This window comes from Coptis chinensis, chromosome 4, assembly GCF_015680905.1.
Source record: "Coptis chinensis isolate HL-2020 chromosome 4, ASM1568090v1, whole genome shotgun sequence".
Classification (NCBI taxonomy): domain Eukaryota; kingdom Viridiplantae; phylum Streptophyta; class Magnoliopsida; order Ranunculales; family Ranunculaceae; genus Coptis; species Coptis chinensis.
The window spans coordinates 14,411,179-14,483,267 of NC_141459.1; the positions used below are offsets into that span (position 1 = coordinate 14,411,179).

At 36.3% G+C, this 72,089-nt stretch overlaps 1 protein-coding gene and 3 long non-coding RNA genes across 31 annotated transcripts; 2 read left to right on the top strand and 2 right to left on the bottom strand.

Annotated features, from left to right (window-relative positions):
* The first annotated feature begins 803 nt into the window (after positions 1-803).
* LOC147502077 (MADS-box transcription factor 23-like) lies at positions 804-25,192 on the top strand. Of its 8 annotated transcripts, none has more exons than XM_086607037.1 (9): positions 804-956; positions 1,160-1,384; positions 10,540-10,618; positions 20,466-20,527; positions 24,151-24,250; positions 24,351-24,392; positions 24,479-24,562; positions 24,727-24,881; positions 24,965-25,192. In XM_086607037.1, exons 2-9 carry the CDS (start codon positions 1,203-1,205, stop codon positions 24,981-24,983), a joined length of 723 nt encoding a protein of 240 aa, XP_086463163.1. In that variant the 5' UTR covers positions 804-956; positions 1,160-1,202; the 3' UTR covers positions 24,984-25,192. The 8 variants fall into 8 exon arrangements, with proteins under 8 accessions (XP_086463163.1, XP_086463164.1, XP_086463167.1 ...); XM_086607038.1 differs by having other exon boundaries at positions 24,968-25,192; XM_086607041.1 differs by having other exon boundaries at positions 24,826-24,881.
* LOC147502078 (uncharacterized) lies at positions 4,624-41,512 on the bottom strand. 20 transcript variants are annotated; one of them, XR_015221583.1, is made up of 11 exons: positions 41,015-41,512; positions 40,778-40,852; positions 33,272-33,690; positions 33,050-33,119; positions 29,524-29,939; positions 24,806-25,019; positions 23,831-23,979; positions 19,902-20,218; positions 10,526-10,658; positions 10,231-10,272; positions 4,624-6,345 (listed from the first exon to the last, which is right to left on the bottom strand). It is a non-coding gene; the product is annotated as an uncharacterized LOC147502078 (long non-coding RNA). The 20 variants fall into 20 exon arrangements; XR_015221576.1 differs by lacking the exon at positions 29,524-29,939 and adding an exon at positions 19,636-19,698 and having other exon boundaries at positions 41,015-41,507; XR_015221585.1 differs by lacking the exon at positions 29,524-29,939 and adding an exon at positions 26,577-26,609 and having other exon boundaries at positions 41,015-41,506.
* LOC147502079 (uncharacterized) lies at positions 12,079-13,372 on the top strand. 2 transcript variants are annotated; one of them, XR_015221592.1, is made up of 3 exons: positions 12,079-12,517; positions 12,755-12,837; positions 12,925-13,372. It is a non-coding gene; the product is annotated as an uncharacterized LOC147502079 (long non-coding RNA). The 2 variants fall into 2 exon arrangements; XR_015221593.1 differs by having other exon boundaries at positions 12,506-12,631.
* A 4,739-nt stretch (positions 41,513-46,251) lies between the features above and the next one.
* On the bottom strand, positions 46,252-48,112 carry LOC147502080 (uncharacterized). The gene is made up of 3 exons (XR_015219928.1): positions 48,090-48,112; positions 47,916-47,996; positions 46,252-46,306 (listed from the first exon to the last, which is right to left on the bottom strand). It is a non-coding gene; the product is annotated as an uncharacterized LOC147502080 (long non-coding RNA).
* Positions 48,113-72,089: the final 23,977 nt, after the last annotated feature.

Here is a 72,089-nt window from a genome sequence, read left to right on the forward strand (position 1 = left end):
GGGGTAATTTAATCTCATTTATCTCAGCGTACACAAAAATAATCAATCTCAGTCAAGTATTCAAGTTAATACAACTTTAGAATAATCTACAAAATTGGCTAATTAATTAAATTTAATTCTAACTCCTAAAATCATATGCCACCAAATACTTCCTAGTATCACTATTCATCTATACAAGAAATCGTAAATAAATGGTATAAGACATTTTGAAAAGAATTGTGAATGTTTTAAGTTCAATTATTCCTAAGTTGGCCTTTTAACGTACTCGTATGTGAAGAAAAAAAAAAAAAATGCTCAATTAAATCGATACTAGAAGAAAAAACAGGTTGACAATGTTTTTGTTCAGATTTTGATTCTATTCGACACTCCTGTTTACTTTTTTTTTTCAATGCATGCAACCAGATTCAAAAAATCAAAAATGTTAATGGATGATTTTGAACTACAGTTTGATAAAGTTTCTCGAGATTTGATTCACTCTAACTTGCTATGGATCACAAATCGTATCATTAGATTAGAGTGATCTAAAGAGCTAGGTTTTGGTAGAAATTGGTCGACAAAGGATACAACTGGCATTCAATAATTCTGAAGGGCAAAAAAGTAAGAAAAAAAAAAGCCATAACAACTTGATGTACGACCTACATATAAAAACTCTACACGTGTCGGTGATCTATAAGGCAGACGGCGCTATCGAAATACTAGAATAAAAAATTCAATCATGTCGCGATTGGACATTGAAAGGAGCCCTTTATAGGTTGTGACAATAATACCACTAAATGGTTTTTAAACATAAACCACCCTGGTTTTCCATAAATAGGTGGTTTTATTTTCTTCTAAACAGCCAATTAGCTTTCCTTAAAAAGCAAGTATTTTGTGGGGAAAAAAAGTCATTAGAGAGAGGGACCTGTGCAAGACACGCTGCTCTACTGTTTGTTCACTCTCCATTAATGCTTTACTAAGTAAGCTTAATTTTTTCTTCTAACTAATTAATCTTAATTTATTTTTCGTCTTTTTCTTCGATCTCCGAGTAATTTACAGTTTTTTGAATATGCATGTATGTTTGATAATTTTTTATTTTATCATTTTCCTGTCTCAGATCTTTGAACATATTGATGATTATACGTCACGTTTTTTATGTTAATTTTGGCATCTTTAAATCTAGGAAAATTTGAAACTCTAAGAGTTGAATTTACTGATAAAAAGAGATGGGGAGAGGAAAGATTGTGATCCGAAGGATCGATAACACGACAAGCAGGCAAGTAACTTTTTCGAAAAGAAGAAATGGTTTGTTGAAGAAAGCTAAGGAGCTTGCAATTCTTTGTGATGCGGAAGTTGGTCTCGTTATCTTCTCTAGTACTGGAAAGCTTTATGATTTTGCAAGCACCAGGTGAGATACTTTTTCTCCAAATCTCACTCATCATTCTCTCTTCCGCTTGCTCTAGCTAGCTTATATAACGAAACTATCCAAATCATGTATTTATGTAGATTAAGATTTTGAATATTTATTTGAGGAATAAACTCGTACGTCTGATCTATTAATTTAATTACTGGAGAGAAGTTAGATCATTTGTTCATGAAATGTGCTAAAATTGAATAAATAATGTGTTCATAATCTGGGGGTTTGTCTGAGTTCAACCATGCATTGCATGGCTCCTACTAGGTGATATAAAGTAGGGTTTTGTGACCTTGTGATGTGTAGTTTGCTAGCTGATGCATGCTTTCCTCATTATTAACTAGACTTATATCGTGAGTAGTCTGTGTATGCTATCGTAGCCACTCGGTATGTAGTAGCAATTGCATGCAGTAGGTAGATTCGATCACAAATTTCATAGGTGATGTGGAAATTGCGAGTGTGCTTGCACATAATGACTGGGGGAGTTTCTCTATATATAAATGTTCCACCATTAGAAAGGGGGAAGAATTGTTGATGAGAGAAATGGAATTGGTAGGTGTTCCAGTTGAGCACTTAATATATTTTGTAAGGATAGGGAAAATTTCGATCTACACGTTTTCTACCTTAGTATCTATCGTTTCGGCATGTAATTTGGATATGAAACTTTTAGAGTTTAGAGTAAGAAGTCTAAATGGCTTAGCACGCACAGTCAATTAAAAACTTCATTCTGTGCTTTGAGCCGGCCTGTGAATACTATATACCATTTTTTTTTCCTGATAATAGTGAAAGCTATATATTATGTGGAGAAGTGTATCCCTAACGTGGAAAAATATGAATGACTCATATCCCTTTGCCACACAGCATGCCTTGTCGCGAACATATGATTCCATGCGTCCAAATATCTATGGAGTAGTACACATATATATGTATAAATATATATTACTAAAACAACCATGCTCTATGCTACTAAACCTCAGGCTGGTGAGCTTCAAACCTAACCTAAGTAGTTAACATTGGTTTTCGAACTTTTTTTTATTAAGGAGCGACGGTGATTCGTTGGATTTGATCGGATATATGTCTTAGGTCCGATTGCTTTCAAATATATAATAATGGTATCTATAATCATACCAAGATTTTCTAAATGGTTATCCTGGGAGACAACATATGCAATATCAAATTCTCATGAACACATCAAATTAACTCAATCTTGGAGTACTATGGAGAATTCATACACAACACAAAAGTTAAAAATGAAAAAGAGGAGATGGAGAAAAGTAAATATGTATTAGAGAACCAGTACAATAATTAATTAGTACATTTGATTTTGCAAATCTATGTGTTGCGTTTGAGATCCATTTATCATGGGATATAACTTGCAATACAAGAACTTCTAAAAGACAATTTCTAATTTTTAATATTTTTTTAACAAGTGGAAATTTTCTAATTTTTAATATTTTTTTAACAAGTGGAAATTTTATTGACAATAATAATGAGTTTTACAAATAATTAAGACAGACATGCAACAAGTTGTGTCGTAAGTCTTTTTTGAATAACAAATCCTATCATTTTAAAAACAAACTCGTTAAAACTAGTTGTCATAAAATTATTGTCCATAACTTTCTGAAGTCTCTTGAGGAGCTCAACAGACTGTTATCTCAAGAACCCAAAAGTGTTGAAACTGAACCTAATAAAACAATGTTATAGTTAATCCTACAAGCTTCTTAATGCATCTCTATCTTCCCTGTCACTGCTTGCTTAGTTGCTTCTCCTATCTCAAAGTCACTATTCCCTAGCCCTACCAACGGAGAGACTCCAGTTACATCAACACATGCATGTTTTCCATCAGACACTTTCGTAGGCCGAAATGTCGATCTGACCTCATTTGGATTAATGAGAAAATTAACAGGAGTTTCTTTCTTCACTTGTACCCAACCCTCCAAAATACATCACATAAAATGTCTCTAACATGATCACGTCGATATTTAAAACCGAGAAAATGTCTACAATGTGTTGAATGGTCCCTAAAGGCATCTAGTATGCTCTTTTTTCATATAGGGCAAATATCACCATCATAGTACATAAGAATAATAAGATGGTACCGGAGAATGACACAATACTCCACCTGCGACATACATTGTCCAAGTTCCTCCATCGGAATAGCAAGTGTAAATCATTTGCATGTTCCGACTGCAAGCTCCCAATGAATGATGAGCACATAACTCAAATTCCCTCTCAAAACCAACAACAATCTTACCGTTGAAAGCTTTTGCCAAAACTTTTTTGGGGTTTTAAGGGGATGGTAGCATTCACAGCCCGAGAATTAAGGTCAAAATCGAGTAGACGGAGATGCAATGCACTGCTAGTATCATCAAGAATCTCACCCATAGGCACTGGGCCACAACTCCTAAGAATGTGGTTCTTAAGCTCTAAAGTCTTAAAACGGGAAGCAACAAAAGCAAATGTCGAGACATCAATGGCACAATAGATACCTAACTCACCAAGATATAATGGAAGTGTCGCTAAATGCCATTGTAGATCACTAAAGCCAGGACCATCAGAAACTACAATACCTAAAGAACACCGCAGAGATGCTGATCAAAAGCCTTACCTGCCTCTCTAAAAATGGATGGTGGACAAGTACGAATCGCAAAGGCTAACTTAGAGAGCCCAACACAAGCTTGTAAGAATGATAACTCACATTGTGGATCCTCCAATACAGCTAAACGGTCCATCAAAGTCATTGTCTTTTTAACACACTTGCGAGTAAGGCCTATGACAGAAGATGAATCAGTGCTAACTACCCCTACTAGCAACCCCCTTGTTGAGGCGGGATGATAATCTGAAGGAAAAAGATCGGAGTGGAGCGGCGTGGATCCAAATGATGGCTAAAATATCTCGCTTTTAGTCACATGAAGAACCTACCCGTGAGAAGGTCCTTCTTCCGAATCATACTCAAAAATTGCCGCCGCCCGCTTTTGTATCCCCAATCGTAATCCTATCGCCTAAGTACCAAGTCTCGTAGTAATAACCGACATCTATCTTTGGATCTCAGAGAATCGAGAAGATGCAACATCAGTGAAAAGAGAAAGGGACCCAAAAGGTCGCCTTGCTGGACCCCAGTAGCAGATCATATGTAATCATCTTCCAAGTATAATTTCGCAAGTTGACAATACAAATACTCGACCACCCAAGGGGCAATAGTTGGGCATCAGATACGAACCTCTCTCAACATAGTAGTTCGATTAACTATGTTAAAAGCATTCTGAAAATCTACAAACAATATAAAAAAGGAAATACTATCACTGTTAACATATATCATGCAATTGACAGCGTGCAAAATCACCTTTGCTCCACTAGGGACAACAACCCCATATTGAAAATTTAGAATACAAAAGGAATATATGGGTTGGGGCAACATGCTGCACCCACCTAGTTCAAACAAAATGAACTACACACCTTTAAGGGAAATGGAGTAAATTACATTCATCAAACAAATATGATAAAGACCTCGAAGGATCTTTCCATTTATGTAGCCAAGATGGTTGACCATTGACGAAAATGGACACATTGTCCTGTAGTGCCGCACCTTCTTTAGAAAGAGCATCTATTCCCCCATGTTTGTAGTTGAGACTTGCAGTTCTTCAAAGGCTAACTTGGTAGCAAAGTTCATGGTAAGTTGTTTGTGTTAAATGATAGAGTAGTTGCTACAGAATCAATGTCCACCAGTTGCTGCCTAAAAATCCTAGTAACTGCACGTACACTCATTACCTTCAACCATTGCTAGACATTCTGCTCTAAAGTTGGGGCAAATAACAATATTTTCCATAGTGAAAACTTGAATTCACCATTGTTATCTCTGCGTACAACACCACATGGTCTTGGGTTATTTCTGAGGGATGCCCCATCTGTGTTTAGTACTTAAAGGAAATTTGGCTCAGATCCAACAGCATTACTTCATTTGAGGAGCTTTCCTGGGTCCACAATTCATCGAAGAAGGAGAGTGTTCACTTCTTGACCATAGTTAAAACTGCATGCATGAGAGAGTTGACCAGTAATCCACGTACTTACATAAGCTTTGCAGTCCCATATGTTAGAGCATTTCTAGGTGGTGGTAGTATCACCTACATGTTTGAGGCTGAAATTTGAAACAAGTATCCGCAAATTTTAACCAACTCTAGGTGGAGGCAAATAACAGCCGCAAATTTGGAGTAAGACTTACCACCTGCAACACTACTACTGTCGTGCGACACTACCAATGTCGCCCCAAATTGAAAAAAATAAAAATAAAAAACAACCCATGCGACATTCCCACTGTCGCGCCAACCCTTTAAAAATATCAAACCCATGCGATATACTCTTTAACAATGTTATAATGGTGAATAAGAGTCGATCTCAATCTAAAGCATTGTCTAAATATCAAACCCTTATAAACTAAGAGAAATGGACGAAGAAGAGAATATTAGTCTTGATGGTTGATTTAAACTAGTAGAGATTTTCTTTTGCTTAAGGATAATTTTGTATTAAAGGTAAAAAGTTATAAAGAAATAAAATTAAAGTTACATCCTATGTGGCCATGGATAGTGTTCCATGCCAGATTTTTATGTAAACCTCTAGTAGGTTGCATTGGGGGTCCTCTAGTGCTTGTTTGAAGTCTGGTCCATGCATTCACCATCCACATGCGAGAGTGCATCCTTCCTTAGCACAAGAATCAGCCCCAAAATTGGTTTCCCTCCATGTGTCTGTGATGTTCACCCAATTTAGTTACTCTTTGAGGTTTTCACCATATATATCCCACCTTGTTTGACTGAAAAGCATAGACAGTGACTTGTGAGCCTGATTCTATCCATAAGTCCCTCCATCTTTGCTCAATTGCTCTCCTTGTACTTTCTATAATGTCGTGACATTCTGCAATATAACAAGTCTCCACACCTAGACTCCCAATGCAATAATTTGAACTAGAAGAGACAAACAATTAATATATTTATGAAATAATTTGAAATTCAAGGGAGAAAAATTCTACATAATAGGATAACAACACGTGTTATGCACATTTAGACCTATGATATCTGAATAATAAAAATGATTCTCATCACTATACTTATGATTGACATATACTCTGATACAGTCATTTTTGGGCTCTTCACTTTCACACACAGAACAACTCCCATTAGTTCTTCTGCATGAAAGTCTTTGATTTACACTTTCTCATGTATAACTTAAGTGCATGGCCTACATTTACAAGAATACAAATATGAATGTTACTAACTACTATGTTCATAGTGGCTTCATATTGCCCCCTTGATAGGAGAAATTAACCTACCATATTTTCAATGAACAACTTTGAATTGGAAATGAGTTAATAATATGAAGAAAATGGCACTCTCACAAAGCTTTCCTCTCCTTTCTACAGTACAAAAAAAAATATAAAACTCAAGAGAAGATTCACATTCTCTCCCCTTCTCTCAAATACAAGTCTCATCAACCAAGAATTAAATTTCATTCTATTCTCATTTGGTACACCACTTTTTTTTCTTTCTTTTTTTTTTTTTTTTTTTTTCTTCTATAAACCACTGATTGTAATAACTAAAACTAGAAAGTAGACCGTGTATGTATGCATAACGGCTCTTTTAAAAATTTACTCAAAGAATCATAACAAATCGTGATTTCTATTTTTTCGCCGCTAACCTATTTTAATTTATTAACAAATTGTTTTAATTAAGTCTTAAAACCATTATTTTTTTTTTAATTAGGGGAGGAATCCTATTTTAATTTGGAAATAAAGAGTTTTTATGCTATTATTTGAGTTTTGATTTTAAAAAGAAAAGAGATTCCCATTTGAAGTTGGATTCTAAAAGAAAAAAAATTTCCATTTTAAGTTAACTATTAAGTTGACGTAAAATTTTAATAGAGCTCGAAAAATACTCCTTGTAAGAACTTTAATATTAAGATATATATATATATATATATATATATATAATTTCCTTACGTGCACAACAAGCTGACCCAACAAGAAAAACAAGGATGAAATCAATACAATTAAAACAATCAAAAGCACTAAACATCCGGTATTCTCGACGTGAACTCCACCAACAGCAGTAACAAAATCACATTGGAAACCACATCTTCTTATCTGGACCAGCTTCAACCTTGCTCATTCATCCACCGTGTTGGACAGTCTTCCAAAGTAAAAACTCGTAAGTCTTCAAATTGCACAACATAACACTCCATGACAAAAGTGGCATATAAGCAATTCCAATGGAACGCCCCACCCAAAGCCCAACAAAAGAACGGTGGCCTGACCAATAAACTCAAACCAGCAAACCGGACAGCGGGTAGATTAAGGGAGATAGCCTTGGCTTTGAACAAGCAAATAAGTATAAAGCCAAACCAGAAAATCAAACACAAGGGCTGAACCCATAGCTTTGGCGTCGATTGAGAGATGCTGGACTAAGTAAAGCCAACTTGAAGCAACAAACACCACCAAAAACCTAGATTTGACTTATTCAAGGTCTTCAAACAAGAAACAATCTGCAAAAATAACGAAGATGGCTTCCCAAAAAGAGGCAACCCAAAAACCCACAACCAAATCCAATGAAGACCAAAACCAGTGTCGATCTAAGTACGGGTTAGAGAAAACCCCACAATTAAAAGAGAAGCTTTTTTCTCTTTTTCTTCTTCTTTATTGCTTCCGAGTAAGAGATCTACCTTGAATCTAGGACATTTGGGTTGTGGATGGGATGAGAAGAGTGAAATTTGGGTTGGAGAAGGCTACTGGGCTAGGGTTTGAATAAGAAAATAAGGGTTTTTGGTACATCTCAAAATAACTATTTTTAGTAACGATTCACCCATTCTGCTTCATGTCAATATTGTCCCCAGTTAGCCACAGTGAATTCCGACAGTGTGGAGTTTATTTATAAGGAGACTTCCTAGTAGGTCACTCATCGTGGTACTGATCCCTCCTGATTGAGCACGCTCAAATACAAAATTCTCACCAATCTACAGCCAACTGAGCTTGAAAAGGCAACGATATTAGACTTTAGCAGATAATTTACCCATATCCAAGATCTAGGACAACTCTTAAACGAAGTAGGACCATACTATGGGCGCAACTGTCACTCATCACTAGACTAAGCACCTTTCCTACATAGCCCTACTCGGGCCACACCCAGACAGACCCACCACCTTTGAATCAAGCCATTATTTGCTCTAATACCATTGTGTCGATTAGCTCTATCATGTCTTGTCGATATTCTCCTCACTTACCCATTGTGGAAATTCCGTATAGAGTTTTATATCCAATGAGACTTCCTAGTAGGTCACCCGTCCTAGTACTGCCATTGCCTTAGCATGCTTAACTATAAAGTGCTCACCAACCCTGCAGCCAATTGTACACGTTTGAAAAGACCACAACATTAGGAGTTGAAATATAATTCCCATATCCTAGATCTACGACAGCTTCGTAAGTAAAGTAGAACCACACCGTAGTGCAACCATTACCCATCACCGGGCAATATAGGCGCCTTTCCAACATACTTTTCCTCTGGCCTCATTCAAAATTGTTACAATAATTTTTATGCGTTACGTTGAATTTACATTTCTACCCTATATTATAATTTATAACAAGTAAAAATTAAAACCCTAAGGGTATAACATTACATGTATTTTTGTTAAGAAAAAGTAAACACCACTATAGGCCATAATGTGGGCGGGCCTTATAAGAGCTTTAGAGTTTAGAGGGTCGGGCTGAAGGCGCCCTCATGCTTCAAAAATCTAGGCCCCTTACCCTTTCCTCAAAACATGAGGGGCCAGACCAGGCAGGTCCAGCTGAGGGTTTTTTTTACACCCCTAGGCTATCGCATATGCCAACTATAGTTATTGTCATGGATTGTAGTGGTGGTGGCAATTTAGGTTATTATGGATGGTAAAGGTAGTGGTGGAGTGGTGTTAGTCATTAATGTTAAACAGTCCAAGCTCCACCGGTGGATTAATGAAGAAGGAGTTTTTAATAATTGGTCCTACTCTTAATAATGATATTTGCAGTTTGGTCCTTAGGTCACGTGTACGATATGTGGGCATTATAGCCATTTTGGAAAAATATGTATGGAATAGACGGCCGTTCAGTCCACTCACAGAAAGGCAAAGTCAACACACTTTAACACAATTTCAGACCAAACCCTTATTGGCCTTATATCACTAGGACCAAAATGCAAAACACCCTTAATATTAACTCTAAATTTTTAACTGTTATGATCCACTAATAGCCTTTTGAAAAAAAAATTTGAAAGCACCAGTAAATGAATATACAACAATGAACACAAACTAAATCCCCTCTGAAAGAAACAGGTCCAGCATGTACTATAGCTAGACACAATATGCACCAAATTTACAGCATACATGTATGAAAGCATGCTGACATGTAACAATTTTTTAGTAAAAGTGTATTCTATAAAAATTTCTACTAAAATGGCTTTCATAAGAAAAATATAATAAAGTACCCAAATAAATAAATAATAATAATAATATGGTGGTAAATAAACCAATCTCTCTGTTTTCTCTAGGCCTTCCACAATCACTTGTAATTCATGATGAACTGACACCACATGCATAAGGCAATACTACAAAACCTGAATTGTCTTTTAGAATACCCTCACGACAGCTCTGGTTTCCCCTCTTAGAATACTACAGAACCTAGAAGTGTCTTAGTATACCCCCACACACATCTTTAGCTTTCTTTTATTATCTTTATGAACTGATATGAAAATACTCTGATGTCGTTAATTTTGATTGTGGGGATGAAATAGCATATCAATATATCATAAAAAACTAGTTATAAAAATTACCTCAATATTCTGATATCTTCTTCATTGCTTCAGCGCATCTTTCTGATAACACACATCAATGTAATTAAATAAATACAAGAATGTTCGCCAATATAAAGAATAAACATGATAAGTAGATAACAGATCCATCTAAATTTTAGACGGTTTCGTGGAACAAACACCACATTTTTACCTTTTTGGAAGCACAACCTTATCAGCCTTTTCTTCTCATGTGCTACATGCTCCGACGGATTATTTCAAAGTTGGGATCTATGTTCTATTGAATAAATGATTACAAAAACGCTGATGATTTTACCTTGTCATTACCAGCATGAAATCTGTAATTGATCAGTATAACAAGTCCAAGGAGGAACATCATCAATTGCTGAATCCAACTTCAGAAGTCAAGGTATCTCTCAAAACCTCTCTTGTATCTCATGCAAGCTTTCCTGCAGGAGTGAAGGCATATCTTGTGATGTTACTTATTAAAATCACATACCAATATATAGGACTATAAACAATACTGCTAAATGTTATAGGAGTAAGCATGCTGTTGGTATAATAGTAGTCTTGCTGGAAGGCTGCAGAAATCCATCAGAGCATATGTTTGCTATAGCATCAGATGTGTACATACTCATAAATATGGTATCAACAACTGATTTATATGCAGTAATCCAAGTTTCCATCACTAGCTGGTTGTTTTAATATTACATGTGGGTTTATGGAAGATTCATCAACCATACCAACAGCAGTAAGAGGCACGGTTATCTAGGCCTTTTGGTGGCATTACAGAATTTTTATTAGTTCTTTTGATTATAATTGCTTCAAAAATTCTTCACCCATCAATGTGAACCTCGAGATAAGAAGAATCCTGAGGAGAGATTTTCAGTAATCATAGTAAATAAATCTCACAGTGCTCAACTTCTGGACATAGTAAAAACAAAACTGATGCGAGGACGCAATAGACTATCATGTGCACAGCACATGCATAATGCTACAGCTAGAGTTTATCTTTTATCCTATTTCTATTTTGAATCCTTAGTTAATTAGAATTAGACTAGCTTCTATTTTAGTTTCCCAAGTTCTATTATGATTAGGATTTGTTCTTTTTAGCAACTAGTTCTCTTTATAAGCAGATGTAAACCTTAAGATTTTCAGACTTGATTATTATTATCGAATTAAGAGAATTCGTTTTTCTATTCAAACCCTAGTTTTTGGGTATTTCCATAAATTTTTATTGGTGTTTATCATCGAAGATTGCTTCCGCCTTCAAGTATACATCAAATTGGTGTCAAATTCTTTAAGATTTTGGGTTTTTCACAATGGTAAATCCAAATACTCTTCACAAACTTGAACCTCCACCCCCAGAACACTTATTTTTTCATCTTGTTCTTGTGCACTCACACAAATAGACAAATGTCACACCGAGCTCTCCACTTATATGTTGGCTCCACATGACAAAAACTGATTCAGTATTCTTGAAGTGAATTTCGGTTGTTTCTCCCGAAATGAATAAATATTCTGTCATCCACCCAAAGAGGACCATGGTTGTCACAATTCATGTGTTAATATCTTTTATACATTAACTTTTGGTACCCCAAGAACAGGGGGAGCCAACAAATATTGTCAAGTGGACAAAGAGAGTCATTTTAAGAACAAGTCCTGATCTTTTACTCCTTGTACTTTAGGAGATCTCGTCCTACTTATATTTGATTGATTATTCAATGTACTTTACTGACCGATCAAAAATGCAAAATAAAAAACAAAATAAAACAAAACAAAAATTTAGTTAGGAATGTGTTGAATCGAATTTAAAATAGGTTTCATTTTAATATTCATAAAAGTAACTTGAATAAATCTGTAATTCACCTCCTGTGATTTCACGAATAACAATCAGGTTGACAATTTGTGATTCCAAAGATGAAGAATGAAGTAAGAATTTGACCATGACATATAGTGCAAATTCTAAGGTCAAACAACTCAATCTTTGAGTAAGTAGTTTCTTGAACAGCATATGCGTCGCCCCAAAATTCTATCATTTAGCTGCTTTTTAAAAATCTTAACATATTCGTAATATTATGATCAGGAACTGAAATCGGTGCTGATGGGTGCCAAACCCAGGTTTGTTGTAATAAATACCACAGATTTACCAACCAAGCTAGTCGGGAGCACCCATGCATTCGGCAAATTAAAAGACAATGTGTCTTTAATCAGTAGTAGGATCCTCCTTGCACCTTGCAAATGGCAATACGAAATACAATCAAGATTGAGATTGTGAAAATTCCTACAGTCTAGACTAAATTTGAAGGTATCAAACCTCTTGATGACCAGAAAAGTACGCTTCCTATTTCTCAATTTTTGTCTTGGCAATGTTTGTCTGCAACACCTCCTGTCACAAGAATAGATCTTTGTCTACGAACAAGTATGATGTACCCTAAGCCAAGAATTTCAATATGAGTGATACAAGTACGTTGTAAATTCCCAAAATTCCCAAATATAGCACACTGACACAAGCCTTTGGCTCTTCCGATTTTCTAATTCTCAGCAGGATCAACTTAGAGGACTATCCAGTTGTCCTTGGTTTTATATCCACACCTCAAGCAATATTAACTAATTCAGGAAATTGAGGTACTAGTCGTCTACCACAATCTTCACCACCTTGCAGTACTTTTCTCGCCATTCACTTATCACATGGTTCTTGAATATGTTCTGCAGGTTATTTTCAGCAATTAGTTGACACGTACAAGGTGTACTCGGATATCTCATTCACTCTGCACCTTCATAGTCAGCTCATGCCTCTTACAATCAACTCTTGAATCTAGTTCCAAAAGCTGCAGTATCCAGTATTAGTCGCTACTCAACAATCTTCTTCCTCGATAGGTTTCTACCTTGTCACCTGAAGTCCCCCAATCTAGTTCCTCTCAACTACCGCTGACTTACATATTCTGTCAGATACGTTTTCAGAAAGCCAGGATAAGGGAATAAGAATATTTCTATACAACTCTCAAAACCTAGACGAGACAATTGCATCAACAAAAAGATTGAAACCAAAATATGACAGGTTCTCGACAGTAAAGAATAGTGTCTTGAGGTAAAAGGTACTTCAATGGCTTCAGGCTGAGGCATAGTCCTCACTGCTGAACACAGGATCAAAAAAAACAAAGGATTATCTGAATTTAACTAACTTCTGTAGAGGGGACTCTAATGAGATTAAAGTCTTTAACTAGTAATATCTTGTCATCAGGTTATGGACATCAAGTGCCACTTGGACAAGTTGCATAAAAGTAGATGGAGTAAGAGTTGGGCATCTCACTGTTGCAAGTGATGGAGTGTATGCCAGGACCCTGGTGAGTTTTCTTACCTTTTCTCAAGGTCTAAAGAACTTTTGGAAGCTCTGCTCCAAGGCAAAGCCTCAAACACCTTGTGAAAACCAAATTGCTATTACGTATACCATGGTGAATGACTACCTTTTCATTTTCTATGAAAATAGTCAAGGAAGGGTGTTGTACCCAGACACAATTGGGACCGCGTAGTATTACAAAGATACTACCAATTGGCTAGAATGGCAACGACAAGCCCACAATGTATGTGAAAGGACTATAGAGACCATATGAGAGTAACACGAGTGAAGGAAAAAAAATCGAATAAATAAAACATCATCTTCGGGCTATCATTGCTACTACCATCTCAAGGCTGATATTTTTGGGAACAATGAAAGATTCTCAGAAGAAAACCAGAGAAATTAAGCATAGGCTACAACGTATTCCCATCTTCTTAACATATTCTAGCTGGCCATTGGTGTGTTATCGTTTCCTCAAAATACGTTGGAGGTGGCAAGCTCCACAAATCTAATATCTTCAATGAAATTCTTAAGATTTTAGAGTTCATTATAAAATTTTCCATAAAAATGTTTCTGAAATTTTACGGTGTAGTAGGGATGTATATTGGATAATGGCAGTCCTGGTCCCACCACAGCCACTTCCTATATTATAGTTGATTTTGAGTTTCCTATTTTAGAAGAGACTTGAGAACTATTTAGTGTTGCCAAATTAAAGTTTCTTGGCTAGAAAGAAACCTTTTCCATAAATAAGGCATGAGAGTCTCATTGTAATGAGATTATTTTGACCTATGAATTTATGGATAAATTATGGATTTTGCCTTTGTAGGAGCTTCTGTGGACAAAAATCAGTAATCCACAACATGCCTTTAAAGGATTTTGCCTTTGCAAGGAACCTTTATAGGCTCACACAGATGTAACACATGAAAACCATATTTTTATTGAAAAATTCATAACTCAAAATAACCTCATTACAATGAGTCTCTCTTGCCTTATTTATAGAAAAGGTTTTTAAGAAACTTTATTTTGGCAACTACTAAATAGTTCCCTAAACCTTAAATTTCTTCTAAAATAGATAACTAAAATAAACAACAATATAGAAAGTGGCTACGGTGGAACCAGTCCCCACCATTATCCAATATACATAAAATATTTGTGTTTTTCACCTTGTTACACCTTAGCATCCTTCGCTAGCACTGTTATGACTCTATCAACCTTGGCTTTCTCAGCAAAGTGGTGGTGAATAAGGAGTGGTGTATCCTAAGAGGTCGTACGTTTTCCTTTAGAGCATGACCAATGGGATTGTGATGCGGACATCAATAGGCCCAAGCTCAAATGCATAAAGAGGCGTCCATCTTTTTAGTAGTCTTTTGTTTTTAGAATGCCATGTGGCATGGCATATTACTATTGGTTTATTGCTTTCTAGGATAGTTATAAATAAATGGCTTGAGGTTAGGGTTAGACAGTTGATGTTTAGTAGTGATTTTCTTTCTCAGAGTCAATAAAAGAAACTTCTTTATTTTAGGGTTTTTAATTGTTTTTCATATAAATTGTAGATTTCTTCTTCTTAATCGCTTCCGCTCATAAATCTACATCAGATTGTGTAAAAAGTTTTAGTGTAAATTTACACAATTCTCACTAAAAAACTTCTACCAATGGTATTGTGTAAAATAACTTTTAACTTAAAAGTGTTTAAATGATTGTTTAAAAATGAGAATAGTTTTACACATTTTTTAACTCAATTAGTTCTAACTACCCACTACTTCAAAAAATGGGACTCCACAAGTTTTGCATTATCTTTATTTAAACTAATGGAAAGCCAACACCACTTGTTTTTGCACATTTTGCAAAAAGATTCCATTGGTTCACTTTTGATTGTGTATTTTTACACATTACACTTATTGTGCAAATTTCTTTTAAAAACACATGTGACTACTATATAGAGCCTATGTGGTTGTGTAAATTTACACAACCCATTGGTAATGCTCTTACCATTTGATGTACATTGTTGTGCTTCTCTTTAACTACTCGACCATCTCTAGTCATTGCCAATTGCTTTTCAACTGGGTACCCCAAAATTGAATGTGGTACCGGGGCAGCTTATTGTATTTTGCACAAAAGGCCCGACTGCACGTAGTCCCCGAATCGGACTCAAGTAACGCCATGCGCAAAGGGGTGCGTTTGAGATATTTGATATAGCCCCCATGGATAGGGCAGGTCATCGAGTGAGTTGAGTTCGAGTCGAGCTCAAATTCTAATGTAGAACAAGTAGAGATTTAGACGAAAGAGATACGGAAATCTCAATTAGTATAGAAGTGAAGAAGAAAGATAAGAAATATCAATCTGACATAATCGAAGAGACTGATCTTGAGATATTCTATTGTTAAGTGGTGGTTCAGATTTAATATGAGATGAGGTAATTTGTGACTGAGATCAAATATATTGCGTTGAGATATGTGTTCTAACAAAGTCTTTAGAGTTTAAGTAGGAAACAAATCCACTTATGATTCAAATAACCAAATTATTAGGAAACAGTGCAACAAATAACCGAATTATTAGGAATTTATAATTCTTTACATGTCACATACCTTACTTGAGCGGACCACAAGCTTTAGTATGAAATGCATGTATATTGCTTTTACTTTAGTAATTGAATGAAACTAACGCCTCAAAAGAATAGTAACAAAATCACGGGTAATTTCTAGTATATAGACGAATTAGAACAATAAGTAAGAAGAAAATGAAGTTTTAGAAAAGAAAGATAGATAATAAACAAAGACAACTCAATTGAGAGAATTATTGATTGTAATTCGATTAATAATAATCATAATGTGTTGGTTCTTACAAAATATTAGAGAAGCCATATTTATAGATATGGTCTCTTGGACTCTAAGTAATGCAAAATAAAAACTATTTTTAATTCTAATTAAACACAAAATTATAAATTATTTAACTACTAATTAAAATTCTTCTAGAACCAACTATAGGTATCCTATCCTACATCATTCTCCTCTTCTTTGAAACAACTCGTCCTCGAGTTGAAAATTGGAGAAAACAACCAACGTGTTTAGAAATTAGGTTCCCACAATATTTTTTTTTGAAAGAACTCGCCCTTGGGTTATGCATGAGAATTATGAGAGCTTTGTTTGCAAGATGCTTAAAAGTTATGTCTCCTTGAGCTTTCCATCTTTTCTTGTGTCTTTTTTTTTTCTCACTTCTTGGATGGTCTATCAAAAAATTCGGGAACACGTGGAAGTAGAATTCTGAAGTTCTGAATTTGAAAATTTGATCTTCCAAATAAGTTCTTGACATCACCACTAGCAACAACCAACTAGCTATAGTATTCCACAAATGGGTCTTCAAAGTCAAGATGTTTCAGTACAACTTCAACCATTGTAAACTCCTCTTCTTTAAAAGAACTCATCTTTGAGTTGTTTTCTTGAGGTGAATCTCCTTTCCTATCAATATCCACTTCAAAAGGTTTCTTCTCAACAAAGTTTTGATTTTCAACAAGGCAATTACGGACATCTTCATTGGCTTCAACAGTGACTGCAACTATATCTTTGGTAGGTGGAGGATTTAGGTTGATGGGTTGAGGTTTTGGGTTAGAAATTTTGGGAGGAGTACGTAATATGGGTATAGATATTAGTGGTGGTGTAGGTAATATGACAGTTGATATTGGTGGTAGTGTGGATAATATGGGTGTTGATATTGGTTGCGGTGTAGGTAATTGTGGTGGAAGACTTTGGGGAAACCGCAGGAGAGGCTTAGATACACTAGGATTTTCAGTTCTAGGAAGAAAAACACACCTTAACATACTTTTCATGCAATACCAACAATAAATAAAATTATATCAATTATTGTTCATGTTAGTCCACACACAATATGTTTCTCCAACAAGAAGTTCATCAACAATAATTGTTTTGGATTTATTTGTATATCTATTTTTTTAAAAGTATTCTTCAACTAAGTGAATCCAATCATTAATATGATACTGGCCTTCAAAGTATGGAAGCTTGAATGTTGGATGGAACTGAAAACCATTTTATCGATCTTCCTTGAATTTTGCATGATCACGAACAAAATCTCTATGTAGGCGAGGCCGAGTGACGAGCATTAAAAATATTGAAGTCACGTTTGGTGTACCACAAATCAAGGTGTGATAAGTGATGGTTAGAGGAAAGTTGTGGAGGGGTATAAGAACTCATCTTTATTTGTTTATCTTGCCAAACTCGAAATCAGTCCAAATCTGACACCTTGGACGAAAAATGATGTATCTTTTTACTCCGATGTCAAAACGTCGACCCGTTTTTTCCTTAGGAACTAGATTCAACCAACTCCATATTGAGATATAGCACGCACTCTAATTCAAAGTATTCCGGTCTATGAAAATTCAGCAAGATGACATTTTTTCTTGTCTTTTGGCCAAAAGGTTGGTGATGATGTGGTGGACGAAATTCTTTCGTGAGTTGAAGGTGAAAGTGAGCGGAATCAATTTGATGATGAAAAAAAAACTGATGGTGATGAGGTGGTGGGCAAATAAAAATAGGATGGTGATTGATCGCTTTCTAAATGAAAATCGAGAAAGTATGACTCTGATACCAATTAATATAGAACAAGTATAGCTTTAGAAAAAAAAGATATAGAAATCTCAATTAGTAGTAGAGAAGTGAAAAAAGATAAGAAATATATATAGACAAATTTAAACAATAAGCTAGAAGAAGATGAAGCTTTAGAGTAGAAAGATAGATAATAAACAAAGACACTCAACTGAGAGAATTCTTGATTGTTTTTCAATTCATAACAATCATAATGGGTTGGTTCTTATAAAATACTACAGAAGTTATACTCAAAGATATGGTTTCTTAGACTCAAGTAATGCAAAATAAAAACTACTTTTATTTAACTACTAATTAAAATTCTTCACGAACCAACTATAGGTATCCTATCCTACATCAAATTCTCTCCGAGTATTGAGTACCTCATCGAGCCTAGCTATACGTTCGAACTCGAACACAAGTTTTCAGGCTTGATTCTACTTGTTTTGTGTACAAGTTTGAATTTGAGATAAATGAACAACAATACTTATAGAATACTTACTAAATGCCGAAATATAACATGCAAAAACAATGGTGAACACACTATGGTTATAATTAATATGTGATAAACTATTACAATCCAACACATTGTTATAATAATATTCTATGTTTTAACAAAATTATGTAAAATACGAAAAGTTTCGAGTAGTCAAGCTCGAACTTTAAAATGTGCACATATTTGACTCATTATTATATTATTAAAATGAGCAAGCTCGAACCTGATGACCAGCCCTACACATGGATTAACGAAAGCCTTGCATAACAATGTATAAATTTTGGGCAGTTCACTCATTGCCAATTGGTTTCGAGTTCAATGCTCAAATTTAGTATGATATCATAATAGGTTATTGTAGTTGGCACAAGGGGTTGTTTACTCCAAATCAATCAAGTATGTTTGTCCACATATTAAGCTTCACCGTAATGGGGACTGTTAAGCTTTTTCATATAGTACTAACAGAAAATTGGGAGACTGAAAGCCTTACATAACATCCATCGCCTTACTCATGGAAGTTCTTAGTCCCTTTGTTTACCAGTTTGGAGTTGTCTAGGTAGGCCTCGCTTGGTTAAGGAGGCATTGTCGCCTGTTTTTAAGAGATGTGGTATATTGGGGGTATTAACGTGGAAGCACTAATTGGAGAGAGTTTGAGGATACTTAAAAGCAACGCTCAGTCACTAAAAAGGTGATTATTTCACTCGAGGCTTATCCCCCTATGGTCAAAGTCTATTACTATAGCAACACCCCAACTGGGATATAAATCTCAACACGCCCCCTCACGTGTGACGTATCTTGAGCCCAACACTTGTTAAATTGGGTGACAGGGAGATGTAAGGACCAATTGGCCACAGAAATGTTCTAATACCATATCAAACTTGGGCGCCCAAGATTTTAATGCAAGGCTTCAAATAGTTTAGGTGATTATATATGTACAACAGGGAGCTTTGCACCAAATGTGATAATCTATTAGTATGGAGTTACTGATCGTTGTGCACCTTTTTACTTCCATGTTTCATATGTTTTCCCTTCCTTAGTTCCATTATATGTGTAGGAGGATTCTGTCTTGCAAACAAAAAATCCAATTAAAGGTGAAAATACATTATATATCACCAACAAAAACATAGTAATGGGATGAGATATACCTACCACATAAAGATGAAAGATAGAAGAAACGATGACAAAAGTAAACTCGACAAAATCTAGAAAAAAACCAAATAAAAAAAAATAAAAAATGGAAAAAACAAAAGTCTTGAAGATGTACCAAAATGGCCATCAGCTCATCCATTCTGAAGAAAAAGCTAGAAAATGGGCGTCTCCATTCGTCCTAGATCTTTGACCAAGGAAGATTAATCATTTGCTCGATATAACCAACATCTTCAAAGTCGTAGGTGTATAATCAAAATGTCTTTGATTCCTCCCACACCAAAGGCCCCTCATTACCACAAATGGCACAATGCTCCATATCTTACAGGCTACAGCCCTTAAGGAATGCATTCATTAGAACAGGGAAGCTAATAGCTCCTTTACCAATCAAAAGAAACATCAAACACCTTGAATGAAGACAAACTAACAAAGAACCTGCAGGAATATGGGAGTGGATGAGAGTGCGAATTATTGAATCCGTAGCAGATATACATAGTGTGCATTATTGCTATAAATTCTACTGTAGTGATTTTTTCAATATATAGTTATGAATCAATGAGATTCTGCTTATTTTTTAATCTTACCACATGTGAAGTTATGCTACATTTATCTATATTTCCATCAGATATTCTTCACACAATTGTGCATAAATCTATTTTGTTTTTTACCATGTAATTGCTAGTTCTGGCAAAGGGAGGCAGCAAACTTGAGGCAGCAATTGCATAACTTGCAAGAAAATCATCGGTAACATTTTATTTTCTTACTTTCGTTTTATCGTATCTGAATGTCCAGAGGAAGCATAGGTGACTGTAAAGCAAATTTTGACTGTATAAAAATTTGATGACGATTTTTTCTTTTTTCTTTTTATTGAAGATGGGCATCCAACTTAAACCGTGATAAGTGGAGAGGCCCCAAGACATATATTTTCATGTGTGGCTTAACACATTGGACTAAACATCTCAACACTTTTTCTTTGCAATACAAAAAAAATCTATTTAACAAAATTTGGTCTCAACAACCCGCCATACAAGGGAGTTGCATTAAGACTGTAGAAGGAAGAAAAAATGTTTTATGAGCATATCTGGTTTATAAAGCTTTAGATGACCGTTACACCATCTGCTGTGACTACAGATTGAACAGATGAGCGTTACACCATCTGTTCATGAACAATTGAATAGGATCTATATAAACACAGACTACAGATCTATGCATACTAACTGAAAAAAGAGTATAATACAAAATGGCCTACACCAAACAGAAGTAAATCACAAATGAAAAAATAAATAATAGGAAAACTGAGTAACAGGTGTTGTGTCCTTAGCGTTAGTGTTGTTTGTGAACTACACATGCAACATTTGAGAATCAACCGCCATAGTAAGGACCAGTCTGCCAAAAGCTACTATATTTAATTATTTATTATAAACCTATTTATGTGAATTAGGGTTTCATATTGATAATTGAGTCCTATATTAGTTTCTATGTCATTAGGGGGAGTACTAGAATTGGATCTAATTAGTATTTTGAGGTTATTTAGTATAAGGGTATTTTGGAGTTATTATTAATTCCGAATTTATGATGTTTTATTTGTTTTAGAAGTTTTTATTCTATATAAATAAAGAGTTGTAGGATTTTGCCATAGTTAGTTTTGGGATTGAATTGAATTGATTTTATTGAGGATTTATGGAATTCGTTTAATTGCAATTGCGATTCCATCAAATTGGTATCAAGAGCTAGCTTTCAAAGTTTTTATTGTCTTTGAAGGTCTTAGTTAATTTTTATTATCATTGAAGAAGATAAAAGAATTAGACGAAAAAAAAATCGCTTCTACAACTCTAACGAAAGTATGTGTTTATTGTTTCTCCCTAAACAAAGATTTGATTTTTTTTTTAGGGTTAAAAAAAATGCAGTACTGTTCATCATCGTTACTGTTTCGCACTGTTCACTGTTGTTATTATTCATTGTTACTGTTCCCCACATATTGTTTGTGTAACTGTTCACTATTGTTGCTAGTCATCGTTACTATTCCTCATATACGGTTTACATACTGTTCACCGTGGCATTGTTCATTGTATTTACTGTTCACGTCACTATTCACAGCGGGAAAAAAAAATTATTCTTATGGCAACAACAATTAAAGAACTTAATCTGAAGTTTGAGGAATTAGAGAAGAGTGTGAATGATATAATTGTGAAAACACCTGGTTATAATGAAAAATTCATTGTTTTGAATAAAAAATTGAGAAATTGAAAGTGGATTTGACGACTTCTCTCGATGTACGTTTTGCTGAGTTACGAGATTTGTTGACGAATAGAAAGAAATCTTGTAGAGATAATTTGCCTCCTCCCATTATTGTGAATCGCCCTCCACCAATTGAGCGTGAGTTCAAGCCAAAAGCTGATATTCCAGAGTTTACAAGTATTTTGGAACCCGAGGTTTGTCTTGAGTGGATTACCAAGATAGAAAATGTGTTTGCTTATCAAAATATGTCAAAAGATCGCAAGGTTTCTTGGGTTGCTACTAGGCTTCACGGTTTTGCTCTAATTTGGTGGTCAAAGTTTCTCCAACAACGTCTGCGCCAGAATTTGGGTCAAGTCACTACATGGGAGCACATGAAAGAAGCTTTGGTTACTAAGTTTGTGCCTATGAATTATGCGCAACAATTGTACGGGAAGTTGCAAAATTTGAAACAAGATCCTAAGATTATGCAAGAGTATACCGAGTCCTTTTATCGTCTACAATCACGTTGCAACCTACCAGAGAGAGTGAAGAAGTCCGCATTCGTCGTTATCTGCATGGTCTTAGGGGAGATATTCGGTATGATTTAGTCCATGTACGAATTGTCACCTTCGAGAAAGCTTATAGTTTTGCTTCTGAGTCTAAGAAGAAAATGAGTTATATGTCATCTTACAGAGCTACTCCCATAGGTCCAAAGAGAATTGTCAAGTGCTACAGTTGTGGGAAAAAAGGTCATGTTCAAGCAAATTGTCCTAAGAAATCAGTTTTGACTATTGCTATGGAGTCACCTCAACTTGAGACGAATGATGAAGCATACATAGACACATATGAGGGAATTCTTACTCCAACAGATACAGGGTTCCCTATGCTTCTAGCACATGTTTCGCCAATACATGAGTCTGCACGTGGTAATGTTTTCCGACAAAATGCTACTTTATATAATCCACTGGCTTCTAAAACTTGTCCTGCTCATGTGGTTTTGGCTTCTAAAACTTCTAAGAAGGTGCATCCTTTCAAAGTTGGAGATTTTGAGGAACTGGCAGAGATAGTTCGAGTTGGTGTTCGCATGGGAGATTTTAGTGACTATGTTCTTTGTCATGTGAGTAGTCTTGATGCATGTGACTTGGTCTTAGGCACCACTTGGCAGTATAGTGTCCAAGCTGTTTATCGTGCTTGGGAGCAGACTTATCGTTTTTCTCAGGGTTGACGTGTCTTTACACTGCGTAATCAGCCATTGCATAAGATGTCGTCTCCTTAGATCGTGCTTGCTAAAGTTGGGAAGGATGCTTATCTGCCACCTCATCGTCGTAGTGATTGGAGATCTAAGAAAACTTTTAACTCGTCGTAGTTTAACCTATGCAGTCAAACTGTTAAACGTGTAGAGGCACTAACTAGGTGTTGTGGATAACCTAGTCGATAGGAGAGAGCCTATGCGGCCTTAGGCTTAGGCACTAGAGTCCAAAATCCACAGGGTATAAAGGAAACAGGGAGATTACATGTCTGCAACTTTGTAGTCTGTATATGCATATACTGGGAAATTTAGGAGGTAGTTTCATAAGGCCGAGAATGTATTACAAGGCAATAAACAAGTGGGTTAGGATTCCTTGAAAAAAGATTGATTTAGATCTGTAGTGGACTCACTCTCCTAACCTATGACAGTTTATGTAAAATATTATTGCCTTCGCATTTATGGTTTCACATAATATACGCATTCACATGATCCTGAATACATCCAAAACATGCAGAGTTGCAGACTATATAAACAGCAAATCAGTAACACACAGAATCAAGCTAAAAATTTGAAAGCTCTACCGTATGGACAAATGCGACCTTCCACAATATTCATGTCTGCCCGTTCTCTTGGAAACATCGAAAACATGCAAAACCAAACTTAAGGGACAAATAAGACCTCCCACTATACACATCTGCCTGTACTCTTGTATACATCCCAAACATGCAGCCTACATAATAATTTCAAACTAGTAGCACATTAGAAATCAAGTTGATGGATTAAATATTGTAATTTTAAGGTAGGCAATAGCTGGTATTATTTGTATTACATTACTATTCATATGCCTTTAACGGCCTCAATATCTAGAAAATCATACATTCATCCATTCTGAAAATCACAGGAAATTGATGGGAGAAGAGCTTTCTGGTCTGAGTGTCAAAGAGTTACAAAATCTGGAGAACCAGTTGGAAATAACTCTACATGGTGTTCGCGTGCAGAAGGTCCAAAATACTAGATCCCAACACTAATTACTCTTCAGTCTTCTTATTATCTCCTTACAGAGAAAAGGTATAGACCTTAACAAGGTTTTGATTCTGGCAGGACCAACTTTTGACAAATGAAATACAAGAACTAAACAAAAAGGTCTCTCCAGAACAATAACTACTATTCCTCCCATTTTACTGCATCGAGGGTACTTAGATGACTAATTTCTAATGAATTCGTTACAGGGGAACCTCATTCACCAAGAAAACATGGAACTGTACAAGAAGGTAAACCTGATTCGTCAAGAAAACATGGAATTGTATAAGAAGGTACTGGTTTATGATTCCACAACCTAATACAAACTTCCTGTGTCCCACAAAAAGCGTTATGCATACTCATTTCATTCACTTATTGATTTCTCATTACAAAATTCAAGATTAAATGCAAGACATTTATTTTCCTAAGTGAAAGCATAAAAAAATTTGTCCATCAGGTTTACGGAACAAGAGATGCAAACAGAGCAAACAGAAACTTACTTCATGCAAATGGTTTTAGTGTTTCAGAAGACTTACATTTTCCCATCCATCTCCAGCTAAGCCAGCCAGAGCACCAGAACTATGAGAGTCCAACAAGGGCTGCTAAACTGGGGTAAGTTAATCAATTTAACATCTGGAAGGGTAAACTATTTCAATCAATTATTGATCTCAAACATGATTCCTTGAAAATCGCAGCAGACTACAATTGCAATAGAACCGCTGGTTGAACTGAGGACAACTTTCTGTTGACCTGATGAATAAAATTTTCAGTGATGGAATAGTATGCTTCTTTGCAGTGCAATGTGCTATATGAGCTAGACATTATATTTAGTAGAAAGAACTTTGACACATGTGACACGATAAATGAAGCCAGTATCTATGTAAATTTACTTATTAATAAAGGTGCACCGGATATACCAGTTCTTTTTATTGTCTTAAATCTTTGCTATTATTGAAAATAGTAGAATAGTGATTATCAAATTGTGTCTGGCCACTGGACGCCATTTTTATCATCTTGATTACAAAAGTTTCCACAAATCAATTAAATACATCCACCAATAACGAACACACAGCACACACGCACACACTGCAAAACCTCTAAAACGTGAATGTGCTGAAAATGTAATGTGAGAATGTGCCTTAAAAAAATCTGCATGCATCGGGAAACATGTTATTCGAAAAAGAAGAAACTATTTTGATGCTGTCAGAAAGACCCTTTCTCTGATTAGGTGTCCAGAAAATACTGTCATGTGCGTACGCATTTTTCCCATCGACCTCATCAAAGTAAAGCTTAGTCCATAGTGGCCCTCGAATAATGGTAGATTAAACATTTCTTGATACTGATTTAAGGAAACTTTACCAAGGAATTCATCTATAATAATTCTCAACCAGTACTGAAACCGGGTTGAAAATGCTCACATAAACCAAATTGGCTGATTTCCAGAGTGAAGCTCCGCCAAGTAAGGGCCAAAAGTTCATGGATCAATGACATGTGGCAATCAGCAAGTAGGATAAGTATTTGCAATGAACATCTATAATTGTCTTCTACAAAAGGTTCAAAAAATGCCCTTAACAACTACATCTGCATGTGGAGTCGAAATCTACAAACGCAATATCTTCCTAAAAATAGTACCTCATACTCTTCTAATAAGCTTGACAACATAGCAGATCATAATTTAAGTGAAATGACTCCAATACGTGTTCGGGTAAGTAAGCTACAAATAGCACTACCTCACCTTCCTAACAGAGCACTTAAATTAAGTTTTTGAAGTACTCCTTTTCTCTATATCTAGAAAATATTCCACTGCAAGAAAAATGCCAGTTTAACGACCATTCTGGTGATTCTCTTATTACACAGGGTCTTCCTAATACAATATTAAAGGAGGTTATGTTGTCAGGCTATGTACAAATGATGCCTGGCGATCATAAACCCACGCATTAGGAAGTCATGTATGTTTATAGTCAAAAAAAATTGACAGAACTATCGCCTGATAGTAGTTGTCCTAGTTCTGCAAGTAAAGGATTCAATCTGATTATAAAATATCTTTATGGCTGCAGAATTTCAATAAATAAAAGGTACAACCATGTGAACAGCATTAACTCTTTTTGTTTAATATAGATAATACGTATTTATTGGTATAATAAAAAAGATTACATCAACCAAGACATTATCCTTAAGACACTATCCATAGAATAGTATATCAAGCCCCATAAACCCCGAATATCCCATCTAAACCTGTTTACAGAACTAAAATCCCTGACCCTTAATGCCCACCCCCACCCAACAACAACAATAGCAGAAACTCACCATTCCTTTCCTCCATTCTGGCCTTCAACCTGCCTGCACAAACCGGAGAATCCTGCTTCAAATAACCTACTAAAGTAGTCACATGCCCATGTATTCATTCCCAATCCCAGCACCCTCATATCTACTAAAACTGTTCAGCATATGTATTGTGCAGACAAACCTTGTTAGGATATTTGGCCTATCTGAGATGGTAAATTCTAGACCATTTTAAGGTAAGCACTCGATCTGGGAATATATATATGGTCAGGCTACTATGTTGACAACCACACATTGAAATGAGCTGATTTTTTTGGAGATCATATCCATAGTGGGGAGATCATATCTACCAAAAATCGGCTATTAAATCATTGTGTTTAGTAGGGGAGTCAATTCGGGGTGTCATTTAGGGGTGTCAACGTATATATATTTGGGTATATATATACCCAAATATGGTAGCAGTATCCTATCTGATATGTTAGTCCTACACTAAGACGAGGTACAACAATAAGATTCTAATGAAGGAATCGAAATCAACCAAGGGCTATCTCACAGCTACACAGCATGCCAAAATAACCTTCTTGACTTGTGACTGCAACTCGTACACATAAGAACTTTCGGGTAAAGTGACTTTGCCGTTAGCAAATGAACCAGAAAGAGCATACTGAGTTAAACTCCTGAAGATATGAGTTACAATTCTCATATTGTAATAATCTCTATTATAAATGTAGGTGGTCAAAGAATCTTCTGCTATGAAAAGCTAAACAATCATCTGAACCATTGTGACTGGAAACTCAATAAAGACGAGTGTTTCCTAAACAGTGTCCAACCATTACAGTGATATCCCATTCTTGAACAATACCTCAAGGCACTCATGAGTTCAGATCCTCTCTCAACATGCAGGGAGCACATAAGTGCCACAGTTTCATTCTGAAACCACCGCATCGTGACCATCCAGAACTTCCAAACATATTACAAACAATTGTGACAGCTTATTTTCATCAGATTAATTCTTTCCATTTCTAACAGATACTTAAAGAGTTCCCAATTGACATCAATGCACCATCTGTTCATGATGTAGATTAAACCAGCAGATGCAACAATTGTTAAAAACCACACTTTATTAAAAAGTAAACAAGAACCCGAGTTCTTCAAAGAAAACGAAGTCTCCTTTTTAATCTTTATTCATCAACATGAAGTCAGCTAAAATGTTTTCTCTATTACAAAAGATCTGTCTTGCTATTCAAGACCCCACCAAAATCGAAACTCCTAACGTAGCCTGACCCTATTTAAACCTGGGGAATTTCCAGACTTTCTTACACAAAATAAAAAAAAAATAATAATTAATAAACATCAAACCCATAGATTCACCTCATCAATCTCCCATGCTAAGAAAATTTTGACCTCAAATTGAAGGCAATCCAGGACCTGACTAGTAGACCATGGCACTGACCACACCATCCTCCCGAGGTTGCACAGAATTCGTCCACAAGTTTTACCCTTGTAGCGGCTCACTGAGCTGAAAATTGTCAATCTAAAAACGATCGAAAGTTGGCTTATACATCTATCTTGATGACTGATATATACCCATCAATACTAATGTCAGAAAAAATCTCCAAAAGAATTCCTTGAAATACTTAATTGTCAATCTAAATACTGGAACCACATTTTGGTCATATTGGTCAAGAAATCAGACCAAACAGGACCAGGAAAATTCGCAACTTTAACCTTTTGGGTGTCAATAGAAATATACAATGATAATTCTGGAGAGTAGGGTTTTTTATTTGCTCGTCAAACATCTACATGAAAATCTGCAAACCTTTCAGATGTACATCATAATTCTTCGCATAAACGCCTTTCCAAATAGGGAACATAAAGGACAATATATCACCAAGGTCGTTATCCAAAATTTGAAAGAAATCCACGGGATTATAAATATCAAACCTATTGATTTTATGGTGGAAATAGCTTTATCAATCGGGAAGAGATCTACAGGAATGGAAACCTCAACTTGCTCTTCAAACACCTCCCAGAAAGGATCTTCTTTAGCTACCTCCATATTAACACGTATGCAAGAAGATTTATTAACAAGTTCATCCCTAAAAACTAAGAAGAAATCAGCAATATCAAAAACTTCAGAGTTTCAAACTTTTGTCCAGTTAGTCTCACCATTTTCTTCATCAAACATGTGAACAAAATAATCAACCTCTTCATTTTCCTTGAGGCTTCTTTGTTCATCTGCAACTTCAGCAAGATCATGATTAATATCTTCTAGAGACTTTGTCAGATCGGAAAACTTATATACAACTTTCTCAATCAAATCCAATTGTTGTACTGCTGGTTTAGACGTTCTCTCAAACACAATCCTAGGGTATGCATAGGGATTCTGACAACACGGTTGGTAAGGAACAGCATATTGATGAGTATGCCATGATCTGTATTTTGACAAAGGAAGAAACAAAATTCTACTTGACATAAGCCAATAAACCTCTCTCTCAAAAAAATAAGAAAACACCTGATGGTTTGAGTGCTCAACACTGATGGACGCTATGAGTGGTAGACTGGTAGTGCTGCGGCTGCTGTTGCTACAGAATTTATGGAACCCTTAACAGCAGTGGTGAACTTATGGTTGCAATGAAAGTGCCTAACAGGTCTTAGCAGAATTTATTGCAAGTGCCCCGCTTACCCAACTAATCAAACCAGATAGTGGTGTTTGCCCAATAGCTGTTGGCATGGTATGGCGGCGATTAGTGTCCAAGGTTGCAAAGAAAGGAGTAGCAAAGGATATGGTCCGGTACCTACAGGATTTTCAATTCGGTGTTGGTGTACCTAGCGGTGTAGAAGCAATTTTGCATGTTGTCAATCACATGGTCCACGCCAATAGGAAAACACTTCTCTCAGTATGATGCTAGTGAACTTTCAAAATGCTTTCAACCTTGTTGACTGAGGATCTATGTTAAGAGAAGCTTACCTTCGATGTCTAGCTATAGCTCCATGAGTAGAATACATGTACAGTTAACCAGCTAAGTTGTATTTGTGACAGGATTATATTTGGTCATCAACTGGTATTCGACAAGTTGATCCTCTAGGGCCACTCATTTTCTCCTTGGACAATGGGACCTTGATTGGTGAAACAGAGCAAGTCGCAACAGCAATGCATATCATTCAGGAAGGAGAGCCCAGTCTTGGACTCATCCTCAGCGTGGCCAAGACAGATCTTTCGGCCATTAGTAGACCCTTGTTGCTCCAACCCTGATCTCTTCCGTCCAGGCATATCATGTACTCAGCATGGTGTTAAGTTGCTAAGAGGGACAGTCAGCACAGATGCATTGTTTATCCAAAGCCTTGCCCGAAAAAGAGTTGGAGAAATCCTTGCGTTTAATAAACCTGTTACCCAAATTGAAAGATTCACAGTGTGTGAGAAAATCTTGGGTTAATAAACCTGTTACCCCAGTTGAAAGATTCAGTGTGACTTGATTTTGGTTCAAGCGGGGACAGGGCTAGTAAAACTTGTGCTCCCTTCGGCGCACTTCAAGAAAGAAGACGAATTTTTTGACCACTCTTCGCCCTTCAGGTCATTGTTGTCTCAAATGGACCCAGTTTTGATCGTCTTCAGTGGCGCCTATCAACGCTTCTATGACTTGGTGACCGTGGTATCTACTGCAGATGTTAGTAGATTTTCATTTGTTGCCTCGGATTAGTGCCTGTAACGATCCACCTCATCCTACCACACTGACCATGCCGATACTCCCCACTTAGCCACTGCGAACCTCCCTAAGGGGTTTTGTCCAAATAGGACTTCCCAGGACGTCACCCATCCAGAAAACTACTCCTGCCTCCTCAGCCAATTGTGCTTGAAAAGGCCTCGACGTCAAAACTTAGATAATTAGTCATAACCAAAATGTTTGGACAACCACCTAAGAAAAGTGAGATCACACTAGGGCGCAACCGTCACCCACACTGCCAGAGGTCCACAGTGGCTAAGTGGGAAGTATTTGAGTGTCTTCACATACAACAGATTTTCTCCTTGCTATTCCTATGGAGGGGCTTGGATAGTCCTATGGAAGGGCTTGGACAATGTATATCCCCAGTTCAATATTGAGTTGTTCTCTGCTATCGCCTCGTGATTCCATTATCTGTTGATGAAGCTTTATGCCCCATAAAAAGAATCAGTTACCTGAATCAGTTACAACCATCACTTCATGACCATTTCAGTTGTAGTTAGTAAGCACATGTTATAGATGTATCCAATGTGAAAAGTGGATGACAAATTGAGATAGCTTTGTGAATTTGTTGAGTCCAAATCACTCTTTGAGAATATAACTACATGTCACATACTCAGGACAGTCAACACGACTAACTTGGAGAGCTAGGAACAAACTGCAAGAACCCGAGGTCTGTGAATGATGAATGTCATGGACGTGTCAAACTAGACTTATGTGATTATGTCCCCAAGTTCTCCTGGGCCTAGACATCAATTTTAGGTTCTGACCATGATACTTGGTCAGGGGATTCTACTAACAATGTAAAAATCCGCTTTTGGGTTCGAGCTCTACCAATTGGAACCCCAACAACAAACGAGTAAGTCCTAATCCAATGCTCTTTATCATTTTCTTTATGCTCTTTGGACTTCCAACCAATCGTATCTCCAGATGGGACGCATGTCAAACACATAAGATATTAGACTCTCATATTGCTGCAGAAGCTAACCCCACCAATCCACCATGCACTAATTCAAGAAAAATGTACAAACTTATCACCAATATAATTTTTTTCACGATACCCATGATTTTACCATCAATAGCATGGTGACAAGTGGCGACAATTACAATGTGGAAGTCAACAAGTCAAAAAATGCTCTAATGGTCATCAAAGTCCATTAATGCCATTAATATCAACATAACCACAAACTTAAATTCAACCACGAGTTACACTTTGATCTCTTATAAATTCGGAGGATTCTTCATTATCAAAACACATACAAGGAAGTTCACAACCACCAGTCCTCTACTCTTTTCCACCATCTCAATTGTAATATATACACACAATTTCATAACAATAAAATCATTTCCCATTCTGTGAGTACGTGGGCAACTATCAACGCTGAACCACCTAAATACATTTGTCATGTTTCTATTTCTTTAGCAAATTCTATTTATAACAAATGCCAATTTCGCTCTAGAAATTAAAATTTACATTTGGCGTTGTCTGGGGGACATAACAAAAATTCATGTTCCTTTACAAGTTCAACAGTTGAACAGTTCAAAAACGACACAAAACATGCTCATGTTGATCAAACCCAGTAGCATATTTAACAAAGTTGTGCTCTATGCAATGGGGCGAGTTACAACGTTTCACCAAATAGCAGTGGAGCTGGCTGATAGATAATTGTTCTTCATTGTCTTGGGTGAGTTAATTACATGAGCATGTTATTAGACGACTATCGTTACATGCATGGTCTTTATAACTCGCATTCCATGCACCATGGTGGTTAACCGTTATTGGAATGGCCAATAGCAAGTTTGACCAAACTATTTACCACCTATGTGCATTTATATACCATATATATCTCTTATAAAATGCTTTTAATGTTGTATTGTATATCTTTCTCATGAATCATGTGGGCATACCACTTCTGAGTTTTTACCATATCCTTAGACCATGAGTAACCTAGCTTATTAAATGTACATAGCATACATAAATTTCTTATTTGGCTATGATACATGTACAACAACCCTTGTACGTTATTCCACTCTACGTGATATGCAAATTTCACCATGGGAATTGCTTATGACACGTGAATTCTGCTACTCACTATTATCTCATATATATAGATGTGCTCACACACGTTTTTGCTACTAATGAACTTCTTGTAGCTCGATCATTACAAGACGACCAAATTATGCACGCTAAAGGCTACAATTATGCTCCATAATGTATATCATTGAACTATTCCACTCACCAACAATAGGTTGCAAACTTGGGTTACTAAAACACCCAGCTCGCACCTCAACATAGTTCTCATGCCGCAACAGCTGAGCTCATACACGAAACAACACATTCGAATAAGCCTTCTAATTTGTATACAACTTGTTAACTCGTTCAGGGCTGTCAATCAAATCGGTCTCATGTCACACAACTTACTGGGAGCACAACAAACTCTCAACTGGTGGCTTATTTTCTCGACAACCCAACAAATATCAAGCTATCTAGAGGAGGCTGTGTAAGTACATGATTTTACCACCAATAGCTTGGGGACAAGTGGCGATAGTTGACTTTGGGATTATATGCACCACTACAAAAACAATTCCAAATAAACATCACCTAAAGTTCATATTTCCTAGTTAACCTAGATTGATCATTACCAAAAACTAATAATAGAAGGCACCGTTTATGATCTGAACTCTGAAGTCATTGAAGATAGGTAACTTCTACGACTGTGAAGTGTAAACACATAAAATTCACTAGAAAACGAAAAATGGAATCATTCTCTTTACCTGAGATGAGAAAAGCATGACAAAGCACCATCCAGCACCTTTGTTTCTTTGCAGAATTCTAGCTGAACTGCTACAGAGTGAGAACAAGTGATGTTAGACAAATATACATAAGGAAAAAGATAAAAATAGTAAAATTCTAACAACCATGTGTTACTGCGTAAGAAGACAAAAACACGAACAGTTAACAAAGTGAGTTAGGATTCAAGTAATAAAGAACCTTACATAGTGAATCAACATGAAAATATTTATAACACAGTTCGGTACGTAATCAGCATTGATCGTTTTACACAGATTCATCAAACACGAAGAGAACAGACATAACATTTGAAGAATTAAGGGGACAAACAACGAAGAAGATGAAGATGAAGATGAAGATGAAGATGAAGAGATCTGGAAAAGAGAAAGTGAGCTGGAGAATGAAGTTTTGACATGATGAAGAGAGTAGTAGTGGAGAGTAGATAAAGAAAGAAGAAACTAGAAGAAGCTAGAAGAGAAAAAAGAGACGATGGAAAAAAATATCTATTCAGAATTTCGGTTGTGAGGGATTATTTTATAGCAGAAGACCTGATGCCCCCACTTTCATCTCCACGTGTCTCCTTTTATTTTATTTTTCCTTCTCCTCGTTTTTCTCTTTCTGCGTTCTGGGGAACAAAAAAGAGAGCGAAATCAAAGCAATTCCACAGGGACTTACTGATTTTTTGTTATACAAAATGTCGCGGAAGTTTATGTAATACTAATTTATACATGTTGCGTCGAAATTTAGCACTACCGATTTCTTCAATAATTCAATGTATAGATTGTCGATTTTGATTGACTGAATTTTACATGTTGTGTCGAAATTTAGCACTACTGATTTTCTTGACTCGAGAGAAGATCATTGTTGGGCATTGTACTCGCATCAGTTCGCCAAGTTGTAAATAGTTAAAATGAAAATTGTTAAAAAAATTAAAGAGAAACAATTTTTTGTGAATCTCTCATTAAGAAAAGAGAAACAATTTTCTAAAAATATAAAAGATATACAATTCCTATACATAAATTTTAGTTTTTAAATTAAGAAGACTATCCTAAAATTATTGAAGAAGGATGTGGTTCAATTTTAATAGAGATTAGAAAGTCAATTGTAATTAATAAATAGGAGAGATGTAATTTAAATAAACATAAAGAGGTGGTTCTAAAATCTTAAAATTGAGAGATTATAAATATATTGTTCGGTTGAAAAGTGTGGTTCCTACAAACCCGGCTATCATATAGTGTAGAGATGTTAGTGTAGTACACAAGCGCTATTGGAAATTTTTAATGACTTCCTAGTAAAATATAATGAATATCATATTGTCACAAGAGGAGAGCCTTAGAAAGTTAGGAATACAATATGGGAGACGGTGCTATAACTTTTAAAAAATTAAATAAGCTTATTTCTTAGTGAAAAATTATGAGCGTCATACATTCATATAATCATCGCCATCTCGGGACGGAGCCTTGGGGAGTTAGGAATAGAATATGGCCATATGGGAGACAATGTCATAACTTAACAAATTAAATATGCTAAGTACTATGAAGTAAAAACTGGTGAACAAACAACGTGTTTTTGTCATGTAAATAACAAGTATCATGGTTGTTGGGACGACTCAATATCTATCATTTTTCCAACGCATAATTATACTCTACCGCCTAGCATTTCGGAGCTAGGCAGTTTAAGCACCTATTAAGCCCCTCGACCGATCCGATCAAGAAAAAATTTAGAAGTCTGAGCGGGTGTTATAAAATGGCGATTTCTTCCGCTTAATCGGCAATTAATCGGAAAATTAGTATAAAAAAAGCGTCGGTTAATAAGTTTGAGTCGGAATAGGTTTTTTTTTTTAAAAAAAAAATTAAGCCCAAAAAAAAACCCAACAAAGAAAAGTCCGCGAATCTATATATTGAAAACGTTTCACTTCACCGATAAAAAATAATCAAAACCGTAAAAAGTGAAAAACCACCAAAGAAAACTCTTAGGCCAGCTAGCATTCCACCACTCAGACTTGTAGTTTTTTTATTTTATTTTGTTTTAGGTTGTTATATCACTTATATGTGACATGTATTATAGATTAACTAAAGAGATTAATTCCAATTAATCGCTATAAGCTCTTGGAGCGACTTGTTTCCGATTAACGCTTAAACTACACAGTTTTAGAACAAACTAAGATTCAGGTGTTCTACACGTATCTCGTCTGCGGTGTCCTAATTACATTTTTCTTGGATATATAATTACCACACTTTTGTAACTAATACAATGTAAAAGTTGTTGTCCCCCAAGTGTCTCATACTATTTTAACATGCACATCTACCATTGGCTGTGCTGTATTATTGAACTTAATTATGTTGAGGCTCAAATGAGTCTTAAAGTATGTTCATGTTTCCTGATAATACAACATGGGGAATGGTAGCTCAGCATGTCTACTGCCTTACTACTTGTACACAGTCCAATCGTGTCCCTATTCCCCACAAAAATAATGAAGGTGAAGTACAACCGTGATTCAAAGCTGCAAAAGTAAATGCAAAACCCAAAAAGTGCGAGTTTCACCCCACGCACAGTGCCAGACACAACTAGAATTCGCGTCCCACGTACAAAACAAAGCCACTTTTAGTCCTTGACTGGGTTTACAAGTGGTCTGTGGTATGAAATAGACTTGGACATCACTTCAATTGTGTCTGGAACAAACAAGGACACCGTGAGAGGGTGCGACATCCATTGCCAATTGCGTCCTATGTTTCTATCTCTTGGGAATTGTCTCTACTTAAAACATAAAAAAAGTCTTATATATTTTGCCAGTCATCCTCCACTCTTACTCCCTCCATTCTCTCTTTTCCAACCTCTTTTTTCCACCAAAATTAACATAAAACCTATCTTTCTTTCATTTACAATTTTTTTTATCACTAACCAAACCACCAAAATCTCCCCACCTTTTATTTTTTTTCTTATTATTATTAATCTTATTCTTCTCTTCATTATTTCTTTCTTCTTCTTCTTCTTCTTTTTCTTCCTAACATCAGTGTAGACAGGGCCAGGAATTCGATCGGGGAGGGCCAAAAATCCCAATAGATTACAACATAAAGTAAACAAAAAATGTCAACATAGCCAGCCCACCATGTTTCAGGCCTAAGAAATAAAGATGGATCTGGGCGACCCAAACACTATCATCTCTACCCGCTTGCAAACATCCATCTCCTTCTCTACACTACTATATTTTTTTTTATCAAAATTTAAAGGGGGGCAGTGGTTTCTGCTCTCCCCCCTCCGGTGGTTCCGCCCCTGAGTGCAGACCGCCTTCGCAGTTTTCTAATATAATATCCTCTATAATCAATTCATCGCGCCACCATCATCATTAGGGGTGTCTACAACAACTGGAAAACCGACCAAACCAATCTGAACCGATTATTTTCTAGCAGGTCCTGTTTGATTTTCAGTTCCTAAATATTAAAACCGAACCGAAAACACAAGTAATCATTATTATCCTTTTATCTTTTTCTTCTTCTTCTTCTTTTTCACTAGCAACATCACCATCTCCTTTATTAAAACTTTATTTTAATTTTGTCTCCACTTTTATAGTCTCTATTTACTAATACAATGTCACAAATGCACAATGGTATCGTAGTTGGTCTTGGCATTCAAGGGTCACAAGTTCCCACTGAATTCATGCATAGTCTCCATTAGTATGTGTGGCTTTCAATGCCTCTACTGTTAAACCATTACAATCAAACTTCTTATTACGTGGCAAAACAACACTACTACTAAAGTAGCACGCCAAAATTATTCTGACTTGAAATTTTCTCATCTCCAATTTTCAAAATTATATATAAATGTTGTTTCTCACTTTTTTTTTTTTTTTTTTTTTTTTTTTTTTGGTCTCACTCTCACACTCATTCCAATTCTCACATGCATTATCCCAAAATCTCAAAATTTTCATTCAAAATCAGCATTAGAAATCTTATAGCATCATAAGAAAAAAAAACCCAAATCTAATTCTCTACAATTACCCCTCATTCTCATTCTCAAAATTTTATGTGCTCTTTCCGCTCATTTTTACCATACTCATCTCAATCTTTCTCATCTCATTTTGCTTTTTTCCTTCGCCGAACCGCTTAAGGTTCACGGTTTGAATTTAGATGGTCTTAAAACTTGTTATCTTATTGATTTCATTAAACCCAAACCTTTTGCAATCGAACTAGCCCAATATGTCAACTTGTAAGTCCCTAGTAATATTTGGGGGTGTGCACGATTCAGATCAGGTCGTTTTTTAAGTAAAACCAACGTCGAACCGAAGTGGTCGATTTTAGATATTTCAATTCGGTTCAGTCTGTTTTCAGTTCTCAATAACAAGCGAAAGAAAACTACATCCAAAAAAATTATCTAAAAAAAATTATAAGAGATTTTTATTTTTTTTACTATTTCTCTACGACTCAATCAATAATTAGTAATGAAGATTGGTTTTAATTAGTTTTGTATGTGATATTTTTAAGTTTTTCATTTAATAGCCACACTAAACCTTGTAATAGGCTAATAGCATCTCAAAACCTCAAAATCACAATAGGAAAAAAATTCAAAACCACAAATTGTTAAAATTATCTAATTACTAAAGATGGAATTTATCATTTAATGGTTAAACGTTTAAATTATTTAACCTAATAACTAATACAATCAGTTCGGTTTTATTCGGTTTCAAAAGTTTACAAATCGAGAACTGAACTGAAGATGTCGGTTTTCTAATTTTTCCAAACCGCACCGAACTGACATCAATCAAAAAAACCGACTAAAAATGCTCGATTTGGTTCGTTTTGGTCAGTTTTAATGCTTACTCCTAATAAAATTATTCCTCATTTCTAGTGGAAGTAGGAATGCCAAACCACCTAAGGGTGTGTTTGTTAACGGGCAAATGGGGGTGGCTAATTGTATTTTCCCATTATAAGTACCATTTGCCAATGTTTGGATGTATTTAAGGGCATTGGCAAATACAATTTAGAATTAGCTGGCAAATCAAATTTTCCCACTATAAGTGGGAAAATAGAAAACACCTCCCCCAAAGTTGGATTAGCCACCCGGTATTTTCTCACTAGAGTAGGAAAAATAGAAACACCTCTCCTTTTCGATCTCTCCTCTCTTTCTCACTGCCGCCTCTCTTGCTCGATCAACTCGCTCTCTTCTTAGGTATTCTCTCTCACTCTCATCTCTAATCTCTCTTCTCTATTTCTCTCTCAAACTATCGGGCTCTCTTTCTCTCAATCTCTCTTTCTCTCTCAAACTCTCGGTCTCTCTTTCTCTCAATCTCTCTGTCTCACATTTTTTTTTTTTTTTTTTTTTTTTGTTTCTATCTTTCTAAGATTTAATATTCGTTCTCCAGCTCCAGTTCCAACTCTCGCCGCTTTAATTTCGTTTTTTAGGTTTTAATTTAGTTTGCTTTCATTTTTGCAAACAAATACTGACAAATCTATAGTGGGTAAACACTGGCAAATCTTATATTTTCCCACTATAAATTTGCCATTTTTTTTTTCGCTAACAAAAAGAAGTTTGCCAGTTAACAAACACACCCTAAATACTTGTATCATATTTCTATTTCTTTAGCAAATTTTATATAAAATGCCAATTTCACTCAAAAATTGATATTTACACTCTACTGTGCAAAAAACCGGAAGAACCAACAAAACCGGTCGACCCTAATCAAAACAGGCTGGTTTTCAAGTACTGACGGTTCGGTTGAAAAAATATAACTCGACTTGGTTAGTTCAGTCCTCGGTTTTCAAAAGCAAAAACCTTAACTTTTAAACTCGAACCGAACCGACTTTTTGTTAAAATATAATAAATGTGCTTCTAGCCCTTAGATCTTAGACGGTTGTATCTTTAATTAAAATAGTAACCCTAAAAACAAACTTCCTAACCCTAAAAGCAAACTTTCTAGCCGCTCTCATCTTCTCATTTCTCAAACAACATTTTCTTTTAGCCACCCATCTTCTATCTCACCTCCAATTGTTTTCCTCTCTCTCTCTTCAAGAATTGATTTGTAATGAATCAAATTAATGAAGGTTCAATGAAAATAGATGTTTTAGATGAAAATTCGGAAGATATCAAATTGAATGAATTTAGTTATATTCCTCAAAATTGATATAGTAACTATTCATTTTTTTTCTTTGATTTTGCTTGAAATCAAAACTTATTTCATTGTTATGAAATAACCGAAAAAACCGAAAAAACCGACCGAAATATCAAGCAAAATCAAAGAAAAAAAATCGGTTCAGATCGGTTCCTAATTTGAATGGATCGGTTTGGTTTCTCATATTTGAAAACTGACAGAGTCGATTATCCAAACCGACCCGTGCACACCCCTAATTTAACTTAAATAAATTAGGTAATATGTCCTTAAATCAAATAACTCATATAGGCAAGAAAATTGCATCTATCAATTCCCCCTCCCCCCCCAAATAAAATAAAAAAATTTATAGAACTAGACATGCCCGCAAATCCAATATCCAACCAACGGCTATTGTTATTCTCAATTCCCCTTCCCCCACCCCAATAAAATAAAAAAAACTATGAGAACTAGACATGCCCGCAAATCCAATATCCCGCTATTGTTATTCTCGATTTCAATTTGTTTTTAGAGAAATCATAAAAAAGTTAACTATTTCCAAGTAAAATGGGAAAAGGCGGATAAAGATATGTCCAATGAGACCTAAAATGAGTCATGATCAAATTCAAGTAAAAATTGACTGCCCTAGTCTAAAGCCAAAAATAAAAAGTGCACCTAGTCAACATATTTCAAGACCTCTATTAAACATTTCTGCATCTAAAACAATTTTAAAAATGGGAACTACAAAGACTAAGAGTTCATTGTGCATATAAACAAATGATCTAGTTGACTTTAGGCTATCAAAAATTTCATATATGCACCACTACCAAAAAATTCCAAATGAGATAAATTTCATATTCCCTAAATATCGAGGCTAAAATAACTTTGACTTTAGGCCCCGACTTTTGGTTAAATTTTGGGGCCCTTTATAATTTTATACCCACTAGACCTACTTTAAAGGACTCAAGGTTATTAGTCCACTCAAACATTGGCCCACGTCCCATCTTTAAAAAGCATTTTTAAAGGGAGGGCGGTCTCTAGCGCTTAGGTTGGACTTTAGGCCCTAGAACTAGACATGCCCCGACTAAATCCAATATCCCGCTATTGTTATTCTCGATTTCAATTTGTTTTTAGAGAAATCATAAAAAAGTTAACTATTTTAAGATTTGAATGAGTTTAAAAGACTTAAATCTAATGTAAATTATCATGTCCAATGAGACCTAAACATGAGTCATGATCAAATTCAAGTCCAGTCCGGCCATTGACTGCCCTAGTCTAGAAGACCCAAAAACTAAAACACGCACACACAATAAACAGCAAAAATGGGAACTACAGCACTAAGAGTTAAACATTGTGCATATAAACAGTCGATCTAGTTGACTTTAGGCTATCAAAAATTTCATATATGCACCACTACCAAAACAATTCCAAATGAACTTCGCCTAAATTTCATATTCCCTAGTTACTTCTAACTTCTAAAATAACCTAGGTTGATCATTACCAAAAACTAATAATAGAAGGCACCGTTTATGATCTGAACTCTGAAGTCATTGAAGATAGGTAACTTCTACTGTAAACATAAAACACATAAAATTCACAAGAAAACAAAAAATGGATTCATTCTCTTTACCTGAGATGAGAAAAGCATCACAAAGCAACCATCCAGCACCTTTGTTTCTTTGCAGATCGACTTCTAGCTAAACTGCTACACAGTGAGAACTACTAGTCATGTTAGATAAATATACACAAGGAAAAAGGTATAAATAGTAAAATTCTAACAACGATGTGCTGCAGTGTAACTGTGTAAGAACATAAAAACACGAACAGTTAACAAGGTGAGTTAGAATTCAAGTAATAAAGAACTTACATAGTGAATCAACATGAAAAGATTTATAACAAAGTTCGGTACGTAATCAGCATTGATCGTTTTACACATTTTCATCAAACACGAAGAGAATAGACATAACATTTGAAGAATTAAAGGCACAAACAACGAAGAAGAAGAAGAAGATGAAGAGATCTGGAAAAGAGAAAGTGAGCTGGAGAATGAAGTTATGACATGATGATGAGAGTAGTAGTGGAGTAGATAAAGAAAGAACTAAGAAGAAGCTAGAAGAAAAAAAAGAGAAGATGGAAAAAATATCTTCTGAGAACATCGTTGGTGAGGGATTACTTTATAGCGGAAGACCTGATGCCCCCACTTTCATCTCCACGTGTCAATCTCTCTTTTTCTCTTTTTCGACCTTTTCTTTCTTTCTTTCTCCTCTTTTTGTGTTTCTGCGTTTTGGGGAACAAGTGAATTTGTGTCGACTGTTCTAGATGAAATCAATCTGGCATGGATAAAGTGATTTTTCTGTACTACAAAATGTCACCTGAAGTTTAAAAGATTGGCATTGAAAAAATAGTGAGTCCATATTTATCTGTGAAGTATCTAAAGGCATTGCCGTGGCATTATTTTGGAATAGCACTATTGATTTCTTGAATATAAAGATATAAAATTATGTAAGAGAAGATCATTGTTGCATTGTACTCTTATGTCGGTGAAGTACCACTATTGGAGATATTTTCATGACTTCCTAGTAAAATATTATGAGCATCATACATTCATACGCGTCTCAAGAGAGGGCCTTAGGATTTAGGAAGTTAGGAATACAATATGGGAGACAGTGTTATAACTTAAAAAAATTAACTAAGCTAATTTATTTGTAAAATATTATGAGCATCATACGCGGCTCAAGGGAGAGCCATAGTAAGTTAGGAATAAAGTGATTTTTCTGTACAAAATGTCACCGGAAGTTTAAAAGATTGACATTGAAAAAATAGTGAGTCAATATTTATCTGTGAAGTATCTAAAGGCATTGCCTTGCATTATTTTGGAATAGCAGATTGTTGATTTTGATTGACTGAGTTTTACCTGTTGTGTCGAAATTTAGCACTATCGATTTTTTGAATGTAAAATATGAAGAAATAAAATTATGTAAGAGAAGATCATTGTTGCATTGTACTCTTATGTCGGTGAAGTACACCACTATTGGAAATATTTTCATGACTTCCTAATAAAATATTATGAGCATCACACATTCATACGCGTCTCAAGAGAGAGCCTTAGGAAGTTAGGGCGACAGTAGGGGAGACAGTGTTATAACTTTAAAAAATTAACTAAAGCTAATTTCTTGGTAAAATATTATGAGCATCATACGCGGCTCAAGGGAGAGCCAGCAGTAAGTTAGGAATACATTAAAGCTAAGGCACGGTCAGTAGTACTATAAAGTAAAAACAGGTAAACAAACAACGTGTTTTTGTTACGTAAGTTACACGTATCTTGGTTGTCAATCATAGGACGACTCCATAATATCGATCATTTTCCAACACCCAATTATACTCTGCCGCATAGCATTTCGGAGCAAACTGAGATTCGGGCTTTCTCCACGTATCTCCACCCAGTTACATTTTTCTTGGATACAGACTTACTCCACTTTAACCGATATAATTGGTCACATCACCAGGGGTTTAAGAGATGTGGTTAATTATTAAAATTAGTAAGCGGTTTAACAATACAATTAACAACAAAATTATACATTCAGCTGTAAAGGTTGTTGTACCCCCGAGTGTTTTACTATTTTAGCATGCATCTACCATTGGCTCGTGTTGTGTTGTCGAACTTAATTATGTCGAGGCTCAGAGTCATTTTTCAAATGAACCTTCGAGCCAATGGCATATCTACAGCCCGAATACTTGTACACAGTCCAATAGTACAAATCGTCCCTATTCTCCACAAAAAAACAATGAAAGTGAAGTCCAATCATGCTTCAAAAGTTCAAAGCAATCCCAAAATATCGAATTCGGTGAAATATCCAAAAACTTATATATATCAAAAATATCAAAATATCTATTTTTTTGTTGACTAGTTAAATTTTTGTTTTGTATTGTCGATATATCGGAAATATCATCGATTATATCGAAAATATTGTCAATATATCGGTCAAAGTCAACAATATTTAGTAAAAATCGATCAACAATATCGGTCAAAGTCAACAATTTATATCGGATATATCGGTCGATATATCGTTGTATCGAAAATTGTGATATATATTGGGAAAAAAATAATTCAATATTCGGTTGAGATATATCGAATATATCTATATCGGTGTACAAAAAAAACGATATATATCACCGATATATTGCCCATATATAGGATATATCGGCGATATTTTGGGCCTTATTTCAAAGCTGCAAAAGTAAATGCAAAACCCAAAAAGCACAAGTTTCACCCCACACTCGGTGCTAGACACCACTAGGAATTCATCGCCCCACATACAAAGCAACTATGAGTCCTTGAGTAGGTTTTCAAGTGGTATGAAATGGACTCTCACCACTTTCAATGGTGTTTGGAACAAACAAGAACACCGAGAGTGTGAGACGCCAACACAAAACCCCCCCAATTTGTCTCAGTTTCATTACTGGTCTTGATTTTATTCTCCCCCTATCACCACCACCACTATTATTAAGGGCGGAGCCAAGGGTCAATAGTACAAAATATCAGGATATAGCAAAATATCGTAGATATTGTGGATATTTCTTTATATATAATGATATATAATATATATTTATTTGAAATATAATGGTAATTTTTTTTTTTGCTTGGTAAGGTGAAAATATATTAAAGAAAAAACAAAATAATGGTTATGAAATCTTGCCAGAGCAATCTCTCAGTTACAAGTTCATAACCATCCATAGATATCTCTATAAAGGAGGCATTAACATATTCTACTAAAATGCTCAAATGGGCATTCCCATTTGAGTAGCCATGCGGCTTTCCTACAAAAAACAGAAAACCGTCGACGGGAAGAGCAGCTCCAGCTTTAGCAAGGGTATCGACAGATATGTTGGCTTCCCTCCATATATGAGTGAATGATAAATGATAAAAATGATAGTTTACCTACGAAATGAACAATGAAACTCAAAACGTAAGTAAACTAAAACTTATTACGAGTCTATATTTATCAAGTTTTCTACTCTCAATTCTATCGAAATAGAGTGGAGTAACAAATTCGTTCCACTCCTAGTTCTCTAGCATGGAATGATTTCATAGTTAACTAATCGGTCTTAAGTCTAATGAGAGGTTTACGAGGGAAATTCTATACTACGAGGTGAATTAAATTGACAAGTTACAAATAATGAAAATAGAGAATGCTAAGGGTTTGAATCTAGATAAAGAATTAAAGGGAATTGAATCCACCTTAACTCGACTTAATCCTACTAACAAAGACTCGTCGTGATCCAAATTGAATGCTTAGCATATCAAAATAGTAATTCTAATCCCTAATTATACATGGCATTTCTACCAATTCATAACTAGCATGTGAGTGATTAAACCCATTCTCATGGTGAATTAATCGTTTCTAGAGTGGAATAATTATCACGATGATTTCTAAGTTTAACAAAGATCAAGCGTCATCAAGGCTTCTTCAACCCCTCTAATGGAGGTTTAGCCTTGATTCATACCACTATCATTTCCCATTGATTTAAAACTAAACATCATACCAAAATTCTACTTGGCTAATTTAACAAACAATACTTCAATCTAATTTAACAACTCAGAAATGATACTCAACAAGAATTAAAATTATATCTATAAATTGAAATGACAAAAATCGAAATTAACAAACTAGCTATTTTATTTATCAATACTAATGAAGAACAATGATTCTAAGAGTTTAATCTAAAACAAGAATTGAATTTAAACTAAACTTAATTTTATTTAATGAAAACTAGATCTAGAATTATCTATAGTTTTAGGTCTAACTAGCTACCATTAACAAAGAGCTAAGCTTTGGTTTTTATATGTTCAGATCCAAAAATCGTGCATGGGCTTGGATCCATGTTTTGGGCCAGAGAATCAGGCCCAAAACCCAATTCTTTCAGTCTAAAAAGGCCTTTTCAACTGCAGTTGGCTTCAACAGACTTTTCGTCCACTTTTGCTCCTCTGATTGAGTCACGGCTTAGACCATTGGAAAGCTCTTTCCGATCCGGTCGTTTTGACATAAGGTAGGCCCAATTCCGAGGTCTGAGTCTAAAGATACGGCCTTCGGAAGTTCACGACTTTGAGTCTTTGTTTACGCCCGCGTCGACTTTTCAGCTTTTGACCAGGCTTTAGAAAGGCTTTGTCTTCTTGAATCTTGGCCTTTAATCATAGAACTCCTTAGCAACCGACCTTTGCTCCTTTATCTCGCTAAAGTGGCACATTTCTGCATATAAATTATATACTTGTATCAAGTGCATGCAATCCAAAAATCATTATAAATCATGTAGTTTGAAACCTCTATCATGCACCTCATAATCAGTAGACCACATTTCTACATTAGCAAAAAACATAGAGTATACATATACCTCTAGCTAATTAAATTCAAGGAATCGCTAGCCATACGACTTACTTGGAAATAAAGTCTAAAATGGTGGAGTCCCATAAGGAATTCATAACAAAGAAAAGCAAGGGTCATGTTCTCTACCATTTCTAGTGTTAGATAATCTATAGTCCCACATATGGTTTGTCTTTAGTGTGTTGAGTGAACTAACAATCCAACACGTACTAATCTGACCATTGCTTGTTACAAGAACAAATACACAAGTATCTAATTAGAGTACCTTAAAAGAAAGAGCTACGCATGTAACTTCTTTTATAATTAGGATTGCACAAAGTAAACAATATTATATTAAGGGCAAAGATGAAGAAAATTGAGTTAAATATCATTAGGGGACATACCATACTATATGATGCTAAAAAATTTATAAGATTATTTGAAGTAGAAAGCTTTATATCATTTTGGCCCGACACTAGCAACTTTGGTTCATTTCAAGATAATCACTGAACGGTTACGGAACTTACATACTACAAACAATACTAAACAAATGAATAACAAGATAATGCATGACTGCTCTATTCGAGTCTACTTCCACTAAGAAGTTTGTTTATTTCATTTCCACTGGGATCCAAAATTTGAAGATATGCAAGGGGGCACGTGTTTTACTTTTATAACAAACACCACCACGGGTATAAAGGAGGTTTGGAAGAAATTCTCTTACCTCGAGGTGGTAGCATCATCTCAATCATAACCATCTTCTTGTAGTCATGAGCATGCAAACCATGGCTTCCACATCACTACAATAAAATAACAAACAATGGACTGATATTTAGTCTACTTGACAAAGTCTTTACCTTCGTATTTGTTGAGCAGCCGTCACTCACCCACCACTTCTAGAAGTGTGCTCATTCTTATCAAATCCACACATTCTAGAGTGAGCACAGTCTTAAACACTTGAAACAAGATTGCATGCATTGTTCAGTCAAATCTAGTAGTTTAAGCTCGTGTCCAAACTCAAAAGCTATAACAAGTTAAGACACTTTTGTAATTAACCTAGAACTAACACAAATCACTTTTTAGGACACTTTAAAAGTGACTCTTTTAAACCCTTTTTAGAAATAGGTATAACAAGTTTCAAATACTCCTACAATAATATGCATAAGGTTTTAGCCCTAGTGATGCACAATGAACCTATTAATTCAAAATTGCTCAAAAATGAATTTTACTATCTTTTTAGGTATCCCAAAACTATCTTAAGATTTCAGTATCAGTTCCAAACAAAACCACCATCTAAAAATAAACTACAAACAATACAAAACACCCAAGAAAAGTTTAAGAAACTCTTTATTCATTACTAGAAACATTTCCCAAACTAGGTTCATGCACATAAAAGAGTAGGTTTTCTAACCAACTTGTCATTGCTAAAGTTTTTCCTGCATTCTTGCAAATGGTACTCCACTTGATTATTTGAAAACTATGATATGTACACTTCATTTTTCATGTGCAACCCGAAGTCCTAATCTCGGCCTAACTATGAGTAATTATAAGCATAAACTTGGTAAAATTCCTAATTTTCAGCAAACTAAATTTTTTGACGCTATCTTCTAAATAGCACAACTCTTTCCACACGTATCCAAAAGCGACAAGGTTTTTTGCGTTTAAAAGCTAACCCACAGACCTTACTCTTACGTGTTTTACAAAAAATCTAACTCTCCTCCTAACTTTATTAAAACTGGGATCAACCACTGCACAGAAAGCTGTTTTCTGACAGACACAATTTCTAGCACGCATAATTGTCAAGGTCATTTCTCTTTCCACACTCATCCAAATTGAGTGAGGCTTGCTGCACTGGATAGAAGACTCTATAAGCTTTCATTAGGTTTTGGCCTTGCACAAATCTACGAAGTATAGTGTCCTATACACTTCCTACAATACAACCTGTCCAGAATGTGTGTGCCAACAGTTGTTGTATATTGAAGTCAGTTTTCATAATCTTAATCACGAGTATGAACTCAGGTCAAAACACGAGATTGTACCTCTATAAGTCTAGATTCTACTGGTTTTGGAGTCGACACAAAAGAGTAAATTTTTTATTTTATTAGATTTTATTACCGCATACTGCTCAGTTTCAGTCCCAGTTTCTGCGTCAAACTTCAGCTTCAATTTCAATATGCAAAACAACTAGATATGAAATTTTACAAAACACGAAAGTTGTAGATATGTGTGTCTACAGTAAACAAGCATTGGATTCATATAAAAAAGATCCAAAACGAGTTTTCTATGCTTAAATTACCAAGAACAGTTCTGAAAACCCTATAACAAGAATCCAATGAATTCACATCATTCAAAACAGTTACAGGCCTATATAATACTACTAATCAATCAATAAACACATGGTTTACTCACCAAATTCAGATGCCTAAGAAATCAAAGTGAAAACAAGTGATACACGGCTGCGGCAACACCACCTCAATTTGAAGTAGAAACCTGAAAAACAAAAATTCCATCTCCAAATAACCTTCTTTAATTCTTGATTGTGAAATGAAAAGTTAAAAAGAGATAGAGAAGATGAAATCAGACCTCTAAGAACCCCTTCTCTCCTGCTTTTTTTTTTTTTTTTTTTTTTTTTTTTTTTTTTTTTCTGGTTGACCCCTCCCCCCTTTTTCTCAAAAAAAAAACCCCAGCCCAAAGTCAGGCCCATCCACCTCTTTTTACTTTCCTACTATGGTATATTATTATAACAGTTTTATCAGTGACATAACAAACAAATCAACAAGCATTACGAATTTTTTCAACAAGTCGTCAAAATATATAAAAAAGGGGTTTGAAAAAGAGGGGTGTTCTGGATCTGCTTGCATCTCGGTTGGCTAGATTCATGTCCAATGTGCATCCCCAATACAGCACAAGTGTGTTGTGAGGCACTTTCGATAGAAGCAAAAGATAGTGGCGGACTTGCTTCTAACAAAACAATAAATTCCATGATCCATTTATACAAGAAAGTTAAAGACTAAACAAGGCGTGTTGAAAAATATTTGTACTTGACCTTGTCGATTGAAGGCTGACCTTTAAAACCTCCTCATGAAGTCATGAACACATATGGGGTTGGAGCAGGACATGTTAAAGCTGTAATATGTTAAAATGGACTTCTCCGCAAACAAACAATTTCAAACTTTAAAGCTTAGCAAAACATGAGAACACATTGGTTAATTGAAGGAACAAACAAATTAAAATATACCATGTCAAGAACTTACGCTCTTGTGTAACCCATCTGAAATAATGATCAAGTCCTCCACGGCCGGGGACACTAACTTCTTCATATTTGCAAGCTAAAAAGTATAGTTGTAACTCCAACCAACTGAAGCCTCTTCTCTATTGCACAGCTCTAAGAACCAAATTCACTTTTTGCAATTTTGCCCCAAATTTACAAACTCTTATCAATAATATTCAATATTTAACCCAAAATTATCAAACAATCAATAACAAAATGGATTCACTAGATGAATTTCTTCAAATTACTTCTAATTGGAACCTAGATTGCTTGAAATACACAAAACAAGCATCAACCCAAACAAAATTAACTCTAAACAGAGAACCAAATCGCTTGAACTTGCAAATTGTGAGACGCGGAAGCAAAAACAGAAAAATCAAATTGCCATTAAAGACACATGACCGGCGTCGATAAAGCGTGTCTTTTAATCTTCCATCGGTATAGTGCCTCCCAAAACAAATTAAGCCTAGTAATTTTGGGGAATTCCGACATCAAAATTTGTTTCTTAAATTTTTTTTTTTTATTAGTTCTCTTTCAAATCAGGTATTGGGGAGATGGGATTTCAATGGAAATCGTCTTTAGCTTGGAACTTGGGGAAAGGAAAAAGAAGAAAGATAGAAGCGAGGGTTCTCAATTTTTTCTCAGTAAATGAAATAACACTAACAATCATAACCACCATTCCTCCATAATTCCTAAAGTATTACTATACCATTGCATTAGATTCTTGAGTTAAAACTTGCATTTTACAACAAAAATTAACTAGTTTATTTGGAGCGAGAAAACAATTTTATTGTTTCACGAGATTTGAGGTATAAGCATTATAGATTCAAAATCATTTCGGTGAGGAAATGAGAAGAGTCAGAGGAAAACTTAAATTGTGTTCATTCCAGCACCAAGTAATTCAATATCAATCAAATTAACATAACCCAAATACCAAAAAATAGATGAATATTTCATACCCATAAAAAAAAAATCGAAATAACAAATACCCATGATAGATTCAACGAACCCCATTTAATTCGTAGTCATAAAACAATAAGAAATGCAAAAGAATGAAGAAAGGAAAGAACTTTACCCCAATTTGGAGAAAGAACTTTGATTTGATCGAAGTTTCAAGTACCCATTTCAGTTTAGTGAACAATAAATCAATTTAACAAACAAAAATCAGTCGAAAATACACAAACTTGAAGCTTTAAAATCATTAAATAAATATTATTTATGTTTTGAGAGAGAGAGCTTACAATTTAACAGAAGCTCACAAGCTCTTTGCTTTGTTGTTCCTTGCCGAAGGTCTGAACGGTTTGTTAGAAGTCACCCCCTTTTTTCTCTCTCTTTCCCTTTGGTGTTTAAAGTTTGTGTTGGAAAAAATAAATGAGCGAGAATGGAAAATAATGGCGGCAAGAATGAAAAGGTCGTGAGCCCAAGAAAGAAAAACCAGCCCCACCACCTAAGCGACGAGTTCCAGAACTACCTCTACCGTCGTGTATTTAGTACACTAAAACCCGTCCTCTATTTTAGCTTAGATCAGTACACGACGGTCTAATGCCATATACGACGATTTTTGCAGTCCTACATTAAGGACAGTCATGAGAGTCCTAAGCTGGTGTCGTTTTTCAGCAATTCTGGTGTAGTGATGCCCCAAACGTCAAAAATTTCTACTATCAAGATTGGATTTAATGGCATCATATTACGCTTCGTGATTCGCCCAAGTTATTGGCAACGAATACACGTCTTGCAATGCACTTGGGCATCCTTAAAAAGGGTAGGCCAATAAAATCCACATTGAAGAACTTTAGCGGCACATTTTTCATTCCACTAAAATGGCCACCACACTCTTTTGTCATGGCGAGCGATAGAACTTCATTATATTCCCTTTGGGGAATGCAGCGGCGAATAATCTGATCCGCACAATACTTAAAAGGTAGGGCTCATCCCATTATTATAAGCTTAACTTTCGGCCAAGAACTTCTTACGTTCATTTCTTGACTAATTACAAGGCATAACATCAGTAGCTAAATAATTTACAATGTCGGCATACCATGGTCTTTGAAAAAATAGCATCTGATGATGCTCATCGGGGAAAGAGTCCGGTATGGACTCGGAATCACTATTATCGTGGTTTGTAAAGTCTAGATAAGTGGTGCGGCAACTACATTTTCGACCCTCTTTTGTCCTTTATTTCTAATGTGAACTCTTTGCGGGGAGAAGGATCTATCGGATTAATCTCGCTTAGCATCCTTCTTTGCAAGAAGGTACTTAATGGTTGCATGGTCGTGTAAACTAAAGTTTTAGAACCAACCAAATAAGGGCCGAAACTTATCTAAAGCATAAATGACAGACTAAGAATTTTACCGGTAGTTGAATAATTCCGTTGAGCATCGTTTAAGGTTTTACTAGCATAATAAATAATAGTGAACTTATTATCTAGTTTTTGTCCCAAAGGCGCACCAACTACATAATCACTAGCCTCACACATGAGTTGAAGGTTTAGACTAATCGGGGAGGTATAATTCAGTGCGAGAGGTTAGAGGCGACTTTTAAAGTTTCAAAAGCCTGCTTCTGAGTTAAAATTAAAATCAAAGATTGCATCCTTTAAAAGAAGATTAGTTAAAGGCCTAGCTATTTTTAGAAATCTTTAATAAATTGCCTATAAAAACGCATAGCCTAGAAAGGCTCTAATATCGCGGACGGATCCATGGTTTAGGTAGAGTAAGCTATCTTATCTAGTTTGGCCTTATCTACCCGATGCCATCGCTAGATACAATGTGACCTAGTACTATGCCCTTTTTCACCATGAAATGACATTTTTCCCAGTTTAAAACGAAACTCTTTTCTTCACACTATGTTAAAACCTTAGACAGGTTAGACAAGCAGTCTGTGAAGGAGTCTCCATAGATAGAAAAATCATCCATGAAAACTTCCATAAAGCGTTCTACCATGTCACTAAATATATGAAACATACACCGCTGGAAGGTACTAGGAGCATTACAAAGGCCAAAATGCATTCGTTTATAGGCATACGTTCCAAAGGGACATGTGAAGGTAGTCTTTTCTTGGTTATCAATATCAATAATAATCTGAAAATAGCCTGAGTAGCCATCCAGAAAACAATAAAAAGCATGACCAGCTAGACGTTCGAGCATCTGATCTATAAAAGATAAAGGAAAGTGATCCTTTCGTGTCATAGCATTTAAACGTCTGTAATCAATCTGATTCTCCATTTCATAGGACCTTGTGGTGACAACATAGTCACCCTTATCGTTCACGATACCATGGTAACTCCGATTTCTTAGGAACTACATGAATGGGGCTTACCCATTCATTTATCGAGAGATTGGGTATATGATACCCGCATCGAGTAATCGTAAGACTTCTTCCCTAGCCACCTCTTTCGTGGCGGGGGTTCGAACACATTGAGGTTCGAGAAGTCTTGGCGTTATCCTCCAAATGGATGCGATGAGTGCAAACATTAGGTCAATTCCCTTAATGTCGGCTAGGGACCAACCAATTGTAGGCCGATGTTCCCTAATCACCGGATTAAAGCGTGTCTCTTCACCCTTAGTTAACTGAGAAGATATAATTACCGGATGACTACCATCCGGATCAAGTTGAATATATTTTAACTATGGGGGAAGAGGTTTAAGCACTGGGGTGGAAGTAAAATCAATAGATATTTCATCAGGGTCCCCATTTTGCATAATGAATACTTGCTTAGGTAGCAAGTCTTCATACTCAGTATATGGAGCAACCGAAGGGTCTACAATTAGTGCGGACTCAAGGATGGTGTTGACTTCCTCTAAGTAGGAGTCATTTACAAAATTTGAAGTTCCAAAAGAAAGGAATTTATACATATTGTTTTCGGGAAAAGTGTTGTTAAAATAATCTTGAGCTAAGCTCTCAATCATGCTAACCTCCCCATCATAGGCGATTAAGTAGCTGTTTCATCATTTTAAAACATTTACTTCAAATGAAAGATGGCAAAAGATAAGGACATCTTACCATCGCTGCAATTTATAAAAAGCGTTTGTAGTTGCCAGAAAGAAGGCGCCCTAAGATGATTGAGTGAGTCGTTAGCGACTTACGTATCGAGGATAACAAAATCAGCGGGGATAGTAGAAATCACGAACCTTAACAAAGCGCGTTTTCCACTACACCCTTAGGATACTTAATTGACTGTCCGCTAAGCGCAGCGTTATTCTTGTAGGTTGCATTTCCGTAGACCTATTTGTTTATACAAATAATATCACGGAGTAAGTTAACACTTCGCCCCAAGTCTAATAAAGCGCGATCGTCGTGTGGGAATCTCTAAGGTGCATTTTTACAATGGGACGACCCGGGGGTCCTTGTACTTACGCCTAGTAGTGCACAACTCTTTAAGAAACTTAGTGTGGTTAGGTAGATTTTTAATAAAGAGAAAAAAAGGAAGGTTTATCGTTAGATTCTTGAATCCGTTCCTAATCTCCTCAAAGTTTGTATCCCTAGTTAGCATGGCTAATTTAGGGCGGTGGTTTAAGCTCTATATTTTCGCGTATGGCTCTACTTGATGTGTAACCTTGGCTTTACGTTTCTTAGTTTGTTGTTTAAGCTGGTACCTCTACGATTGGTAGGCTCTTGAGTTTCTATTTGATTATCTAGTTTGATATCGGTGTAGAGAATCTTGATGGTGTAACTATAGGCATAGTTACTTTTTGTTATCAACCACTCTTCCGAGGCGGAGTGGTTATGGCATTTAGGTCACCCTACGATTGTAGTTTCCGTACTAGTATTACCGTTTACCTCAAAGTTGTGTTTGCTATTTTAGGGTTTGGTATCGCTTGTCACGGAAACACGCCTTTTGGTTGGGCTTTCTCTTGGGCTAAGCATTTGTATGCCCCGATTTATGGATTGTAAGATCATTAGTTTGATTGAGTCATTGTTTGGAAAAGTTGTTGGGTAACTTGTATAAAGGCGTCGATATGATCCGATTATTGTAGGTGTAGTAGTCGCAGTGGTGCATTTGGAACTATCTCACGTTGATTATTTATGGGTGGGTTGTGATAGTTACTATTGTTAACGGAGCGATACCTCTATTGGTATTATAACTATTATAATTGCCCGACCTTGTGCTAGACTTATACCGTGGTTTAAGTTTTGGTTGTTATAATTATTATAATTCCCCTGACCTTGTCCTTGTCTAGGTGGAGCTTGGTTATAGTTGTTTTGTCACACCCCGAATTTCGACAGAATTCGGAAAAACATTATTTGTCTCCGACTCTTCGATTTTCGAGGTGTGGACGACTCTCCACTCCCAAAACCCATAAAGCGGTTTTAAAATATGCGGATAATTAAAAACCAATAAAAATGTCAATTATACATAAGTCCTCTTCATTACAAAAATTCCCAATTAAGATTAGGTTACAAATCTCTTTTCAATAACTCTTTAATTAAAATATACAAATGAGAATACAAAAACATTGTCTAGACTGAAAAGCTATATCACCTCGAGGGAAAAACAAAGCGTATCAGGAGATGTAACGCTTAATGCAAACCACAATGGCGTGACTGACCTTCTTCAACACTAAACTGTCAAAACTTATCAACTATGTTCATTGAATGAACACACAGATAAACAAACATGCCGTCGGGATTGACATTATAAAAATCTTTGGTGTGAGTAGCCCTAAAATACAACATATAATTATACATATACATACCACGATCATCGGCGGTTAGTTCCTCCATCGAAAAGTTTTAACTTTCGGCGACTAATACAACATCCTTAAGTTCAATAACTAAAGGCGGTAGTTCCTCCATTTTGAGGCGCCTTAACTTCTCACTAACCACACAACAACCTATACTCATAATAAATAAGGCATGTAGTTCCTCCATCGAGGCTTTTAGGTTCTAACTAAACAAATAACCAACCAAACATATTACCATAATTAGATTATTTGGGGCTTTCTTTGTGTGTCCCTAAAATCCGTCGTATCTATGTCTTACCTAGTTTCCGGCTACCACAATCGCTACCCAACGCCGAACATGTACATCCACATGCCTCCCTTACATAATGAGCCACTCGAGTGCGTAACCACCACCGGCGGGATGCGCGCACGGAGTAAATCCTCACCGCGGAAGCCAAATCTATGTAAGCACCGCCACTATTCGGCATAAAATATTGCGCATCATCGTTCTATTTTCGCGACGGAATAATCAAAGCCACTATTAAATTTCGCCCGGGAGGGCCGCCGAAGGCCATTCGAATTTTAAGCGAAGCGCCGGGAAGGGGGGCAGCCGGATTAATTGGTTGAAGCGCCGGAAGGGCCAATCCATGAGTTGTGGTAGTCGGGTTCTAGGATTTTTCGTTATGTAATTTATTCGGTGTCATACATTAATGACTCATAAACATTTCTACTATATCGTGCATGTCAATTACCTTATTGCACTAAGCCATAATATCTAGAAATATCTCAATTATATCTCATAGTCACTTTCATTCTTTCCGTGCCAATATATTATTGCACTACACCATTTCAGGTAATAAATATTCACCGATACTATATTAGCATCTCACATATAAAATAATGGAGTGTATATACATTTCTCCAAGATATTGCATTAATATAACTATCAAAGATATTATATCATGTCGCGACAATTTCATGTATCGCATACATTTTTATTATAGCATTATTAGGAATATAATATCTCTAACATCTCAATATCGTCGCGTGTCAAAAATACACAACATCAAGGTCAAATCTTTTCTTAGATAATGACCACTGAATTATATAATATTTAAACAACGTTTTATTATTACATTTATCCATATAGTCAAAATATGTGAAAAGCTGGAAAAGTCAACGGTCAAAGTCAAGCGGTCAAGTCAGCGGTCAAGCGTCAAAGTCAACAGTCGACGGTCAAAGTCAAAGTCAACACATCATGGTCAAAGTCAAAGTCAACACATCATGGTCAAATTCAACACATCATGGTCAAAATCAAAGTCAACCCATCATGGTCAAAGTCAAAGTCCAATGTCAACGGTCAAAGTCAACCCATCATGGTCAAAATCAAAGTCAAGCCACCCATGGTCAAAGTTAACACATCATGGTCAACATCAAAGTCAACCCATCATGATCAAAGTCAACACATCATGGTCAACGTCAAAATCAACACGTCATGGTCGAAGTCAAACTGTCATTGTCAAAGTCCAACCGTCGTTTCCGTGTTCGACAGGTTCATGGTCATAGCCATGGTTCATAGCTAAGGTCAAAGGTGTATGGCTCATGGGCTCGTGACTATGGTAATGGTCCGGACCCAACTGGCCAAGCCCAAACCTTAGAACCCGAAAGTCTAAACATGTAAAGACCCAGAAAGATCTATTTTAAGTTATATGGACTGGCCCCAAAACTAACTCGAACCGGGTCCAAAGAAAAACAATTAGTTTTAGCCCGAACAACTTAACCTAAAAGCGGTCCATGACAAAGATTAATCCGCCCGATAACTAACTAGTGTTTAGGCCCAAAGGAACTAGTTAGCTTTTTGGCCCAAATAACAATGAAATCGGACCCAAACAAAATATTAGAAACTTAGTTTTGGCCCATAGAACTAAACTAACAAAGGCCCAACAAAAAGGCCCAACCAAGATGAACAGTGTCATCTTCTTCCTCCAGCAACTCTACCACCAAAATCCGGCCACCACCATCGGCCACCATCCCTCACTTCATCAAATCGGTTTCACTCATAAACAAAAACCAAACACTTTTAATAAAAACAAAACCCCTAAATCATTAAATCCCTAACTCCTTCAAAACTAGATCTAATAAAAATCGACCTCCATTAAAGCTTGTTTGCAAGCTTCCAACCGCCACCATTTTCAGCCCTCACCCACTCAAACACACTCAATCAAACAAAAACCGTTCAAACCATTTTAAAAACGCATAACAACCAAATTCGATTATCCGCGATAATGGCGATAGCGCCATTGACAAGTCTTAGGAGCTTCCACCAAGCTTCCCGACCACCCATTAAACGACCTCATCATACTACACCCACTTCAACCCCATCATCCACAACCCGTCCAAAATCCAAACAATCAATTTTAATATAAACCTGGAGATTTCGTGACCATTAAGCCATTCGGAGCTTCGACCCCACCATTAGCACCGCTTCAAAACAGTTGGGTTTTGATCCCCTAACAAAACCCACACTATACTATACTACCCGGCTCGATTCAACATCAGTCACCATTGAAAGAACCAACTCGACCTCCATGGGCCATTTGTTCAAAGCTATCCACAACAACAAAAGAGTATGACCGAAAAGAATGAGATACAAACACTTCAACACATAGACATGACCATTTGTTTTGTTTGGTAGCGAGAATTTCGTAGCGCCATTAACGACCAAATCGCCTCCAGCGGTATCCGCGATTATAGCGGTTCGGCGGTTTAACCAAAATAAATTATAAATCTTGGTCGTCGATAAATTCGTAAATACTAAACCGATGAAAATCATAATTTTAGTAGTGGTGAGAGATAAATTCTACTCACTGTATGAGCGCTCCTACTGAATCCTCTAGCCGATTTCGTGGCTCCGCCTCTCCGACAAACCGGCTTCTCTGCCTCCATTTTTTAATTATTCTATTCTCCGGGAACCCTATTTTCTAGAAAAATGTGTTTATATACTTGGGTCGAAACCCAAAATGAGACTCGACTTCCCCCAAAACCAAGCCCGTATCCAGGAGTCAATCCAAATGAATTTTGAAAATAAATAAATTTAATTAATTAATAAATAGATAAAAATCATTATTAAAAATAGGCGTTACATGTTTGCTTGCCTAACATTTTGGTTATTAAACCCTGGAGGTGTAACTTGTTGATTGTTTAGCCAACTAAAGTTGGGATGTTGTCTCCATGGGGCATTAGGAATAGGATAGCTATTAATGGAGCAAACATTATCTTGCTCTAATTGTTGTTGTTTCATAGTTGAGAGGACAATAGAGTCGGGGTGCTTTCGGGACTCAAACGAAATTACATGGGTTGGAGTTTACATTCATGACGAGGGGATAGGCTTTTGTTGAATAGGAATAGCCTCAACCTTTTTAGTTTGAGATTCGATTAAATTTTTAAGTTCTGGATCGGGTTTCATCTCAAACATACCGGCGGCCTTAACTGTTGAAGAAGAACTAGTAGAGCGGGGGATATCATCACTACCCCCCCAATTATTATTGCGTTTAGTTTGATCTTCTAAAAATTTATAAGCCTCCGAGGCTCCTTTACTTAGGAAACTACCCCCATTCATTATGTCAAGGACTTCTTTATGGTGGTGTAGAAGTCCTTTGAAAAAACGCGAACTAGCGTGTCTTTTGCTAGGTTATGGTGTGGACACTCTATAAGCGGATCGGTGAAAGCGATTCAAGCCTCGAGAAAATGATTCATGAGAATGCAGCCGAAAAAAAATGAATCTTGGAAAGCATCTCATCCATCTTTAGGGGTGGGTAAAAATGTTCCATAAACAGTGAACAAGTTTAGCCCACGAGTCCACGAGTTAGGCTCTTGGGCGTTAACCAAAGATTTGCCTTATCGGCTAAGGTGAAGGGAAATACCTTCGGTTTAATTTGTTCGCACCAACCGTAGGATGATGGAATGTTGTAAGGACTTGTTCAATCCTACGCATGTGTTGATAAGGTTTTCATGGTTTAAACCATGGAAAGCGGGTAACAAATTAAATATGTTTGGGGAATTCAAAAATCCCCACCGGGAGTCCGCTAAGCGATGCAAGATTTAGGGCTATCACTCAAGGTTTTGTAAAAGTCGGAGAGAGGAGTCTCTCTTTCTTCAGCCATTATGTCAGGTGTGGTGGGTGGGATAATAGCTAAAGGTGTAGTGATTGGTATACTCGATAGACTTGTTTGTTGACGTTGACGATTAATTACGTTCGGTTTTTTTCTCAGGCCGGACCTTAATCTCATGCAAGTCTAAGTCTAAACACGACAACCCTCCAAACAATCTTGATATATTAGTATAAACCTCTGGCGGAGATCACGAGGTATGGAAGAAAGGAATATATACCGATTCGTCCTTGCCCGGCTTATGAATAACGTCTCTTGTTTCTGGCGTGTTCGGTGTATATAACAAGTTAGAACAACGAAAAACTTAAAACTTCGAAGTTGAAACAAAACTGTGGAAATCGGCAAAATTCAGCTTAGGATGTCATCACTTGGGCGTGGTCGCTCTGTGTAACTTCAAGTTACAGTGTTTTAGGGTGGGTCGTTTCGATTTGAAGCGCTGGTCGCGCTCAAAGGTTCCGTTTTAGGGCAGTCGTATTCGGTGTAGTTTTTCGGAACTTTTCAATGCTGAAACGGACAACCACAGTATGAATCAAACAAGGGTGGGTGGGTTTAATGGGACTTAAAAATGACTAATTATACTATGAAAAAAATACTATGAGGTAACTAAGATGGCAGCGGCGCCATTTGATAAATGATAAAAATGATGGTTTACCTACGAAATGAACGATGAAACTCAAAATGTAAGTAAACTAAAACTTATTACGAGTCTATATTTATCAAGTTTTCTACTCTCAATTCTATCGAAATATAGTGGAGTAACAAATTCGTTCCACTCCTAGTTCTCTAGCATGGAATGATTTCATAGTTAACTAATCGGTCTTAAGTCTAATGAGAGGTTTACGAGGGGAATTCTATACTACGAGGTGAATTAAATTGACAAGTTACGAATAACGAAAATAGAGAATGCTAAGGGTTTGGATCTAGATAAATAATTAAAGGGAATTGAATCCACCTTAACTCGACTTAATCCTACTAACAAAGACTCGTCGTGATCCAAATTGAATGCTTAGCATATCAAAATAGTAATTATAATCCCTAATTATACATGACATTTCTACCAATTCATAACTAGCATGTGAGCGATTAAACCCATTCTCATGGTGAATTAATCGTTTCTAGAGTGGAATAATTATCACGATGATTTCTAAGTTTAACAAAGATCAAAGCGTCATCAAGGCTTCTTCAACCCTCTAATGGAGGTTTAGCCTTGATTCATACCACTATCATTTCCCATTGATTTAAAACTAAACATTATACCAAAATTCGACTTGGCTAATTTAACTAACAATACTTCAATCTAATTTAACAACTCAGAAATGATACTCAACAAGAATTAAAATTAGATCTATAAATTGAAATGACAAAAATCGAAATTAACAAACTAGCTATTTTATTTATCAATACTAATACTAATGAACAATGATTCTAAGAGTTTAATCTAAAACAAGAATTGAATTTAAACTAAACTTAATTTTATTTAATGAAAACTAGATCTAGAATTATCTATAGTTTTAGGTCTAACTATCTACCATTAACAAAGAGCTAAGCTTTGGTTTTTATATGTTAAGATCCAAAAATCGTGCATGGGCTTGGATCCATGTTTTGGGCCAGAGAATCAGGCCCAAAACCCAATTCTTTCAGTCCAAAAAGGCCTCTTCAGCTGCAGTTGGCTTCAACAGACTTTTCGTCCACTTTTGCTCCTCTGATTGGGTCAAGGCTTAGACCATTGGAAAGTTCTTTCCGAGCGGTCGTTTTGACATAAGGTAGACCCAATTCGAGGTCCGAGTCCAAAGATGACGCCGGAAGTTCTGGCTGAGTTTGAGTCTTTGTTTACGCCCGCGTCGACTTTTGACTTTTTGGCCGGGCTTTAGAAAGGCTTTGTCTTTTTGAATCTTGGCCTTTAATCAGAACTCCTTAGCAACCGACCTTTGCTCTTTTATCTCGCTAAAGTGGCACATTTCGCACATAATGGACTTTGAAGCCTGAAATGCATAAAAAACACATAATCGATTATTAACTCTTAATTATTACTCACATAATTGGTCTAAAAGTATGATTCACGGGAGGTTAAAACTATAGTTTTGGGCTCTTATCAGTGAACCTGATCGATGTTATTTTATGTTTGCATCTCTTCCATCTTGATTGTAATTCCCATGGTATTGCGCCTGAACTGAAAGAGGTAACAGTTGAGAGAGAGTATGATTCCACCCAAAGATGATATAAGCCTCTACTGATAGCTATTTCAATCCCTCCGATGACTGCATAAGCTTAAGCTCTATCTATAGTACCATTTGTTAGTCTTTTGCAAAAAGTAAAGATGAACTCTCCTTCGAATCTCGCAACATTTCCCAATGCCGAAGGCCACGGACTCCCAAACACCGCCCGTCAATGTTGAGCTTCATGATGTTTGGTTATGGAGGAATCAAACACATGTCTTCAGTTGATGTGCTTGTTTGGGTCTTGGAGTTACTACCCGTTAAATCCGAGAACTAGTGTTTCCCAGTTGTTGTTCCCATTGCAAGCTTTACTCCAGTTATGGGTGCATACGATTTGAGCTATAACAAATTGTTTCTGATCCATAAGATTGGGTACTTTTACTCTCAAAATACACCTTGTTCCTCATGTTCCATAAGCTTACCATTGCTGCCACCACCCCTTGAGTTCCAGATTTGTTTCATCATCGGGCTCCAAGACTTAGAGAGAAGAATTGCTTCCTTAAAACTTGGAAGAGGTTGTTGAATAAGAAAACCCGCAGCTATGTCCACAATTGTGTAGAAAAACTACACTCCCATAAAAAGTGTGTTAGATTCTCTTCTGCTGATTTACACAACCTGTATGCAGATACTAATCGGATAGCGGATTTTTGGATTATGTCATACATTTGCGGCAAGACCCATGGAGGAGCTTCCACCCCTCAGAAAGCGGTTCTTGGGCAAATGAAGTTGTTCCAAATGTTTTTCTACCAACTTACTTTTGGTCTAGTTCTTCTGATACTTTTGAAAGCAGATTTTGTGGAAAACTTGCCTTTAGAATCTTAGCACCATATTCTATAATCTTTGTCTTCGGAATTGCAAATAATTGGAGATCTTGGACTAACTCCTAGATTGTCCATAACATGCATGAGACTCTGGGGTTTGGCAATTACATTGTCATTGACCATAGTCGATAACTTAGCATTGTGGCCTGCTATATCCCAATCACTCAAGTGCATGAGTTGTTGTAGAGAAAAGTCCCCGAGCCAATTATCTCTCCAGATGTCGACCTTGTTACCATTCCCAATAATCCATTGACTTCTGGTTATAACCTCAAAGAGTGCTTCCTTGATTCCTGACTAGATCGAGGATAGTTTATGGTAGTGAATAAAACCTCCATTCCAACCTGTGAATTTAGATCTCATGAGCATGGCGAAGTCGTATTTACCATTTAAGATCGACCAGGCTAGTTTCATCTGCATAGAAAGGTTAATTTCTCTCATCCTCTTAATTCTAATCCCTCCTTCTTGAACAGGCTTGCATGATTTTTCCCAACTCACGGTTATGATTCTCCTTTTCACGAAGGGTCCCCGTCCATAAGAAGTTTAGCATGAGTGTCTCTGCTTCCTTTATGATAGAAGACGACCATTTATATACTGCCATATTATAAATTGGTATACTGCACAACATGACTTTGATAAGAATGTTTCTTCCTTGGAAAGAAAGATTTCTACCCTTCCGACAAGTGAGTTTCTTCTTAATCTTATCTAGGATTTGGAGTCCTTTGTCTTTCTTGTTATTCACCCCTTGCACCATGGATACTCCCAAGTATTTCTAGTAGAAAGCCTTTGGGAATCGATAGAACTGTATTGCCTCTCTCTTTCTCAATTGTCTAAAATCACTCATAAAGATCTTGGACTTGTCTTTATTCAAGCACTGCCCAAATGCCAACTGATATCTACCCAACAGATTGTTGATGTGCCTCAGACCTCTTATATCACCATTTGCGAATATGATGATGTCATCGGCAAAAAAGAGGTGACTAGGAGCTTGAAAATCCATGAAAGTAACCATAGTACAAAATATCCCAATATATTGCGATATTTGTCGATATCTATCCAGATTTCAGAGAAAGATATATAAATATCCCAATATGTTCAGAGATATATACGACTGTAAATATCAGTGATATTTCAACGATATTTGAGGATATTTGGAGATGTTTGGCGATATTTTGTATATGTAACAATTTTATTTAATATTTACCATTATATTTCAAATAAATATAAATAATGTATCATGATATATTAAGAAATATCCACAATATCTATGATATTTGTCGATATTTTGGATATATCTACGATATTTGCATGTGAAACAATGTCAAATATCCCCAAAGAGGGAGATATATCTACGATACATATCCATAAATCAGAGATCAATAAATACTCATATCCTGATATTTTGTACTATGAAAGTAACCATTGGCTTGACTAGGTGAAGTGTTCTTAAGTGGTGAAAGCCCCTAATTAGAGCATCTTCTGCGATAGCAAATAACAAGGGAGAAAGAGGGTCTCCTTGTTTGAGGCCCCTTCACATGGAGAAAAAACCAGCAGGGTCACCATTAAGCATCAGCGATATGAACGCAGTAACTCATAGAATCGTATGCTTGAGATATATCAAGTTTTATTGCCACATTCCCACCATGTCTTTTTGTTTTCATCTCATTAAAGAGCTCAGAAGCTAAGGTAATCGAAGACTGAGTTGATCTCGCTGGAACAAAACCTATCTGTTCTTTTGTGATAATTTTGTCGGCAATCGTGTTAAGTCTGTTGCAAAAGCTTTGATATAATCTTCATAAGAAAGTTACTAACACATATAGGTCTGAAGTTGCTGAGTTTACTCACATTTTTCACCTTAGGAATCAAAGTGATAAAGTTTGAGTTTAGACCCTTAGGCACTATCACTTGGATGAAGAAAGATTGGAGTGCTTTGCATACGTCCAACTTGATTGTAGGCCAGCATTGGTGATAAAAGTTCCCCTGAAAACCATCTAGGCCAGGAGAGCTATATGTTTTCATGGAGAACACAACTTGCTCTATTTCTGCATAATCAGGTATCATGGTGAGCATGAAATTATCTTCTGCTGTTACAAGATTGGGGACTAAACTTAGGAGCTGGTCGTCTTGTACAGTTGGTACTTCTTTGTATTTTTCTTCATAAAACTGGATGATGTAATCTCTTATGTGCTGCTAGTCAGTTAACAAAACCCCTTCCTCGGTTTTCAATTTAGAGATTATAGTTGCTCCTCGTCGGAATTTTAATGTGTTATGGAAGTATTCTGAGTTGCAATCCATCTCTTCATCGAATTTCAGTCTGCTTTTCTGTCTCCAGAGGCTTGCTCTATTATTCCTGCCCGTTTCGAGGAGTTCTTGCTTTTGTATAACCAAATTTTGCAAAGGTAAATCATATAGTAGTTGGTCCGCCCTAGCATGGGTATGCATAAGTTCGCCTTTTGCCTTTCTTATATTGGTGTCCAAATGCCCAAACACTTCACGATTCCATACTTTGATTTTACGCCTTGAGCCTTTGAAGTTTCTTCATCGCCTAAATGATAGGACCCCGGTTACCACGATTCAATTGCTTTCACGAACCATATCCATAAAGGTTGGATGTGTACTCCACACCTTATTGAATATGAAAGGAAAGTTCTTTGGTTTGGGGATCAAAGAATGCATACCAATCAAAGGGGCGTGATCGGGGCGTTTCTAGACCCACTATGTATTTTCTGTCACACCCGAATTTTCGGAGAATTGGAAAAACAATATTTGTTCGACTCTTGATTTTTTTCGAGGTGTGATGCACTCTCAACTTCCAAAAACCCATAAACAGTTTAAATATACGGATAATTAAAAACCAATAAAAATTTTAACTTAAACAAAAGTCCTCTTCATTACAAAAATTCACAAATATGATTAGGTTACAAATCTCTTTTCAATAACTATTTATTTAAAATTACAAATGAAAATACAAATAACATTATCTCAACTGAAAATCTATTTCACCTCAAGGGAAAACAAAACATATCCTGAAGGTGACGCTAATGCAAACCACAAGCAGCAACCAACCTTCTTCAACACTAAACCTGTCAAGACTTATCAACTATATTCATTTAATGAACACACCCGATAAGCAAACATGCAAATCGAGTCAGCATTATAAACAATGCTGGTGTGAGTAGCCCTAAAATATAAATTATACTTATACATAAGGCATTTAGTTCCTCCACCGAGGCGCATTAACTTCCAACGAATAATACAACATCCTTAAGTACCATAATTAAGGCAGGTAGTTCCTCTACTGAGGCGCCTTAACTTCCAATAATAAAAACAATCATATTGATATGTACATACCACATATAAGGCAGTTAGTTTCTCTACTGAGGCGCCTTAACTTCCCACTAACCACACACATAATAAAAAGGCATTTAGTTCCTCCACCGAGGCGCCTTAGGTTCTAACGAAACTACTAACCAGCCAAGCATATTTTATACTTACCGCATTTCATGCTCAATTACATAGTGGGTAGTCTCTGCACGAGTAATTAGTTTGACCCACCCTTCTGCAAAACTATATACAATCATATATTTAAAGATATATCATTAACCAACCTATTACCATTATTATATTATTTAAGGCTTTCTTTGCGTGTCTCTAAAATCACATCGTATTTATGTCTTACCTAGTTTCCCTGGCTACCACAATCGCTACCCAACGCCGAACATGCACATCCACATGTCTCCCCTCACATAATGAACCACTCCGTGCGTAGCTACCATGAGCAGGATGTCACACACCAGGTAACTCTCACACGAAAGCCATTATGTGAGTACTGCCACTATTCGGCATAAAATATCGCGCGTCTCGTTCTAATTTTGCGAACGGAATAATCAAGCCACTATTCGGCTACGCCAGAAGGGCCATTCAGATTCACTGAAACGCCAAAAGGGCTAATCAAATTACTTACGCCCGAAGGGCCATTCAGATTCATTGAAACGCCAGAAGGGCCAATCATATCACATACGCCCATCACTAGGGCCAAATCACATGAGTTGTGGTAGCTAGGTTCTAGGATTTTCGTTGCGTAATTTATTTAGGTGTCATACCTTAGTATCTCATAACCATTTCACTATATCACGTGCCAAATAAATTATTGAACTAAACCACCATATTTGGAAAATCTCAATAATAATTATTGTTCTATCTCATGCCAGTATACTTAATTGTATTGAACCTCAACGTTTCTCGTTAGAATACAATCCACATTATCACATGCCAATACTATTCATTGCACGATATCCAAATATCTCTATATCAAATCTCGAAACTTATTATTTCACGTGCCAATCATATATTGCACTACACCATATGGAATATCTCAAGCCTTCATAAACACTACCATTCATTTAAGTAGCAACTCATAATAATAATCAATCATGTAATGTATTCGTTCAATATATTTATGTGAACTCAAGTCACCATCAAAGGCACGCATTATTATTCGAGTCCAAATCACCAGTCAGGTCAAACTGATCAACCATAAAAAAAATCCAAAACTAAAGTCCATGAATCTGAGTCCATGTGTAGTTTAATTCTCATAAAAACGTATATATATCTAAGTCTTATAAGAATTCCCCTCTTGTTACGTGCCAATATTTATATTCTTTACACACTACTCACGTCAAATCTTAATTAGATAATGACAAACAAAATTATACCATTTTCGACAATATTTTATTACTACATTTGTCCATATTCTTAAATATGTGAAAATCTGGAAAAAGTCAACATTCCACAGTCAACGGTCAACGATCAATGGTAAACGGTCAAAGTCAAAGTCAACACGTCATTTCCATGTTCAACAAGTTCATGGTCATAGCCATGGTTCATGGCTAAGGTCAAAGGTGCATGACTCATGGGCTTATGACTAAGGTAATGGTTAAGACCCAACTAGCCAAGCCCAAACCCAAACTTTAGAACCCGACCCCAAAAGTCTAAACTGGCCTAGTGAATCAGCGACCCACTTTTTAAAACATATGGACCAAGCCCAAAACAAAAAATAGAAAAAACGGTCCAAAGAAAACTAATGTGAGTGGTAGGCCAACAACAATAGATAGAACGGCCCAAAACAAAACAAAAAAAGAAAATGGCCCAAACCACTAACTAACTTAGTCCGGCCCCAGAACTAAAACTAAAACTGGTCCAAAACTTAATTAAACTGGTCCGGCCCAACAACTAAAACTAAAACCCAAAAACTGAAACCGGCCCAAACCAAATAGATTCCGGCCTAAGGCCCAACCAACCAAACACAGTGTCGTCTTCCTCACCTCCAGCGCCAGCAGCCTCTTCCACCACCAGCCACCACCATATTTCTCCTCCTCCTCCAATTTCATCATATCGGTTTGACTCCTTTTGAAAAACCCGACATCTTTAATTAACACCAACACCGATTTTGGCAATTGTCGAGATCACTCTCCAACAGATCTCGACCGCCATTGCCGGCCCATTGCCGGCTGTTCAAGCTCCCCACAGCCCTCATTTGATAGCCCTCATCCCCTCAATCAAACCTCATAACCCAACTAGAACATCAGCCGCATAACCCACCAAACAAACAACAAAAAAGTGAGCAGTACCAATTCGAGGTCGCGCCTCCATTAACGCCTGTTCAAAGCTTCGACAAAGGTTCAACAGCCCACCCAATTTCAACCAATCAACCAACATAACAACACCTTAATTCCCCGACATCAACCAACAACTCGAAACAACAACAGTATACCTATTATATAGGTTCAAATCATATGCACGACAATTCTCTGTTCTCTGGGCTTGCGCAAACATTAATGCACATAACAGAGTTTCAGCAGTCCAATAATTTCAATATTTAAGAAAACCATATATAACATTTAACTAGTTTAACAATAGGTAGGACAAGAAAAACTAGCGCGAGAAGAATAAACATAACAAAAACGGAGCAGAAAACTCCGAGAGTAAAGTCTTTTTCTTTGTTTCGGTGAATTAGATTATATATATATATACTCACATTAATTAACAACTCGACAAATCCCTCCTAGTTCAAATTGTCGCGCTCCAACGCTCTAGCCAACGAGCTTTTATCTCTGCCTCCATTTTTTCATTTTATTTTTATCTCAAAACCCTATTCTCTAGAAAAATCTAAGCCCAACACAGACTCGGGCTCAAAAATCAGTCCCACGTATCCTAAATCCAATCCAACGAATTTTAAATAAATAAATAAATTAATTAATAAATAAATAAATATGTATTTTAAATATGGGCGTTACATCCACCCTCCATATTTTTTATTCCAAGCTGAATTGAAGAAAGCTCTGTCAAGCTTGGACACCTGTCTCCTATAATCTTTTTGGTTATTCGACCAAGTGAACTCCATACCATCAAAAGAACTTTCTAGCTATCAGTTGACATGTGTTAATGCAAGCATGAAACTCATTCATGGCGATTCTATTAGGTGGTAGCCCTCCTTGTTTTTCTTCATATCTGAGAAAACAATTGAAGTCTCCTATGACCAACAATGGTTGGGTGGGGTTGAGTACCTCTAATTCACTCCATAGTCTTCTTTTGTGGCCCAGATTGCAGTTGGCGTGTACAAAAGAGATCACACGGTCATCTATAAGGACGGAAATATGTTGATCTAATGAGTGGATGGTGGATACTATAGTACCTTCTTTGATAAGAATCCATAGATTACCCAATCTCTCTTGGGTGTTGTACGCACAAAAATGTGTACCTAGGTCTATGCAATTGATTTTAGAGTCATCACTAACTTTATTAAGGAAAAATTGAGTAAAACTTATGTGAAAGACTAACCCTCGAAACTAGATGATGATTGGGTTCGGGAGTCAAGGTACGATGTGGGAAGGTGTTAGGCACTCCTTTCGCTGGTAAAACCAAAATTTTACTTGTATTGAGGTGTAATGTATTAAGATAGGCGAACGAAGAAAGCTTGAAAAATTAATCTACCAAGTTGGATGATCTTCACTAAATTATTTAAAAACTAATAACTCTATGCTATAATAAAACTAAAAAAATAACCTAATATGCAATGCTAAATGAAATAAAAGAGAAAAGAAAGATGTCACCTTGTTTTGAATGTTGTCTCATACTTGATTGTAAATTGATTGATTGATGATCTTGATTGATTGTTGATGAATGATGATGATAAACTTGATCTGGAATTGACAACTGTGATTTTTGGATTGAAACAGGTGATTTGAGGAAAAAAAACAACTTTTGATGAAAAGAAGTTTCTACTCAAGATCGAAAGAGGAAAAAAGGAGGCTAAAGACGAAGAACACGAAAAACTTCATTAGAAAAACCTCAAAGTCAAAATTTTACCTTCAACTCCAAATTAAACTAAAGAAATTCTACAATGATGAACTAGAAAAGAAAAAAAAGAAGAACACTCAAGAAAAGAAAACTACTAGGCTATTAGCTCTGAATAGCTAGGTCCAGATTATTAACTCCGAATTCCTAGCTCCAGATGTCTTTTTTTGTGGGTGAATGAGACACATATTTATAGCTTTTGAGTGTGGATTCAAATATGGTAATGAGTTTGATTCAATGGCTGAGTATTGATGAAGAAAAATCCAATGACTTGATATCTTTTTGGTTGCACCTCCTAAATCTGGCCCTTGATTCAAGAGGTGGGATAAGGGGTGTGATCTTGGCCCTTGGTTTTTGGATCTTTTAGATGGATTAGGGAAAAAAAATCAAGCCTTACACGTCCTCAATGAGCCCATAATCTAGGGTTTCCAAACATGGCTCCAAAATGGCATATTTTCTAGAATATTCTTGATTTTAGGGATCAAATCAAATCAAACAATTAAGGAAGGTTCTCTAGGTTTTTTGGAGGCTTGAAAATGGGCTAGAAACCCTAATGAAAAGTTCCAACTCGAGCTGGATCACAGCCCATGAGAATATGTCCAAATCTAACCAAAAAGGCCCGTTCTGACCATTTTTTCAATGCTGCAAATTTCCTTTGACCGGGTCAAAATTAGGTAAGCTCTTCTTTACAAAAAAATGTTCATTAATCCATTAGGAAGGTCCATGAACTCTTAAAAATACTCTTGGGTCGAAATCTTACTCCAATAATATATTGCCAGAGCAGTAAATACTGACAATTTTGAAGCGGGATAAAAGGCAAGATTAGGGTTTTTGAAATCCAGAAGGAACGTAGGCTAGCTTGTACTCATTTCGAAGTATTTTTCAAGGGGAATTCAAATATGAAATAATCTCATCCAAATAAAAGTGGAAAAAATGAGATTTGGGCTCCAAAAGGTTACAGGGACATTTTGGTCATTCAGCTCAAAACTCAGAAAGCAACGAAACTTCAGCCATAGCTATAACATGATGAGGAGAGTCTAAAGACGCTAAAAGAAGATGAAAAGAAAGAAGTTTGATGTAGAAAAGAAGACTCTAGAAAGCAAATCACCTTATATGATTAAATTTAATTCAAGACAAAATCATGAATGAATTATGCCTGGAGTGCAAAAATGGGGTGTCTACAGGCGTCATTATGGATAAACTGAGTAGCGAAATAGTTAGGAATTAAAGTTACTATATTGCTTGTATGCGGTCTGATCATTGGCTCTGCTATACATACTATGTCAGGATTGTGAGAGGTGGTAATTTCTCTTAATCTGTCAATAGCATTTGTTTTTCTGGCTCCCCTTATATTCTAATATATAACATTCATTGAGATAAGAGGGGTGTAGTTGTTACCTCAGACAGAGGTACTTTGCTACTGGGGGGATCCGAGGGTGTTCTCCCAAGTCCCAACTCCTTTGTCTACATTTTCCCTCAGTCTACCTCTCCTCTTGGCCACCGTTGTTTGACCTTCCTAAATCTCAGTAACTGCCTCAATTTCTTGCAGCAGTGGTTGAGTAGTTGGTATTGTCTCTTCTTCCATATCCAGTTATGAGAAAGCATTTGCTGTTTCTATATTTGCATTTATAATTGCTGATGGCAGTACACCCTCCATCCTATTCACCTGTTTTATAGGAGGTAAAAGTATTTGAAAAATCATATCATTTTGTGCCAAGATAAGTGGAGCAACAGTGGCGAGCTCAGTGGTCTCTACCAACTCAACTGAACTTGGGGGGCCATTTCTTCTGTATTGGGGACTACTAAAGTAGTAGTGGTTATCTCGGTTTCAGTAGCATCATTTTCCACCAATTGCTTGGTTTCAGTAGCGTTGTGGAATATCAATTGCTCGATTTCAGTAGCATCGTTTTCCACCAATTGCTCGTTTTCTACATTCATCTCAATGGCCCCGTAGGAGTTGCAACATTAGTTATGGTTTCTGTCTCGACTATAGGAGCATCAGTTGTGCATTCTATATCCTCTACTTAAATTGGAGAGCTTTGTTGACCATCCTTGGTCTTCTTTCTCCATCTCTTTTTCTGATTCTTCGACATGTTCTCAGCAGCTTCGTTGGCGTGTGGAGGTGGTGTAGTATCAGCAACCACTGATTTACCTTTGGTTTTGGCTATATCTTTCTGTAAATGCTTATAGTTTGCAACATTGTGACCTACACCTTTGCAATGTGAATAGAACTCGGGGGGTCTTCCCCAACTTAATATTTTGCCAAAACCCCACATTATACTTCTTAGATTCAGTCCATATTTTCTCTGGAATGGGCTTAGATAGGTCTATATCTACCAATACACTTGCATAGAACCCCAATTCTCGCTTGGTCGTGGTTTCGTCCTCATGGATTGGTCTACCTAGTGCTTGACCCATGGCCAATAAATTCTTAAGTTCCCAGTACTCCAAGCTAAGGCTAGGGAAGCGTACCCAACTACTGTGTGTGATTGGATCTCCCTTTCTGTAGAGAAATTAGGTGACCATTTCGTGAGCCTCAAAATTTGGGTGCCTACTTTCCAAGAACTTAACGTTGGTCGTTCCACACTTTTTGGTAGTCTTCTGCTTCATCGAATCTGAACATCATAAACCCCTTGCCCAAAGGAGTAATAGACCAGTTACCATTAGGTGCCCAAAGTTTCGCTACGATACCACGGACTTGTTCGAGTTTTACCCTATTCAAATCCAATCTTCCCACCAATGAAAATTTGCAAAAGTCCTTGCCTTTTTCCAACTCCTCATCAATCAACTGGGTGATGGAAATCCTCCATATTCCCCCAAGAACGAGGAGCATCGAGGTGTCAATCTCCGACCATATTTAGCTTTCACTACGGTCGATAATCACGATTTTGTTGTTGGTGCATCCGTTTCCTTTCCATTACTTACTGCGAATAATAACTTGAGTGATTGAAGAACCACCCGAACCATCTAAGAAACCCCAAGGACAAACAAAACCTTGTTGATCTATTAGAACCAATAAAAGAATAAAATTTCCGATGAAAAACGCCGAAAGTGGCAACGTCCGTTGTGGCAGGATCCAACCCATACAAAAAG

What these genes read in the sequence shown, in the direction of transcription:
- LOC147502077 (XM_086607037.1), top strand. Translation starts at nt 1,203, where the DNA reads ATGGGGAGAGGAAAGATTGTGATCCGAAGGATCGATAACACGACAAGC. An exon ending in TATGATTTTGCAAGCACCAG is followed by an intron (nt 1,385 to 10,539) that starts GTGAGATACTTT and finishes TGTCATTACCAG; the next exon opens with CATGAAATCTGTAATTGATC. An exon ending in TACAAGAACTAAACAAAAAG is followed by an intron (nt 24,393 to 24,478) that starts GTCTCTCCAGAA and finishes AATTCGTTACAG; the next exon opens with GGGAACCTCATTCACCAAGA.